Raw genomic sequence first — 65,620 nt, 5'->3', positions numbered from 1 at the left:
ACCCTAACCCTAACCCTAACCCTAACCCTAACCCTAACGCCTAACCCTAACCCTAACCCCTAACCCATAACCCTAACCCTAACCCTAACCCTAACCCTAACCCTAACCCTAACCCTAACCCTAACCTAACCCTAACCCTAACCCTAACCCTAACCCTAACTAACCCTAACCCCAACCCTAACCCTAACCAACCAACAACCCTAACCCTAACCCTAACCCTAACCCTAACCTAACCCTAACCCTAACCCTAACCCTAACCCTAACCCTAACCCTAACCCTAACCCTAACCCTAACCCTAACCCTAACCTAACCCTAACCCTAACCCTAACCCTAACCCTAACCCTAACCCTAACCCTAACCCTAACCCTAACCCTAACCCTAACCCTAACCCTAACCCTAACCCTAACCCTAACCCTAACCCTAACCCTAACCCTAACCCTAACCCTAACCCTAACCCTAACCCTAACCCTACCCTAACCCTAACCCTAACCCTAACCCTAACCCTAACCCTAACCCTAACCCTAACCTAACCCTAACCCTAACCCTAACCCAACCCTAACCCTAACCCTAACCCTAACCCTAACCCTAACCCTAACCCTAACCCTAACCCTAACCCTAACCCTAACCCTAACCCTAACCCTAACCCTAACCCTAACCCTAACCCTAACCCTAACCCTAACCCTAACCCTAACCCTAACCCTAACCCTAACCCTAACCCTAACCCTAACCCTAACCCTAACCCCTAACCCTAACCCTAACCCTAACCCTAACCCTAACCCTAACCCTAACCCTAACCCTAACCCTAACCCTAACCCTAACCCTAACCCTAACCCTAACCCTAACCCTAACCCTAACCCTAACCCTAACCCTAACCCTAACCCTAACCCTAACCCTAACCCTAACCCTAACCCTAACCCTAACCCTAACCCTAACCCTAACCCTAACCCTAACCCTAACCCTAACCCTAACCCTAACCCTAACCCTAACCCTAACCCTAACCCTAACCCTAACCCTAACCCTAACCCTAACCCTAACCCTAACCCTAACCCTAACCCTAACCCTAACCCTAACCCTAACCCTAACCCTAACCCTAACCCTAACCCTAACCCTAACCTAACCCTAACCCTAACCCTAACCCTAACCCTAACCCTAACCCTAACCCTAACCCTAACCCTAACCCTAACCCTAACCCTAACCCTAACCCTAACCCTAACCCTAACCCTAACCCTAACCCTAACCCTAACCCTAACCCTAACCCTAACCCTAACCCTAACCCTAACCCTAACCCTAACCCTAACCCTAACCCTAACCCTAACCCTAACCCTAACCCTAACCCTAACCCTAACCCTAACCCTAACCCTAACCCTAACCCTAACCCTAACCCTAACCCTAACCCTAACCCTAACCCTAACCCTAACCCTAACCCTAACCCTAACCCTAACCCTAACCCTAACCCTAACCCTAACCCTAACCCTAACCCTAACCCTAACCCTAACCCTAACCCTAACCCTAACCCTAACCCTAACCCTAACCCTAACCCTAACCCTAACCCTAACCCTAACCCTAACCCTAACCCTAACCCTAACCCTAACCCTAACCCTAACCCTAACCCTAACCCTAACCCTAACCCTAACCCTAACCCTAACCCTAACCCTAACCCTAACCCTAACCCTAACCCTAACCCTAACCCTAACCCTAACCCTAACCCTAACCCTAACCCTAACCCTAACCCTAACCCTAACCCTAACCCTAACCCTAACCCTAACCCTAACCCTAACCCTAACCCTAACCCTAACCCTAACCCTAACCCTAACCCTAACCCTAACCCTAACCCTAACCCTAACCCTAACCCTAACCCTAACCCTAACCCTAACCCTAACCCTAACCCTAACCCTAACCCTAACCCTAACCCTAACCCTAACCCTAACCCTAACCCTAACCCTAACCCTAACCCTAACCCTAACCCTAACCCTAACCCTAACCCTAACCCTAACCCTAACCCTAACCCTAACCCTAACCCTAACCCTAACCCTAACCCTAACCCTAACCCTAACCCTAACCCTAACCCTAACCCTAACCCTAACCCTAACCCTAACCCTAACCCTAACCCTAACCCTAACCCTAACCCTAACCCTAACCCTAACCCTAACCCTAACCCTAACCCTAACCCTAACCCTAACCCTAACCCTAACCCTAACCCTAACCCTAACCCTAACCCTAACCCTAACCCTAACCCTAACCCTAACCCTAACCCTAACCCTAACCCTAACCCTAACCCTAACCCTAACCCTAACCCTAACCCTAACCCTAACCCTAACCCTAACCCTAACCCTAACCCTAACCCTAACCCTAACCCTAACCCTAACCCTAACCCTAACCCTAACCCTAACCCTAACCCTAACCCTAACCCTAACCCTAACCCTAACCCTAACCCTAACCCTAACCCTAACCCTAACCCTAACCCTAACCCTAACCCTAACCCTAACCCTAACCCTAACCCTAACCCTAACCCTAACCCTAACCCTAACCCTAACCCTAACCCTAACCCTAACCCTAACCCTAACCCTAACCCTAACCCTAACCCTAACCCTAACCCTAACCCTAACCCTAACCCTAACCCTAACCCTAACCCTAACCCTAACCCTAACCCTAACCCTAACCCTAACCCTAACCCTAACCCTAACCCTAACCCTAACCCTAACCCTAACCCTAACCCTAACCCTAACCCTAACCCTAACCCTAACCCTAACCCTAACCCTAACCCTAACCCTAACCCTAACCCTAACCCTAACCCTAACCCTAACCCTAACCCTAACCCTAACCCTAACCCTAACCCTAACCCTAACCCTAACCCTAACCCTAACCCTAACCCTAACCCTAACCCTAACCCTAACCCTAACCCTAACCCTAACCCTAACCCTAACCCTAACCCTAACCCTAACCCTAACCCTAACCCTAACCCTAACCCTAACCCTAACCCTAACCCTAACCCTAACCCTAACCCTAACCCTAACCCTAACCCTAACCCTAACCCTAACCCTAACCCTAACCCTAACCCTAACCCTAACCCTAACCCTAACCCTAACCCTAACCCTAACCCTAACCCTAACCCTAACCCTAACCCTAACCCTAACCCTAACCCTAACCCTAACCCTAACCCTAACCCTAACCCTAACCCTAACCCTAACCCTAACCCTAACCCTAACCCTAACCCTAACCCTAACCCTAACCCTAACCCTAACCCTAACCCTAACCCTAACCCTAACCCTAACCCTAACCCTAACCCTAACCCTAACCCTAACCCTAACCCTAACCCTAACCCTAACCCTAACCCTAACCCTAACCCTAACCCTAACCCTAACCCTAACCCTAACCCTAACCCTAACCCTAACCCTAACCCTAACCCTAACCCTAACCCTAACCCTAACCCTAACCCTAACCCTAACCCTAACCCTAACCCTAACCCTAACCCTAACCCTAACCCTAACCCTAACCCTAACCCTAACCCTAACCCTAACCCTAACCCTAACCCTAACCCTAACCCTAACCCTAACCCTAACCCTAACCCTAACCCTAACCCTAACCCTAACCCTAACCCTAACCCTAACCCTAACCCTAACCCTAACCCTAACCCTAACCTAACCCTAACCCTAACCCTAACCCTAACCCTAACCCTAACCCTAACCCTAACCCTAACCCTAACCCTAACCCTAACCCTAACCCTAACCCTAACCCTAACCCTAACCCTAACCCTAACCCTAACCCTAACCCTAACCCTAACCCTAACCCTAACCCTAACCCTAACCCTAACCCTAACCCTAACCCTAACCCTAACCCTAACCCTAACCCTAACCCTAACCCTAACCCTAACCCTAACCCTAACCCTAACCCTAACCCTAACCCTAACCCTAACCCTAACCCTAACCCTAACCCTAACCCTAACCCTAACCCTAACCCTAACCCTAACCCTAACCCTAACCCTAACCCTAACCCTAACCCTAACCCTAACCCTAACCCTAACCCTAACCCTAACCCTAACCCTAACCCTAACCCTAACCCTAACCCTAACCCTAACCCTAACCCTAACCCTAACCCTAACCCTAACCCTAACCCTAACCCTAACCCTAACCCTAACCCTAACCCTAACCCTAACCCTAACCCTAACCCTAACCCTAACCCTAACCCTAACCCTAACCCTAACCCTAACCCTAACCCTAACCCTAACCCTAACCCTAACCCTAACCCTAACCCTAACCCTAACCCTAACCCTAACCCTAACCCTAACCCTAACCCTAACCCTAACCCTAACCCTAACCCTAACCCTAACCCTAACCCTAACCCTAACCCTAACCCTAACCCTAACCCTAACCCTAACCCTAACCCTAACCCTAACCCTAACCCTAACCCTAACCCTAACCCTAACCCTAACCCTAACCCTAACCCTAACCCTAACCCTAACCCTAACCCTAACCCTAACCCTAACCCTAACCCTAACCCTAACCCTAACCCTAACCCTAACCCTAACCCTAACCCTAACCCTAACCCTAACCCTAACCCTAACCCTAACCCTAACCCTAACCCTAACCCTAACCCTAACCCTAACCCTAACCCTAACCCTAACCCTAACCCTAACCCTAACCCTAACCCTAACCCTAACCCTAACCCTAACCCTAACCCTAACCCTAACCCTAACCCTAACCCTAACCCTAACCCTAACCCTAACCCTAACCCTAACCCTAACCCTAACCCTAACCCTAACCCTAACCCTAACCCTAACCCTAACCCTAACCCTAACCCTAACCCTAACCCTAACCCTAACCCTAACCCTAACCCTAACCCTAACCCTAACCCTAACCCTAACCCTAACCCTAACCCTAACCCTAACCCTAACCCTAACCCTAACCCTAACCCTAACCCTAACCCTAACCCTAACCCTAACCCTAACCCTAACCCTAACCCTAACCCTAACCCTAACCCTAACCCTAACCCTAACCCTAACCCTAACCCTAACCCTAACCCTAACCCTAACCCTAACCCTAACCCTAACCCTAACCCTAACCCTAACCCTAACCCTAACCCTAACCCTAACCCTAACCCTAACCCTAACCCTAACCCTAACCCTAACCCTAACCCTAACCCTAACCCTAACCCTAACCCTAACCCTAACCCTAACCCTAACCCTAACCCTAACCCTAACCCTAACCCTAACCCTAACCCTAACCCTAACCCTAACCCTAACCCTAACCCTAACCCTAACCCTAACCCTAACCCTAACCCTAACCCTAACCCTAACCCTAACCCTAACCCTAACCCTAACCCTAACCCTAACCCTAACCCTAACCCTAACCCTAACCCTAACCCTAACCCTAACCCTAACCCTAACCCTAACCCTAACCCTAACCCTAACCCTAACCCTAACCCTAACCCTAACCCTAACCCTAACCCTAACCCTAACCCTAACCCTAACCCTAACCCTAACCCTAACCCTAACCCTAACCCTAACCCTAACCCTAACCCTAACCCTAACCCTAACCCTAACCCTAACCCTAACCCTAACCCTAACCCTAACCCTAACCCTAACCCTAACCCTAACCCTAACCCTAACCCTAACCCTAACCCTAACCCTAACCCTAACCCTAACCCTAACCCTAACCCTAACCCTAACCCTAACCCTAACCCTAACCCTAACCCTAACCCTAACCCTAACCCTAACCCTAACCCTAACCCTAACCCTAACCCTAACCCTAACCCTAACCCTAACCCTAACCCTAACCCTAACCCTAACCCTAACCCTAACCCTAACCCTAACCCTAACCCTAACCCTAACCCTAACCCTAACCCTAACCCTAACCCTAACCCTAACCCTAACCCTAACCCTAACCCTAACCCTAACCCTAACCCTAACCCTAACCCTAACCCTAACCCTAACCCTAACCCTAACCCTAACCCTAACCCTAACCCTAACCCTAACCCTAACCCTAACCCTAACCCTAACCCTAACCCTAACCCTAACCCTAACCCTAACCCTAACCCTAACCCTAACCCTAACCCTAACCCTAACCCTAACCCTAACCCTAACCCTAACCCTAACCCTAACCCTAACCCTAACCCTAACCCTAACCCTAACCCTAACCCTAACCCTAACCCTAACCCTAACCCTAACCCTAACCCTAACCCTAACCCTAACCCTAACCCTAACCCTAACCCTAACCCTAACCCTAACCCTAACCCTAACCCTAACCCTAACCCTAACCCTAACCCTAACCCTAACCCTAACCCTAACCCTAACCCTAACCCTAACCCTAACCCTAACCCTAACCCTAACCCTAACCCTAACCCTAACCCTAACCCTAACCCTAACCCTAACCCTAACCCTAACCCTAACCCTAACCCTAACCCTAACCCTAACCCTAACCCTAACCCTAACCCTAACCCTAACCCTAACCCTAACCCTAACCCTAACCCTAACCCTAACCCTAACCCTAACCCTAACCCTAACCCTAACCCTAACCCTAACCCTAACCCTAACCCTAACCCTAACCCTAACCCTAACCCTAACCCTAACCCTAACCCTAACCCTAACCCTAACCCTAACCCTAACCCTAACCCTAACCCTAACCCTAACCCTAACCCTAACCCTAACCCTAACCCTAACCCTAACCCTAACCCTAACCCTAACCCTAACCCTAACCCTAACCCTAACCCTAACCCTAACCCTAACCCTAACCCTAACCCTAACCCTAACCCTAACCCTAACCCTAACCCTAACCCTAACCCTAACCCTAACCCTAACCCTAACCCTAACCCTAACCCTAACCCTAACCCTAACCCTAACCCTAACCCTAACCCTAACCCTAACCCTAACCCTAACCCTAACCCTAACCCTAACCCTAACCCTAACCCTAACCCTAACCCTAACCCTAACCCTAACCCTAACCCTAACCCTAACCCTAACCCTAACCCTAACCCTAACCCTAACCCTAACCCTAACCCTAACCCTAACCCTAACCCTAACCCTAACCCTAACCCTAACCCTAACCCTAACCCTAACCCTAACCCTAACCCTAACCCTAACCCTAACCCTAACCCTAACCCTAACCCTAACCCTAACCCTAACCCTAACCCTAACCCTAACCCTAACCCTAACCCTAACCCTAACCCTAACCCTAACCCTAACCCTAACCCTAACCCTAACCCTAACCCTAACCCTAACCCTAACCCTAACCCTAACCCTAACCCTAACCCTAACCCTAACCCTAACCCTAACCCTAACCCTAACCCTAACCCTAACCCTAACCCTAACCCTAACCCTAACCCTAACCCTAACCCTAACCCTAACCCTAACCCTAACCCTAACCCTAACCCTAACCCTAACCCTAACCCTAACCCTAACCCTAACCCTAACCCTAACCCTAACCCTAACCCTAACCCTAACCCTAACCCTAACCCTAACCCTAACCCTAACCCTAACCCTAACCCTAACCCTAACCCTAACCCTAACCCTAACCCTAACCCTAACCCTAACCCTAACCCTAACCCTAACCCTAACCCTAACCCTAACCCTAACCCTAACCCTAACCCTAACCCTAACCCTAACCCTAACCCTAACCCTAACCCTAACCCTAACCCTAACCCTAACCCTAACCCTAACCCTAACCCTAACCCTAACCCTAACCCTAACCCTAACCCTAACCCTAACCCTAACCCTAACCCTAACCCTAACCCTAACCCTAACCCTAACCCTAACCCTAACCCTAACCCTAACCCTAACCCTAACCCTAACCCTAACCCTAACCCTAACCCTAACCCTAACCCTAACCCTAACCCTAACCCTAACCCTAACCCTAACCCTAACCCTAACCCTAACCCTAACCCTAACCCTAACCCTAACCCTAACCCTAACCCTAACCCTAACCCTAACCCTAACCCTAACCCTAACCCTAACCCTAACCCTAACCCTAACCCTAACCCTAACCCTAACCCTAACCCTAACCCTAACCCTAACCCTAACCCTAACCCTAACCCTAACCCTAACCCTAACCCTAACCCTAACCCTAACCCTAACCCTAACCCTAACCCTAACCCTAACCCTAACCCTAACCCTAACCCTAACCCTAACCCTAACCCTAACCCTAACCCTAACCCTAACCCTAACCCTAACCCTAACCCTAACCCTAACCCTAACCCTAACCCTAACCCTAACCCTAACCCTAACCCTAACCCTAACCCTAACCCTAACCCTAACCCTAACCCTAACCCTAACCCTAACCCTAACCCTAACCCTAACCCTAACCCTAACCCTAACCCTAACCCTAACCCTAACCCTAACCCTAACCCTAACCCTAACCCTAACCCTAACCCTAACCCTAACCCTAACCCTAACCCTAACCCTAACCCTAACCCTAACCCTAACCCTAACCCTAACCCTAACCCTAACCCTAACCCTAACCCTAACCCTAACCCTAACCCTAACCCTAACCCTAACCCTAACCCTAACCCTAACCCTAACCCTAACCCTAACCCTAACCCTAACCCTAACCCTAACCCTAACCCTAACCCTAACCCTAACCCTAACCCTAACCCTAACCCTAACCCTAACCCTAACCCTAACCCTAACCCTAACCCTAACCCTAACCCTAACCCTAACCCTAACCCTAACCCTAACCCTAACCCTAACCCTAACCCTAACCCTAACCCTAACCCTAACCCTAACCCTAACCCTAACCCTAACCCTAACCCTAACCCTAACCCTAACCCTAACCCTAACCCTAACCCTAACCCTAACCCTAACCCTAACCCTAACCCTAACCCTAACCCTAACCCTAACCCTAACCCTAACCCTAACCCTAACCCTAACCCTAACCCTAACCCTAACCCTAACCCTAACCCTAACCCTAACCCTAACCCTAACCCTAACCCTAACCCTAACCCTAACCCTAACCCTAACCCTAACCCTAACCCTAACCCTAACCCTAACCCTAACCCTAACCCTAACCCTAACCCTAACCCTAACCCTAACCCTAACCCTAACCCTAACCCTAACCCTAACCCTAACCCTAACCCTAACCCTAACCCTAACCCTAACCCTAACCCTAACCCTAACCCTAACCCTAACCCTAACCCTAACCCTAACCCTAACCCTAACCCTAACCCTAACCCTAACCCTAACCCTAACCCTAACCCTAACCCTAACCCTAACCCTAACCCTAACCCTAACCCTAACCCTAACCCTAACCCTAACCCTAACCCTAACCCTAACCCTAACCCTAACCCTAACCCTAACCCTAACCCTAACCCTAACCCTAACCCTAACCCTAACCCTAACCCTAACCCTAACCCTAACCCTAACCCTAACCCTAACCCTAACCCTAACCCTAACCCTAACCCTAACCCTAACCCTAACCCTAACCCTAACCCTAACCCTAACCCTAACCCTAACCCTAACCCTAACCCTAACCCTAACCCTAACCCTAACCCTAACCCTAACCCTAACCCTAACCCTAACCCTAACCCTAACCCTAACCCTAACCCTAACCCTAACCCTAACCCTAACCCTAACCCTAACCCTAACCCTAACCCTAACCCTAACCCTAACCCTAACCCTAACCCTAACCCTAACCCTAACCCTAACCCTAACCCTAACCCTAACCCTAACCCTAACCCTAACCCTAACCCTAACCCTAACCCTAACCCTAACCCTAACCCTAACCCTAACCCTAACCCTAACCCTAACCCTAACCCTAACCCTAACCCTAACCCTAACCCTAACCCTAACCCTAACCCTAACCCTAACCCTAACCCTAACCCTAACCCTAACCCTAACCCTAACCCTAACCCTAACCCTAACCCTAACCCTAACCCTAACCCTAACCCTAACCCTAACCCTAACCCTAACCCTAACCCTAACCCTAACCCTAACCCTAACCCTAACCCTAACCCTAACCCTAACCCTAACCCTAACCCTAACCCTAACCCTAACCCTAACCCTAACCCTAACCCTAACCCTAACCCTAACCCTAACCCTAACCCTAACCCTAACCCTAACCCTAACCCTAACCCTAACCCTAACCCTAACCCTAACCCTAACCCTAACCCTAACCCTAACCCTAACCCTAACCCTAACCCTAACCCTAACCCTAACCCTAACCCTAACCCTAACCCTAACCCTAACCCTAACCCTAACCCTAACCCTAACCCTAACCCTAACCCTAACCCTAACCCTAACCCTAACCCTAACCCTAACCCTAACCCTAACCCTAACCCTAACCCTAACCCTAACCCTAACCCTAACCCTAACCCTAACCCTAACCCTAACCCTAACCCTAACCCTAACCCTAACCCTAACCCTAACCCTAACCCTAACCCTAACCCTAACCCTAACCCTAACCCTAACCCTAACCCTAACCCTAACCCTAACCCTAACCCTAACCCTAACCCTAACCCTAACCCTAACCCTAACCCTAACCCTAACCCTAACCCTAACCCTAACCCTAACCCTAACCCTAACCCTAACCCTAACCCTAACCCTAACCCTAACCCTAACCCTAACCCTAACCCTAACCCTAACCCTAACCCTAACCCTAACCCTAACCCTAACCCTAACCCTAACCCTAACCCTAACCCTAACCCTAACCCTAACCCTAACCCTAACCCTAACCCTAACCCTAACCCTAACCCTAACCCTAACCCTAACCCTAACCCTAACCCTAACCCTAACCCTAACCCTAACCCTAACCCTAACCCTAACCCTAACCCTAACCCTAACCCTAACCCTAACCCTAACCCTAACCCTAACCCTAACCCTAACCCTAACCCTAACCCTAACCCTAACCCTAACCCTAACCCTAACCCTAACCCTAACCCTAACCCTAACCCTAACCCTAACCCTAACCCTAACCCTAACCCTAACCCTAACCCTAACCCTAACCCTAACCCTAACCCTAACCCTAACCCTAACCCTAACCCTAACCCTAACCCTAACCCTAACCCTAACCCTAACCCTAACCCTAACCCTAACCCTAACCCTAACCCTAACCCTAACCCTAACCCTAACCCTAACCCTAACCCTAACCCTAACCCTAACCCTAACCCTAACCCTAACCCTAACCCTAACCCTAACCCTAACCCTAACCCTAACCCTAACCCTAACCCTAACCCTAACCCTAACCCTAACCCTAACCCTAACCCTAACCCTAACCCTAACCCTAACCCTAACCCTAACCCTAACCCTAACCCTAACCCTAACCCTAACCCTAACCCTAACCCTAACCCTAACCCTAACCCTAACCCTAACCCTAACCCTAACCCTAACCCTAACCCTAACCCTAACCCTAACCCTAACCCTAACCCTAACCCTAACCCTAACCCTAACCCTAACCCTAACCCTAACCCTAACCCTAACCCTAACCCTAACCCTAACCCTAACCCTAACCCTAACCCTAACCCTAACCCTAACCCTAACCCTAACCCTAACCCTAACCCTAACCCTAACCCTAACCCTAACCCTAACCCTAACCCTAACCCTAACCCTAACCCTAACCCTAACCCTAACCCTAACCCTAACCCTAACCCTAACCCTAACCCTAACCCTAACCCTAACCCTAACCCTAACCCTAACCCTAACCCTAACCCTAACCCTAACCCTAACCCTAACCCTAACCCTAACCCTAACCCTAACCCTAACCCTAACCCTAACCCTAACCCTAACCCTAACCCTAACCCTAACCCTAACCCTAACCCTAACCCTAACCCTAACCCTAACCCTAACCCTAACCCTAACCCTAACCCTAACCCTAACCCTAACCCTAACCCTAACCCTAACCCTAACCCTAACCCTAACCCTAACCCTAACCCTAACCCTAACCCTAACCCTAACCCTAACCCTAACCCTAACCCTAACCCTAACCCTAACCCTAACCCTAACCCTAACCCTAACCCTAACCCTAACCCTAACCCTAACCCTAACCCTAACCCTAACCCTAACCCTAACCCTAACCCTAACCCTAACCCTAACCCTAACCCTAACCCTAACCCTAACCCTAACCCTAACCCTAACCCTAACCCTAACCCTAACCCTAACCCTAACCCTAACCCTAACCCTAACCCTAACCCTAACCCTAACCCTAACCCTAACCCTAACCCTAACCCTAACCCTAACCCTAACCCTAACCCTAACCCTAACCCTAACCCTAACCCTAACCCTAACCCTAACCCTAACCCTAACCCTAACCCTAACCCTAACCCTAACCCTAACCCTAACCCTAACCCTAACCCTAACCCTAACCCTAACCCTAACCCTAACCCTAACCCTAACCCTAACCCTAACCCTAACCCTAACCCTAACCCTAACCCTAACCCTAACCCTAACCCTAACCCTAACCCTAACCCTAACCCTAACCCTAACCCTAACCCTAACCCTAACCCTAACCCTAACCCTAACCCTAACCCTAACCCTAACCCTAACCCTAACCCTAACCCTAACCCTAACCCTAACCCTAACCCTAACCCTAACCCTAACCCTAACCCTAACCCTAACCCTAACCCTAACCCTAACCCTAACCCTAACCCTAACCCTAACCCTAACCCTAACCCTAACCCTAACCCTAACCCTAACCCTAACCCTAACCCTAACCCTAACCCTAACCCTAACCCTAACCCTAACCCTAACCCTAACCCTAACCCTAACCCTAACCCTAACCCTAACCCTAACCCTAACCCTAACCCTAACCCTAACCCTAACCCTAACCCAACCCTAACCCTAACCCTAACCCTAACCCTAACCCTAACCCTAACCCTAACCCTAACCCTAACCCTAACCCTAACCCTAACCCTAACCCTAACCCTAACCCTAACCCTAACCCTAACCCTAACCCTAACCCTAACCTAACCCTAACCTAACCCTAACCCTAACCCTAACCCTAACCCTAACCCTAACCCCTAACCCTAACCCCTAACCCTAACCCTAACCCTAACCCTAACCCTAACCCTAACCCTAACCCTAACCCCTAACCCCTAAACCCTAAACCCTAACCCTAACCCTAACCCTAACCCTAACCCTAACCCTAACCCTTAACCCAACCCCTAACCCCTAACCCCTAACCCCTAACCCCTAACCCTAACCCTAACCGAAGGGCGGAGGGCCCGCGCAGGCGCGGAGAGGCGCTGTGGGCGAGCGCAGGCGCGGAGAGGAGTGGCGGGCCCGCGCAGGCGCAGAGACGGGCGGCGGACGCGCGCAGGCGCAGAGACGGGCGGCGGGCGCGCGCATGCGCAGAGACCGGCGGCGGGCTCGCGCAGGCGGAGACAGGGGAGGCAAGCATGCGCAGGCGCAGAGAGGCGCACCACGCCCTCGCAGGCGTAGAGAGGGTCGGCGGGCCCGCGCATGCGCAGACCGGGGCGCCGGGCCCGCGCCGGCGCAGAGAGGCGCTGCGGGTACGCGCAGAGAGGAGTGGCGGGCCCGCGCAGGCCCAGAGAGGCGCGGCAGGCCCGCCCATGCGCAGACAGGGGCGGCGGGCCCGCGCAGGCGCAGAGAGGCGCACCGCGCCCGCGCGGGACCAGAGAGGCGCACCGCGACCTCGCAGGCGCAGAGAGGAGCGGCGCGACCGCGCAGGCGGAGAGAGACGAAGAGAGGCGCACCGTCCTCGCGCAGCGGCTGAGAGGCGCGGTGGGCCCGCGCAGGCGCAGAGAGGCGCACCGCGCAGGCGCAGAGGGGACGGCGGGCCCGCACATGCGCAGACAGGGGCGGCGGGCCCGCGCAAGCGCAGAGAGTAGAGGCGCGCCCGCGCAGGCGCAGAGAGACGAAGAGAGGCGCACCGTCCTCGCCCAAGTGGTGAGAGGCGCGGCAGGCCTGCGCAGGCGCAGAGAGGCGCACCGCGCCCGCGCAGGCGCAGAGAGGGGCGGCGTTCCCGCTGATGCGCAGAGACGGGCGGCGGGCCCGCGCAGGCGCAGATGGGAGGCAAGCATGCGCAGGCGCAGAGAGGCGCACCGCGCCCTCGCAGGGGCAGAGAGGGTCGGTGGGCCCGCGCATGCGCAGACCGGGGCGCCGGGCACGCGCCGGCGCAGAGAGGCGCTGCGGGTACGCGCAGAGAGGAGTGGCGGGCCCGCGCAGGCCCAGAGAGGCGAGGCAGGCCCGCCCATGCGCAGACAGGGGCGGCGGGCCCGCGCAGGCGCAGAGAGGGGCACCGCGCCCGAGCGGGACCAGGGAGGCGCACCGCCACCGCGCAGGCGCAGAGAGGAGCGGCGGGCCCGCGCAGGCGCAGAGAGACGAAGAGAGGCGCACCGTCCTCGCGCAGGGGCTGAGAGGCGCGGTGGGCCCGCGCAGGCGCAGAGAGGCGCACCGCGCAGGCGCAGAGGGGGCGGCGGGCCCGCACATGCGCAGACAGGGGCGGCGGGCCCGCGCAGGCGCAGAGAGTAGGGGCGCGCCCGCATAGGGGCAGAGAGACGAAGAGAGGCGCACCGTCCTCGCCCAAGTGGTGAGAGGCGCGGCAGGCCTGCGCAGGCGCAGAGAGGCGCGGCGTTCCCGCTCATGCGCAGAGACGGGCGGCGGGCCCGCGCAGGCGCAGACAGGGGAGGCAACCACGCGCAGGCGCAGAGAGGCGCACCGCGCAGGCGCAGAGAGGAGCGGCGGGCCCGCGCAGGCGCAGAGAGGAGCTGCGGGACTGCGCAGACGCAGAGAGGAATCGCGGTCCCGCGCAGGGGCAGAGACGGGCGGCGGGCCCGCCCATGCGCAGACAGGGGCGGCGGGCCCGCGCAGGCGCACAGAGGCGCACCGCGCTCGCGCAGGACCAAAGAGGCGCACCGCGACCGCGCAGGGGCAGAGACGAGCGGTGGGCCAGCGCAGGCGCAGAGAGACAAAGAGAGGCGCACCATCCTCGCGCAGGGGCTGAGAGGCGCGGTGGGCCCGCGAAGGCGCAGAGAGGCGCAGGCGCAGAGGGGGCGGTGGGCCCGCACATGCGCAGACAGGAGCGGCGGGCCCGCGCAGGCGCAGAGACGCGCTGCGGGCCCGCACAGGCACAGAGAGGCGCACCGCGCCCGCGCAGGCCCAGAGAGGCGCACCGCGCCCGCGCAGGCGCAGAGAGTAGGGGCGGGCCCGCGCAGGCGCAGAGAGACGAAGAGAGGCGCACCGTTCTGGCGCAAGGGGTGAGAGGTGCGGCAGGTCTGCGCAGGCGCAGAGAGGCGCACTGCGCCCGCGCAGGCGCAGACAGGGGCGGCGTTCCCGCTCATGCGCAGAGACGGGCGGCGGGCCCGCGCAGGCGCAGACAGGGGAGGCAAGCATGCGCAGGTGCAGAGAGGCGCACCGCGCCCGCGCAGGCGCAGAGAGGAGCGGCAGGCCCGCGCAGGCGCAGAGATGGTCGGCGTTCCCGCTCATGCGCAGACAGGGGCGGAGGGCCCGCGCACGCGCGGAGACGCGCTGCGGGCGCGCGCAGGAGCAAAGAGGAGTGGCGGGCCCGCGCAGGCGAGAGACGGGCGACGGGCGCGCGCATGCGCAGACGGGCGGCGGTCCCGCGCAGGTGCTCAGAGGCGCACCGCGCCCTCGCAGGCGCAGAGAGTGTCGGTGGGCCCACGCAGGCCCAGACCGGGGCGCCGGGCCCGCGCCGGCGCAGAGAGGCGCTGCGGGTACGCGCAGAGAGGAGTGGCGGGCCCGCGCAGGCCCAGAGAGGCGCGGCAGGCCCGTCCATGCGCAGACAGGGTCGGCGGGCCCGCGCAGGCGCAGAGAGGCGCACCGCGCAGGCGCAGAGGGGGCGACGGGCCCGCACATGCGCAGACAGGGGCGGCGGGCCCGCGCAGGCGTAGAGAGTAGGGGCGCGCCCGCGCAGGCGCAGAGAGACGAAGAGAGGCGCACCGTCCTCGACCAAGTGGTGAGAGGCGCGGCAGGCCTGCGCAGGCGCAGAGAGGCGCACCGCGCCCGCGCAGGCGCAGAGAGGGGCGGCGTTCCCGCTCATGCGCAGAGACGCGGCGGGCCCGCGCAGGCGCAGACAGGGGAGGCCAGCACGCGCAGGCGCAGAGAGGCGCACCGCGCCCGCGCAGGCGCAGAGAGTAGCGGCGGGCCCGCGCAGGCGCAGAGAGGAGTGGCGGGCCCGCGCATGCCCAGAGACGGGCGGCGGGCACGCGCATGCGCAGAGAGGGGCAGCGGGCTCGCGCATACGCAGACAGGGGCGGCCGACCCGCGCAGGCGCAGAGCGGCGCACCGCTCCCGCGCAGGCGCAGAGAGGCGCACCGCGCCCGCGCCGGCCCAGAGAGGAGCACTCCGCTCGCGGAGGCGCAGAGAGGCGCGGCGGGACCGAGCAGGCGCAGAGAGGGGAGGCGGGACCGCGCAGGCGCAGTGAGGCGCGGCACTCCGGGGCTCCGCCAGGGGCGCGGCGCAGGGGGAGAGACGCGCGGCGAGCCGGCCCTCCGCCAGGGGCGCGGCGCAGGCGCAGAGACGCACGGCGACGCGGCCCCGTTGGAGAGGCGCGGCGCGGGGCGGAGACTCACAAAGGCGGGTCGCCGGCGCGGCGGGTGCAGCGCAGGCGCAGAGATGCACACCGCCGGGCCGAGGGTTGGGGGGCGTGCTGCAGGCGCACAGGTCCCATTCGCCCGCCGCCGGGCGGGGGGCCGTGGTGGACGCGGTGCAGGGACAGAGACGCACGTCGCCAGGGCATAGCGCAGATAGGTGGAACCTCAGTATTCTGAAAATCCGGGCACTACAGGACTTGCTTGTTCACGGTGCTGTGCCACTGCGCCTCCTGCTGGCGCCTAGGGCAACTGTAGCGCTCTCTTGCTTACAGTGGTGGCCAGCGCCTCCTGGTGGCGCCAGGGCACGCAGGGCCCTGTTGCTCACAGTATAGTGGCGGCACGCCGCCTACTGGCAGTTAGGGACGTTACAGGGCCCTCTTGCTCACAGTGTAGTGGAAACATGCTCAGCTGCTGGCACCTGTGGATACTGCCGGGCCCTCTTGCTCCAAGTGTAGTGGCAGCTGGGGACATGCTGGGCCCTCTTGCTTGCAGTGTAGTGGGGGCACGCCCTCTTCTGGCCGCTGGGGGCACTACAGGATCCTCTTGCTCAGTGTAGTGGCAGCACGCCCCCTTCTGGCAACCAGGGCACTGCAGGGTCCTCTAGCTCATGTTGTGGTGACCGTGCGCCACCTGCGGGCAGCTAAGGACACTGCAGGGCCCTCTTGCTCACAGTGTAGTCGTCATATACCCCTGCTGGCTGCTGGGAACACTGCCAGGCCCTCTTGCTGGCAGTGTCGTGGCAGTATGCCACCTGCAGGCAGATGGGGACTATGCAGGGCCCTGTTGCTCCCGGTGTGACAGCCGGGGTCCACTACTGGCCACCTCCCGCATCACTTAAACTTGGAGCGCTGGTTATTAAGCCCCATCAGTTCTGTAAATTCAAACTGAAATGGAGCTATTACTGGGGAGAGCTGATGTCCCAGTTCTTGTCTAACTTGGAAGAAAGATTTTCACCAAGAGGCAGTACAAAGATGGCAGACAACTTCATTGAAAAGAAATACAGTCTGAAGAGCTTATTGTAGAAAAATGAGGAGGAGTGGGCTGATTGTGCATGAAAACAGCCTAAGAGTCCAGTGCAGGGAATTTTATTTTGGACTTCTTCACATTCCTGCCTGTCTCAAGTCTCTGCCTGTTTTCTTTGGTTTTCCTGCTACTGCCTTAGGTCCCTCATTTGCCCCACTTAGGCGTGTGGGACCTCCTCACTGTTGGTTGAAGTACGTGTGGTGATGAATCTGAATCTACTCTGGCGCCACCCTCCTTCCCACCATCCCAGGCAGGCTGACAGCGGTGATGTTTGTACCTACTGTGCCTGCCTATCTCTTTTTAATGTCCATCTCTGCCCTAATCTGTATTTTTGGTGCCAGGTTTCTCTTAAGAATGTTCCCTTTGGCCTTCTTATGAGCATGTAGCTAGCAATATCCTGACATTTTTATTGCAGAGTGAACGATGATTGGGGCATGTTATGAGGAGTTCTAGGGTGTTTCTTTCTGCATAGGTACCTCTTCTCCCTCCTACCCACAATTGACAAATGCCCATCCACTCCGGCACTAGAGATGCTACTAATATGTGAATTTTTGGTGGTCCCTCCAGGTGCGCCTCCCCAGACTTTCCCTTTTCCACGAGCTCCCTCTCCTGTTCATGTCTAGTTATCTGTCTACTCTAACAGAACCCACTATCCTGTGTCTTTCCCCAAAATAGTGAGGGAATGATTAGTTGGAAACCGTAAGAAATGATATGCATGTAGATTACAAATTTACAACTTACACAAATAATCACTCAAAGTCATCCTTACACTAAAAATGCAAAACTATAGAATTTCTAGAAGAAACTATAGAAGAAAAGCTATGTGCCTTTGGGTTTGGTAATGAATTTTAACAAATGACACAAAAGGTTGATATACACAGAAGAAATGACAATGTGGATTTCTTAATATTTAAAGTTTATACTCTGGAAGAGATCTTGTTAAGAGAACAAAAAGACAAGCCAAATATTGAAGAAAATATTTGCAAAATACAGATCTGAGAATTTGTAATCAAAATACATAAAAAAATTGTTAAAACTGAACAATAAGTTAAACAGCCCAATTAAAAATGCACACAGATCTGAACAGACACCTCACCAAATAAGATGTACAGATGGCAAGTAAACATACAAAAAGGTGCTCAGCAAACTAGAGAACTGAAAACCACAATAAGATAGCACAGCTGGTCTATATCTCTTAGAACTGCTAAACTCTTTAAAAAATGACAAATTGCTGGAGGAAAAAGAGAACTCTTTTCATTGCTGGTGGAATACAGTGTATAAGACCAAAATATGCCACCCCAAAATATAATGGTAGGAAACCAGAAAATGCCACCCCAATATATGTCCCTTTGGCTTAAGAATTATTCCAAGCTGATTATTTTGAAAAAAATTCTAACAAAAGAAGTTCTGAAAACAGAGTAGAAGTTACACTTGTGTAAGGAAAATTTACATCTATCAAGGAAATCCCCATTTAAAAGCTACCTCTCTTGACACCAAGAAGAGAAGGATAACTAAATCACTAAAGAGTCTTATCAATGGAGAATGCATGGACTTAAGTCCGTATAACAAAGCTTACCCTTGTCTACCGTGCTTTTGCTGGTTAACTCCCCACTACTGCACCTCAAATCTTCTTTCTTTAAGTTGAAGATAGTATTTATGCTTGAATTGAAAGCCAGCTGTTTGAGATTTACTCATTTTTTCCCTGAGTATCTCCCATGTATCCATAAGGTATACATGTTTTTAAACTTTTCTGTTTTTCTCATTTGAACCTGTCAGTTTTTACAGAGGGTCCCATCTAAGAATTCCAAAAACATTGAAAATTTTTTTACTCCCCATTACAAGTTGGGCAGTTTTTTCTAAAGCTAAACAAGGCTCACCTTACAATCCAAAAATCACATTCCTAGGTATTTTGACAATTACTTTGATGTTATTTCCAAACAAAAGCTACCGTGCAATTATTTACAGAAGCCCTATTCATAATGACCAAAGGAAAAAAAAGGATTCAGAAAGTCTTACAATAAATGACTGTGTGGGAATCCACTCAGACATCAAAAACTGTTATAAAGATTATTTAAATGAAAACATTCGAGATACTGAAGATAAAGGAAGAAATCTTACCAGAACTTACTTTATGCAATTAAAGCAGAGCTCCTAGAAAAATACAACTGCCATTAACCCCTTCAAAGGAGTTTCCTGCAAATTCAGCTGCCATGGAGACAGTGTACTCTTTCCCATTAGCACTGATAAATGAAAATGAAATTCTACCCTCCCAACTGACTGAACAGATCCACTCTTGGCTGAGGGGACCCCAGAGTAACTTTCAAAACTGAGTTCTCAGCTTTGCTAGCATGGGATGATGGGGGTCAGATACACATCGTTATACCCCCTCCTTTGCTAACCATGTTGAGACTTTCTTCCTTAAGGATTTAACAGAAACAAGCCCCTTCAAAGGCTCCACCACTGATATTAACCTCTCTTTTCTTGCCTGATAAGAGACCACCCATGAGGGAGAGGTTCTGGCCAGCGTACAGAGGAGGCACAGAGCGAGTTTTCATGTTCTCTGCTTCACTTTTTAATGTCAGACGGCTGAAAACTCCACCCTGGGATCATGCTAACACTGCCATTTTTTGTACATGGGACCCATGAAGAAGCAAGAAACTCAATTGCGCATGCATGCATTTCTCCTTCCATAAATATTCATGACTCCTCCTAGAGCTTACTAAAGAAATGTATTTAGCCATTCCACTCAGCATAAATTACTATTTCCTTTACCTCCTCCTTGAAGCATCTCTTTCTGGCTTCTGGCTGGAGGCTATGCTTCCCAGCCTGTCAGAAGGACAACCTGCAGGCCCCAACTCTTTATAGGAAATAAATCTCTCATTGGGTGTGGTGGCTCATGCCTGTAATCCCAGCACTTTGGGAGGCTGAGGCGAGTGGATCACCTGGGGTCAGGAGGTTCAGAGGAGCCTGGCCAACATGATGAAAACCTATCTCTACTAAAAATACAAAAAAATTAGCCAGGTGTGGTGGTGGGCATCTGTAATGCCAGCTAATCAGGAGGCTGAGACAGGAGAATTGCTTGAACCCAGGAGGTGGAGGTTGCAGTGAACCAAGATCACGCCATTGCACTCCAGCCTGGGCAACAAGAGTGAAACTCTGTCTCAAAAAAAATAAACATAAAAATGAAGAAATGTCTCCTTTCCAAATTTATGAACCTCATCATTCTTCCATTGACAGCATTAAAAGGTTCAAAAAGACCTTTCCATACTCTCCCACAGAAGCCCTAGAAATTGTCATTTTGTTAATCATTTTGGATGCCTGAGAACTTGTAATCCAATGAGTAGAAATGTTGGTACCCCATTTATGGCTGTCAACCTGCCAGTTCTCAGGAGTTTGTATAAGCCTAAATCTGAAAGGATCTCATCCCATTAGGACCCTTGTCTCCCTTTCTGTTGCCTTTGCCCACTGGCTCTGGCAACAGTGGTCTTTCTTTATCGTTGGCTATATTTGGATATGGGGGCTCCATCTTCTCTGCCACCTTAGGGAATGCCTTTTGCATGCATGGCTAACTCATTAAAAAGCCTACAGTTTCACTAAAATTTTGAGTGAGTACTCTCTGAAGCTGGGTTGGAATCTCAGGCTTCTTTGTCTGGAAGGTAACTCTTGGGCTATAAGTTTCTTATCTTAGCTCTGGTTTTGAGGCCTCTCTGTTCTCCTCTTGGGTTGGAAGTTATTCCTGGCTTTTTGTTTCAAGGTGTCTCTGTGTGATCTTAATCTTGCTCCTTTCATGGGAACTTGTCAATTGACTAAATTCTCCCTTCTCGAACCTCTGCTGACTCTGTGTTCCACCAATATGGAACAATTCTACTTCCTTTCCTGTTTGCACACCTGTAATCCTAGCACTTTGGGAGGCCCAGGCGGATGGATCACAACGTCAGGAGATCGAGACCATCCTAGCTAACATGGTGAAACCCTGTCTCTAATAAAAATACAAAAAAATTAGCCAGGCATGGTGGCGGGCGCCTGTAGTTCCAGCTACTTGGGAGGCTGAGGCAGGAGAACGGCGTGAACCTGGGAGGCGGAGCTTGCAGTGAGCCGAGATCACGCCACTGCACTCCAGCCTGGGCGAAAGAGCAAGACTCTGTCTCAAAAAAAAAAGAGAACAGAGGAATTCACACAAAGCTATAAGGACTGCAGCTGAAATTTGATAGTATGTTCTTAGCTTGGCTTTTAGCCCGAATAAGGTCTTTAAAATCAAATCTGAGATTCTGTATGAAAACTTCCAATGAAGAAACTTGAAAGCACCTATATGGTCGTAGCCTGTTCTTGCTGCAATTACGTAAATAATCAAGCAAAATATGACAAAACTAGACTTATTTTTAAAACAAGAATAGCCTTACTTTGATTATGATCAAAAATTATGGTTACTACAGACAGAAATTTTATGTTTCAATGGAAAACTATAACATGACCGGGCATGGTGGCACATGCCTATAATTCCAGCACTTTGGGAGGCCAGAAGTTCAAGACCATCCTGGGCAACGTGGTGAACCCTGTCTCTACCAAAAATACAAAAATTAGTTGGGCATGATGGCATGTGCCTGTAGTCTCAGCTAATCAGGAGGCTGAGGAGGGAAGATCATTTGCACCCAGGAGGTAGTGGTTGCAGTGAGCTGACATTGCACCTTTGCACTCCAGCCTGGGTGACAGAGCCAGAACTTGCCTCAAAAAAATTTTTTTATTTTTTTTTTTTTTTTTTTTTTTTTTTTTTTTTTTGAGACGGAGTCTTGCTCTGTCGCCCAGGCTGGAGTGCAGTGGCGCAATCTCGGCTCACTGCAAGCTCCGCCTCCCGGGTTCACGCCATTCTCCTGCCTCAGCCTCTCTGAGTAGCTGGGACTACAGGCGCCCGCCACCACGCCCGGCTAATTTTTTGTATTTTTTAGTAGAGACGGGGTTTCACCGTGGTCTCGATCTCCTGACCTCGTGATCCACCCGCCTCGGCCTCCCAAAGTGCTGGGATTACAAGCGTGAGCCACCGCGCCCGGCAAAAAAATTTTTTTAAAGGAAAACTATAGCCATTGTGGGTTATCAGATTCTAGTCTTGTTTCTTGTTTCTGGGCTATTTTTACCTCTTTGTAAACTAGATCCTCTCATCTGATGAATTTTTTCCCACAATGATACTTGGGGAACAAGAAGCCAAGTATTGTCTCTCCTACCAATGTATCTATTGTCAGTTAATTTGAAGGCCTCTAATCCTGGAACAACGTTAGAAGAGGAAGGTTTTGCTCCCTAAAATGCATAACCAAATTGTGGTACATTCATGCACTGGAATACTATTTAGCCATAGAAAGGAACAAGCTATCAACTCACACAAAGACATGAGTGAATCTCGCATGCACATTGCTAAGTGGAAGAAGGCAGTCTGAGGAGGATACACACAGTGTGACCCCATTTAATGAGACACTGGAGAAGGCAAACTACACAGATGGGAAGCCACTGGCTCCATGGGGTGGGCGGTTGAAGCATTCCATATGATACTTTAATAATGGGATACCTACCACAATGCATTTGTTGAAATATGCAGAACTTTACAGCCAAATGGTTAAAGCAAACTCTATTCAAATTAAATGAAATTAATCAAGATGAGGAGTATCCCAGGATAGAATACATTATGTGAAAAAGAATTTAACTATGCTACAAATTACTATGGTTTGGATGTGGTTTGTCCCCACAAAAACTCATGTTGAAATTTGACCCCCAATATGGCAGTGTGGGGCGGGGGGGCCTGGTTGAAGGTGTTTGGGTCATAGTGACGGATCCCTCATGAACAGATTAATGCCCTCCCACAGGGGTAAGTGAGTTCTGCTCTCACAGGAATCGATTAATTTCTGCAGGAGTAGCTAGTTAAAAGGAGTCTGGCTTCCTTTGCTTCCCTCTTGCTTTCACTTTTGCTATGTGATCTCTAGTGCACCCCTTGCTCCCCTTCCACTCTCCACCATAAGGTGAAAAAGACTGAGGCCCCACCAGATGCAACTGCCCAATCTCAGACATTCCAGCCACCAGTATTGTGAGCCAAATGAACCTTTTTTACTTATAAATTACGCAGCCTCAGGTATTCTGTTACCGAAGCACAAAATAGACTAAGACAAAAAAATAGGTGAAAACTCACTGAAGATGTAGGGAAAATGGTGTTGACCTAAATCACTTTGAAAATGAATAGAATCTGTAGGCTGAAAGCAAATGAACTATACTTCATCATTGGATTCCATTTTATAAAGTTCTTTCCAACAGAAGCAATTGTTAACCATTGTAAAACCACAGCATCTGTATCTGGAATAAAACAATGACTTACATAAGCTGCAGATGGTAGGAATCAGGCCTCTCACTGGTGAACTGGGAGGTTACAAATTAGCAAGGCGAGAAGGCTAGAATGGTTCATGTGATAGTAGATCAGAGGTGGAGACATCAACGTTGTAGGAAAAGAAAGAGAGATCAGACTTTACTGTGTCTATGTAGAAAGGGAAGACACAAGAAATTCCATTTTGACCTGTACCTTGAACAATTGCTTTGCTGAGATGCTGTTAATTTGTCACTTTGCCCCAGCCACTTAGCCCCAACTTTGAGCTCACAAAAACATGTGTTGTATGGAATCAAGGTTTAAGGGATCTAGGGCTGTGCAGGATGTGCCTTGCTAACAAAATGTTTACAAGCAGTATGCTTGGTAAAAGTCATTGCCATTCTCTAGTGTCAATAAACCAGGGGCACAATGCACTGTGAAAAGCCATAAGGACCTCTGCCCCGGAAAGCTGGATATTGTCCAAGGTTTCTCCCCATGTGATTGTCTGAAATATGGCCTCATGGGATGAGAAAGACCTGACCATCCCCCAGCCCGACACCCATAAAGGGTCTGTGCTGAGGTGGATTAGTAAAAGAGGAAAGCCTCTTGCAGTTGAGATGGAGGAAGGCCACTGTCTCCTGCCTGTCCCTGGGAACTGAATGTCTCAGTATAAAACCCGATTGTACATTTGTTCAATTCTGAGATAGGAGGAAAACCTCCCTATGGCGGGAGGCGAGACATGTTGGCAGCAATGCTGCCTTGTTATTCTTTACTCCACTGAGATGTTCGGGTGGAGAGAAACACAAATCTGGCCTACGTGCACATCCAGGCATAGTACTTCCCCTTGAACTTAATTATGACATAGATTCTTTTGCTCACATGTTTTTTTGCTGACCTCCTTACTATCACCCTGCTCTCCTACCGCATTCCTCTTGCGAAGATAATGAAAATAATAAAAACAGGGAACTCAGAGACTGGTGCAGGTGCAGGTCCTTGGTATGCTGAACACCAGTCCCCTGGGCCCACTTTTCTTTCTCCATACTTTGTATCTTATTTTTTTCTCAGTCCCTCATCCCACCTGATGAGATATACCCACAGGTGTGGAGGAGCAGGCCACCCCTTCATCTGCAACCCAATGTGGGTGCCTTTGTCTAGGGTGAAGATATGCTAAGAATGTGAGCATTGAGGACAGTGGATGAGAGATTCCTGAGTACATCCACCGTCAGCCTTGCGGTAAACTTGTGCGCTCAGAGGAACCCAGGGTAACAATGGGGCAAACGGAAAGTAAATATGTCTCTTATCTCAGCTTCATTAAAATTCTCTTAAGAAAAGGGGGAATTAAAGCTTCTACAGAAAATCTAATTACACTATTCCAAACAATAGAACGATTCTGCCCATGGTTTCCAGAACAAGGAACTTTAGATGTAAAAGATTGGGAAAAAATTGGCAAAGAATTAAAACAAGCAAATAGGGAAGGTAAAATCATCCCACTTACAATATGGAATGATTGGGCCATTGTTAAAGCAACTTTAGAACCGTTTCAAATAGAAGAAGATAGCGTTTCAGTCTTTGATGCCCCTGAAAGCTGTGTAATAGATTGTAAAGAAGAGGCAGGGAAAAATCCAGGAAAGGAACGGAAACTTCACATTGTAAATAGGTAGCAGAGCCAGTAATGGCTCTGTCAATGCAAAATGTTGACCACAATCAATTACAGGAGGTAATATATCCTGAAACATTAAAATTAAAAGGAAAAAGTCCAGAACCATTGGGGCCATTGGGGCTAAAACCACGATGGCCACCTCCTCCTCAGCCGAGTAAGTGCTGGGGGAGGTAGCGTGAAACTAGGCTCGCTGCGACTTGGCTCCAGGCACTCATTATTGTCCAACCTACCGTTCACTATGGTGAAGGAGGAATTCAGACTCACCCTGCAGCTTCCTGTATAGGTCAAACAGTGGCCGCTCCCTAAGGAAAAGTTCGGGGTGCTACATAAAATAGTTAAAAAGCTATTTTAAAAAGGACATGTTTCACCCACTTTCTGTCTTTAGAATTCTTCTGTGTTTGTAATTCAGAAAATATCAGGCAGATGGCTCATGCTAACTGACCTAAGAGCGGTTAATGCGGTAATTCAACCTATGGGGTCTCTCCAACTCGGGTTGCCTTCTCCAGCCATGATCCCCTTTAATTATAATTGATCTGAAGGATTGCTTTTTTACCATTCCTCTGGCAAAACAGGATTTTGAAAAATTGGCTTTTAATATGCCAGCCATAAGTAATAAAGAACAAGCCACCAGATTTCAGTGGAAAGTTTTACCTCAGGGAATGCTTAATTGTCCAACTATTTGTCAGACTTTTGTAGCTCAAGTTCTTCAGCCAGTTAGAGACAAGTTTTCAGACTGTTATTCATTATGTTGATGATATTTTGTGTGCTGCAGAAACAATAGACTAATTGTTACACATTTCTGCAGACAGAGGTTTCAAACGCAGGCCTAACAATAGCATCTGATAAGATTCAGACCTCTACTCCTTTTCGTTATTTGGGAATGCAGGTAGAGGAAAGAAAAGTTAAACCACAAAACATAGAAATAAGAAAAGACACGTTAAGAACATTAAATGACTTTCAAAAATTGCTAGGAGATATTAATTGGATTCAGCCAACTCTAGGAATCCCTACTTATGCCATGTCAAATTTGTTCTCTATCTTGAGAGGGGACCTGGACTTGAATAGTAAAAGAACATTAACTCCAGAGGCAGCTAAAGAAATTGAACTAGTTGAAGAAAAATTTCAGTCAGCACAAGCAAATAGAATAGATCACTTATCCCCACGCCAACTTTTGATTTTTGCTACTACACATTCTCCAACAGGCATCATTGTTCAAAATACAGATCTTGTGGAGTGGTCATTCCTTCCTCACAGTACAGTTAAGACTATTACATTGTACTTAGATCAAATGGCTACATTAATTTGTCAGGCAAGACTACAAATAGTAAAATTGTGTGGAAGTGACCCAGATAAAATCATTGTTCCTTTAAACAATGAAGGGGATAGATAAGCCTTTATCAATTCTGGCGCATGGCAGATTGGTCTTGCTGATTTTGTGGGAATTATTGATAATCATTACCCAAGAACAAAAATCTTCCAGTTTTTAAAATTGACTATTTGGATTTTACCGAAAATTAACAGACATAAACCTTTAGAAAATGCTCTGATGGTGTTTACTGATGGTTCCAGAAAGGGAAAAGTGGCTTACACCAGGCAAAAAGAATGAGTCATTGAAACTCAATATCACTCAGCTCAAAGAGCAGAATTGGCTGCTGTCATTTCAGTGTTACAAGGTTTTAATCAGCCTATTAACATTGTTTCAGATTCTGCATATGTAGTACAGGCTACAAAGGATGTTGAGACAGCCCTAATCAAATACAGTATGGATGATCAGTTGAATCAGCTGTTTAATTTGTTACAACAAACTGTAAGAAAAAGAAATTTCCCATTTTATATTACTCATGCTTGAGCACATACTAATTTACCAGGGCCTTTAACGAACGCAAATGAACAAGCTGACTTGCTAGTATCATCTGCCTTCATGGAAGCACAAGAACGTCATGCCCTGACTCATGTAAATGCAACGGAATTAAAAAATAAATTTGATATCACATGGAAAGAGGCAAAAAATATTGTACAACATTGTACTGAGTGTCAAGTCCTACACTTGGCCACTCAGGAGGCAGGAGTTAATCCCAGAGGTTTATGTCCTAATGCATTAGGGCAAATGGATGTCACACATGTACCTTCATTTGGAAAATTGTCATTTGTCCATGTGACAGTTGATACTTATTCACATTTCATATGGGCAACGTGCTAGACAGGAGAAAGTACTTCCCATGTTAAAAGACATTTATTATCTTCTTTTGCTGTCATGGGAGTTCCAGAAAAAAGTAAAACAGATAATGGGCCAGGATACTCTAGCAAAGCATTTCAAAAATTCTTAAATCAGTGGAAAATTACACATACAAGAGGAATCCCTTATAATTCCCAAGGACAGGCCATAATTGAAAGAAATAATAGAACACTCAAAGCTCAATGGGTTAAACAAAAAAAGGAAAAAGAGAGTAAGGAGTATAACACTCCCCAGATACAACTTAATCTAGCACTCTATACTTTAAAGTTTTTAAACGTATATAGAAATCAGACCACTACTTCTGCAGAGCAACATGTTACTGGTAGAAAGAACAGCCCACATGAGGAAAAACTGATTTGGTGAAAAGATCAAAAATAATACATGGGAAATAGGTAAGGTGATAACATGGGGAGAGGTTTTGCTTGTGTTTCACCAGGAGAAAATCAGCTTCCTGTTTGGATACCCACTAGACATTTGAAGTTCTACAATGAACCCATCAGAGATGCAAGGAAAAATGCCTCTGTGGAGACGGAAAACCCTCACTCGAGCACCATCAACTCACCAGGTGAACAAAATGGTGATATCAGAAGAAAAGATGAAGTTGCCATCCACAAAGAAAGCAGAGTTGCTGTCCTGGGCCCAGCTAAAGAAGCTGACACAGTTAGCTGAAAAAAGCCTGAAGAACACAAGGGTAACACAAACTCCAGAGAATATGCTGCTTGCAGCTTTAATGATTGTATCAATGGTGGTAAGTCTCCCTATGTCTGCAGGAGCAGCTGCAGCTAATTATACCTACTGGGCCTATGTGCCTTTCCCACCCTCAATTCAGGCAGCCACTTGGATGGATAATTCTATTGAAGTATATGTTAATAATAGTGCATGGGTACCAGGCCCCACAGATGACGGTGGCCTTGCCCAACCTGAAGAAGACGGAATGATGATAAACATTTCCATTGGGTATCATTATCTTCCTATTTGCCTGGGGAAAGCACCAGAATGCTTAATGCCTGCAACCCAAAATTGGTTGGTAGAAGTACCTACTGTCAGTGCCATTAGTAGATTTACTTATCACATGGTAAGTGGAATGTCACTCAGGCCACAGATAAACAATTTACAGGACCCTTCTTATCAAAGATCATTACAATGTAGGCCTAAGGGGAAGCCTGGTCCCAAGGAAATCCCCAAAGAATCAAAAAGCCCAGAAGTCTTAGTTTGGGAAGAATGTGTGGCTGATACTGCAGTGGTACTACAAAACAATGAATTCGGAACTATTATAGACTGGGCCCCTCGAGGCCAATTATATCATAATTGTATGGGCCAGGCTCAATCGTGTTCACAGGTCCCATCCATCTGGCCCATTAATCTGGCCTATGATCGTGATTTAACTGAAAGCCTGGACCAGGTTCATAGAAGGTTAGAATCACTCTATCCATGGAAATGTGCTGTGTAAAACCCCCTTATATGCTATTTGTAGGAATCATAGATCTTAAACCAGATTCCCAAACTATAACCTGTGAAAACTGTAGATTGTTTACTTTCATTGATTCAACTTTGGATTGGCAGCATCGTATTCTGCTAGTGAGGGCAAGAGAGGGCATGGGGATCCCTGTGTCCATGTACCGACTGTGGGAGGCTTCCTCATCCATCTATATTTTAACAGAAGTATTAAAAGGAGTTCTAACTAGATCCAAAAGATTCATTTTTACTTTGATTGCAGTGATTATTGCTCTTATTGCAGTCACAGCAACTGCTGTGACTGCTGGAATTGCTTTACACTCCTCTGTTCAAACTGCAGAATATGTGAATAATTGGCAAAAGAATTCCTCAAAATTGTGGAATTCTCAGACCCAAATAGATAAAAAATTGGCAAACCAAATTAATCATCTTAGACAAACTGTGATTTGGATGGGAGATAGGCTCATGAGCTCGGAATATCTTTTTCAGTTACAGTGTGACTGGAATACTCCAGATTTTAGTATGACATCTCGAGCTTATAATGAATCTGAACATCATTGGGACATGGTTAGATGCCATTTACAAGGAAGAGAAGATAATCTTACTTTAGATATTTCAAAATTAAAAGAACAAATTTTTGAGGCATCAAAAGCCCAGCTAAATCTGGTGCCAGAAACTGAGGCAATGGTAAAAGCTGTTGATAGCCTCACAAATCTTAACCCTGCCACTTGGGTTAAAGCCATTGGAAGTTCCACTATTGCAAATTTTATATTAATCCTTGTATGTCTGTCCTCTCTATTGCTAGTCTACAGGTGTACCCAGCAGCTCCGGAGAGACAGTGACCAGCGAGAACGGACCATGATGACCATGGCGGTTTTGTCAAAAATAAAAGGGGGATATGTAGGGAAAGGAAAGAGAGATCAGACTTTACTGTGTCTATGTAGAAAGGGAAGACATAAGAAACTCCATTTGACCTGTACCTTGAAAAATTGCTTTGCTGAGATGCTGTTAATTTGTCACTTTGCCCCAGCCACTTAGCCCCAACTTTGAGCTCACAAAAACATGTGTTGTTTGGAATCAAGGTTTAAGGGATCTAGGGCTGTGCAGGATGTGCCTTGCTAACAAAATGTTTACAAGCAGTATGCTTGGTAAAAGTCATTGCCATTCTCTAGTGTCAATAAACCAGGGGCACAATGCACTGTGAAAAGCCACAAGGACCTCTACCCTGGAAAGCTGGATATTGTCCAAGGTTTCTCCCCATGTGATTGTCTGAAATATGGCCTCATTGGATGAGAAAGACCTGACCATCCCCCAGCCCCACACCCATAAAAGGTCTGTGCTGAGGTGGATTAGTAAAAGAGGAAAGCCTCTTGCAGTTGAAATGGAGGAAGACCACTGTTTCCTGTCTGCCCTGGGAACTTAATATCTCGTTATAAAACCCGATTGTACATTGTTCAATTCTGAGATAGGAGGAAAACGGCCCTATGGCGGGAGGCGAGACATGTTGGCAGCAATGCTGCCTTGTTATTCTTTACTCCACTGAGATGTTTGGTTGGAGACAAACAAATCTGGCCTACGTGCACATTCAGGCATAGTACTTCCCCTTGAACTTAATTATGACATAGCTTCTTTTGCTCACATTTTTTTCGCTGAGCTTCTTCTTATTATCACCCTGTTCTCCTACCACATTCCTCTTGCCAAGATAATGAAAATAATAATCAATAAAAATTGAGGGAACCCAGAGACTGGTGCCAGTGCAGGTCCTTGTTATGCTGAGTGCCGGTCCCCTGGGCCCACTTTTCTTTCTCTATACTTTGTCTCTGTGTCTTATTTCTTTTCTCAGTCTCTCATCCCACCTGATGAGATAAACCCACAAGCGTAGAGGGGCAGGCCACCCCTTCAAATGTAAACTTATGTTTAGTTTAATATGGAGACACACAGTTCTACATAGAAAACTTTAAAATTAGGTGTGTATAGGTAGGTTAGATACACACATATATTCCTAGCATTGCTAATGAAGGACAAGATACAATGTACTCATTCAGCAGCCAGATGTAAGTTTTCCTACCATTCTGAAAGGAATCAGGCTCTTTGAAGAAATGTCTGATACTAGAACTGGGACAGTAAATATAGGAGCCAGGATAATCTTGAAGTATCAGAAAGTAATTAAGTACTAAAAAAATTGAAATATATCAAAGAAAAATAAGAGCCAATAATAAAAGCTACCAATGGCCAACACAGGAATGAATTGTGCAACACAATGCTGCAGTGTTGAATAATAACTAAAGCTGAAAGTAATTATCTAGGTGTCTGTATTTGTATACATAGGTGATTAAGCAAATGGAGTTGCATAGAAATCTCCTTTGCAAAAGAATTCCAAATAATTGATGTAGACACTCAGCCATCAAGAAGGTGGAGCCAACGCCTCACTCCATAAGTGTGGGCTCTGCATAGTGACTTGCTCCAAAAGAACACATGCAGTATTGACAAGGAGAAAAAATAACTTCACAGTGGAGAAACCTGACAAACAGTAGCTCTGCCAAATGATCCAAGTGAACATCAAAGATGACAGTTCACCTTGAGAACATGAAGTGACAATGGGGGACATTCTACAAAATTCCTGACCAATCCTCCTCAGTACTATCAAGGTTATCAAGAGATGGAAAGCCTGACACACTGTCACAGCCAGGAAGAGCCTACGTGATGACTACATGTCATGCGGGGTCCTGGATGGGATCCTGGGTCAGAGTAAGACAGAACTAAGGGAGTCCAAATGAAATATGAACTTTAGTTAATAATAGCTTATCAGCCAGGTGCAGTGGCTCAAGCCTGTAATCCCAGCACTTTGGGAGGCCGAGGTGGGCGGATCACGAGGTCAGGAGATCGAGACCATCCTGGCTAACACAGTGAAACCCCGTCTCTACTAAAAATACAAAAAATTAGCCAGGCGAGGTGGCGGGCGCCTGTAGTCCCAGCTACGTGGGAGGCTGAGGCAAGAGAACGGCGTGAACCCCGGGAGGTGGAGCCTGCAGTGAGCCAAGATCGCGCCACTGAACTCCAGCCTGGGAGATAGAGCAAGACTCCATCTCAAAAAATAAAATAAAATAAAATAAAAAATAAAAAAATAAAAAAAAGCCTATCAGTACTGGTTCATTAACTGTGACAAATTATGTAAGATATTAATAAGCCATGTGAGACACACTGATAGAAGATGTTAATGAGAGGAAACTAGGTTGCGGCTACATGGCAAATCTCTGCTTTTTTTTTGGCAATTTCTGTGTAAGTAAAAAAAGATGTAAAATAAAACTTTATTTAAAACACTGTTATATTTTTTAATGCTTCCTTGTTTAATTATTTATGCTGTGAATTACTAGTAATTGACATTGTTAACTAATCCTGTTTTTTTAAGTAAGAGCATTATGGCACAAAAAATTAAACAGTGCAGACTGATACATAAATCGAAACAAATGTTCTTTACATGTTTTCTGTTACAGTAGTAACAGGTACGTGTAAGCTTCATTATCATATTTTTTCTTGTGCTGTGGTTGTGTCCTGGGTTCATTCTCTAAAATGCTGATCACCTTAGACCAGGAAAAAAATAAACTTACAGACTCTGTTTCAATTCATGGCTAAATATTTTCAAAACAGTGACTTTGTAAAAATACGTTCCAATGGCAAATTCATTCATTGTGATGAGATCACTTATTCCAAAGACTTCTTGTCTTTATTTTATTCCCATGCCTACCTTTTAGCCATAATACAACAGAATCAAATGTTGGCCGTTGGGAAAAAATATTCAAAGAAAGAAAGAATGTGAACAGAACTTACAACCATGAAGATTCAATGTTTTACCACAATGCTTTCTAAAACAGAAGAGTGTAAAAGGATATTCAAAGTCAATTTCCTCGGTGAGGCTTTGCAGAAAATGAGGAAACTAGAGAAACAAAAATGGCAGGACATTCTACGGGTGATTTTCGATGTTGCTATGTTTTATGGGAAAAAAATACTTTACCTTTTAAAGAATCACAAAGAATTATTGGGAACCCAAACTCTGGAATGTTTGCAAATTTAATTGAGCTCCTATGTAATTATGTCTATGTAGCTAGGCATGAAGTTGATGGTTTTTTAAAAATCTATGTCTTATTTGTGCAATGAACTACCCAATAAATAATTAATGCTCATAGGAAAACATGTTGGATTTGTGAAGGGAAAATAAATCTTGGGGACCCAAAATCACAAAGCTAAAAGGAAAAGTCAAGCTGGGAACTGCTTAGTGCAAATCTACCTCCCATTCTATCCAAAGTCACCCATCTGCTCACCAAGATAAATGCATATCTGATTGTCTCATTTGGAGAGGGTAATCGGCAACGCAAAATAATGAAACCATTTGTCCCTTACCTACCTATGACCTGGAAGCCCCATGTCTTGCCTTCTTTTCAAGTTGTCTCACCTTTCTGGACTGAACCAATGTACATCTTACACATATTGATTGATGTCTCATGTCTCTCTAAAGTGTATAAAGCCAAGCTGTGCCACGACCACCTTGGGCCCATGTTGTCAGGACCTCCTGAGGAGGCCTCATGGGCATGCATCCTCAAACTTGGCAAAATAAACTTTCTAAAAAATCTGAGAGCTGTCTCAGATTTTCAGGGTTCATACATGTAATGTAGGATGTCAATGTTTATAAAACAGACATTATTCTGTCTACTATTACAAATATGCTGCCAATTAACCTTAGGCTTTCTCAACAAAATGAAAAATGATGAGGTACAAACAGTATATGTAAACTTAAATAATGTTGCAAGTTTTAATATGCCTACTTTTCAATTTTTCAATACTATTTTTACTACTTTAACACTGTAAGAAAAATGAGTAATTAAAACATGAATAAAAGTGTTTACAAGGGTTGCACGTGTTTCCTCCAGCCTCTGCCCATCCCCAGCTTTCATCCCAACGGTGCTGATGGTGACTCTAAGCATTTCTCCTTTCTCTATATCAAGATATCTCCCCAGAAACAAGCCCAAATCTTACCATATGTTCTGGCACGCTATGATGATGAGCAGTGGTGAGCAGCTGAAGCCTCAAGGAAGGGATGCTTTTGTAAAACAAGACTTGTAGAATATAACTTGTGAAAGTAAAGCCTATGGCAGAGTTCGTCCTCAGCACACGGGGAGCTGACAGGAAGCTTTTGCCTCACCTTCCTCAAAGGCCTGCAGCCACGTCTCCCCAGGTCAGTCTTAAGGACAATGAAACTCTGGTCTTCACTGTAGACACGCTACCACTGTAGACATGCTCCAAAGCCATGGTGACCCACCTTTGGGTGGGTCCTGAGGAGAACAAAGCTCTGGTTCTAATCCTAATCCTAACCCTGTCCCAAGACTTTGACCCTGAACCTAAACTCTGATCCCTACCCTGCTCCCTAATTCTCACCCTTACTTTGACCCTGACTTTGATCTTGACCCTGATCATGACCCCACCTCTAACCATACTTCCAGCCCTGACTCTGACCCAGATCCCAACCCTAACCCTAACCCTATTATTATCTTTATGATCTATCTCTAATCTTACCCTCTAGCTCTAAATAGCTGTACCCAACAGCACTTTTTAATTATTTAACTTCTTTTCCTTGAATTCTCTAAGGATATCCTAAAGGAGATGTCATTATGTATTTTGCATTCCCTCTAAGTGGTATGGCTTCAGATGTGAAGTTCTAATCCTTTGCAAGACATAAAAAGTTTGGAGGGTAATAGTACTGGGTTGTTAGGGATGCATGTTGGCATTCATGATAGTCATTGGTGCTGTTCTCCAAATATTTTCAGTTCATTTTTTATGAATGCATTCTGACTGTTCCATCCTACCTACTTAAATTTTTGCATGGCCACATGACTTTTTTGTTTGTTTGTTTGTTTTTTGCCAATGGAGGTGAGATGAAATAACATGTCACTTTTTCAGAAGAGATCTCCAAGAAACAGAGTTCTATTCTGGATGCTTTTTTCTCTTTTCTATAGCAATGGGGATCTTATTGATGGTCCCTCCTTCGGTCTGGATTCCTGTGTTAGGATGACACAGCACAGAGCTACCTCTCACCTGACCCATGATGAGATGTAAATAAATGGCGAAGATTTTTGACCCACTGAAATTTGGAGGTTGTTTGTCACCACAGTTTAACCTAGCCCCCATTGACTGATGCAGGGCTGAAGAATGAGTCCAAACTGGATCTGGACAAGACATGTGAAGAGCACTCCAGGCTGAGTAAAATTCAAGTGTTGTCTGAAAGATAACAGTGAGCACAATATGTTATTGGGGTGGGTGTGGGATAAATAAGGTATATCAGGTGAGAATAATGAGAAACTCAACTTTAAAAGATGGTGCTGATTTGGACTGTGGAGAGATCCAAATGCTCTGCTTAGCATTTGACATTGTGATGGATGAACCACTAATTAAGAGCCCAAAATGAAGGCTTGGGGTAAACATCTGAGGGTGTCTAATATCCCAACTTTTCATCCTAGAATGGGCAGAGTCCTTGACCCCCTTCTAGGGAGACTTCCAAAAGAAAAAAGACCTGCATTTCTTCAACAACGCACACTGAGAGACTTTCCTGCTCTTTTGACATGTGGCTAACACTCCTCACCTTTCATTCTGTCATCAGTGTTTCAGGGAAACACCTTTAACTCTCTATGATTTACAGGTTATTAAATGGCCCTTATAATTCCCTCCAGGGGTGGAAAACACTAATGATGATGGTGTCTGAGCTCACAGCAGCAAGCAGGCATGTGTGTTCAGCAGCCATGTGGCTCATTGCTAGGAGCTTACTAAATAAAATATTCTACAACATTGCTTAACACAAGGGGAGACGCTCCTGACTCAGAGGGTTTAATTGCTCACCTACTTCTTTTTCTGCCCTCTTGGGCTCCTAAAATGAAAAGAGCACTGGGGTGATAAATTGAGTCAAAGGGGTGCCAGCCGCATCAGAGCAAAATAGATTCCTAAAAAATCCCTGGCCTAAGATGACAGCCTTGGCTGGATACATTTGAATGTGCTGATAGTGGACATGGTAGAGTGAAGGTGGTTGAAATCTTCATATTAAAGAACTTCCACCCAGATTGCAAGAAAAGAGAGAGGAATGGAGATGGCAGCACGAGTTCCTACAATAAAAGCAGATGTTTTGAGATCAGTTATATTTGTTCTGAAAAAAATACAGAAACCAAAGTTTAGCCTGAGGCTACAATTAATTGGGCAACAAGCGAGAGGCACATATGGCATAGACAGATTTAAACATTTCTCCCTTATATTAATACAAGTACTAAAATTACAAATATATTGATTCCAAATAAAACAAATATTTAAAAAAATTATAAATATTCTAGCATGTTTATGGAATCTACAGTAGTTTTTGAAGGAGATCTCACAAACAGGTTTGGTTTTTGAAGATTAGAACTGATGGTCTAGAGAATTCATTTCATTCCAGAGAAAGAAAGAGATGAATTTCTTAGGTTCCTTCAGGAATGTGTCTAGCTTTGCCTAATCTTTGTTTGAACTATGGATGCAGCAGAAGAAAACATGAGGATTTCACAGATTTAAGGTGTGAATGGGCTACAAGAGGCAATTGGAAATTCTTTGTCATTGAAATGACAAAGGCTGCTGTGAAAAAAGCAGAGAAAGGGAATTTTTTTTAAAAAAAGCAAACAACAAAAACAAAAACCCCACAAAAAAGCAAACAACAAACAAACAAAAAACAGAGGAAGTATTCAAAACACACTGGGCTGTGACTGCTTCCAGGAATGGGCTACAAGAGGCAATTGGAAATTCTATTTGCTTTGCAACTGTGAGTTTTCCAGCCTGCTTCCTTTCTAAAGTATATTACTTTGTTTTTGGTTCATGAAGTTATCCATTTCTGTTTTCTGGAACAGCTATGTATTTTCTTTATCTATCATCTATCTATCCACCTGCCTATCATCTATCTATCTATCTATTTACTATCTATCTTTTCTACCTTTCGCTATCAAGACCTGGGGTCAAGCAGGATAGAATTCCAGTGTATGTTCACTCTACCATTTAAAAGAAGAGCTCTTGTAGGCGTTCTCCAACACATCATAAACCTGAGCTTTCTAAAACAGGGTGTGGCAAACTACCATGCATGGGCGATGTCTGACACAGTCTGCATTTGTAAGTAAAGATGTACTGGGACACAGTGTCATGCATGTGTTATATAATGTCTCTGGCTACTTTCATGGTATAATGGAATAGCTGAGTCATTGAGAGAGGGACCATATGGCTTGGAAAAAAATAATTAACATTTAGCCCTTCGCAGAAAATATTTGCTGACTCTTCTTTTAAAAGGTCTCTGTTTAGAATGCTAACTATTGCCTTCTGGATAGAATCACTACTCTTTACCACAATCAACACAGCTTCAACCCTGCTTCTATATCCAGCCTCATCTATTATTTCCGCTCCTTCTCCTGATTTTCCTTCTGGCCGTGCTGATGGATTGTCAGTTTCCCAGATGTGCGAGAATCTCTCCTCCCTTCTTGACATTCTCATGCTTTCCCTCTGCCTCTCAAGAACTTCCTGTCCCATCTCTCATGACAAATCTCTTCTTCATTCTTTAAGATGCAACCCCCTTTTCTCTTTCCTTAAAGAAGTCTGTCTGGCTCTATTTTGGGTGATGTGCTCCTTCTGCATCTCCCAGAGCCAGCCTGTGTGTGTCAGCTACAGCATTTATTTGCATCTCTGTGTCATATATCACCAAATCTGCCTAAGCTTGTGTGAGTCACTGCATGACAACTTCAGCCTCCACCAGCATTGTCCTCACTAACCACGAGGCTTAGACATTTGTCCAGTATGCTCAGGGTTGTGGGGTGGTAGCAGTAACCAGCTGATGAGCATCATTTCTTACATCAGAATCAAACCTGTAAATCTCTGCCATTCGTAAGTATTTGGAGTTTAAAATTGGCATAAAGATTTTCCTTAAAATAAGAACAAATGGCTTGAGTAGGCTTTTGGAATATATGATACTTCTGTTGGTTCATTTTGGTGTTCAGCATTCCCACATGAACCTAAACACGACTCTGCTCTTAGTAGCTGTGCGACCCTGGGAAAGTCACTCAATCACCCTCAGCTAAATTTTGTTGTGTGAGAAATGGGAAGAGAGTTGTGATTTTTATTTAGTGAGTAATAACAAACAAAAGGCATTTAGCTTCCTGGAACCTGGTATGTAGTAGATCCTCATGAAATACTAGCTCTGTTGATAAAACTAGACCGAAAAGACCTTTTGAAGTCAACAACAGTATCATGCAGTGAAGGATGAGATGAGAAGCTGCTGCTGCTGCTGCAGCCTGCAGCTCCTGGAGGCCCGTTTTGTCCATGATTTAGCAGGAATGCACTACCTTTACATGAGGAGACACTGCCCACAGGAACCAAGGCCATTCTTTGAAGACAAACATGTTTTAATAGACTTTGCATTATATAATAGTGTAATATAAATAATAATTTATTTACATTATTATGTTATGACTTTTGTACAGAGCTTTACACCTAGATATTCTGAAGTTGGTGGTCTGTGAGTGGCATCGAGTGATGACTGACACACTCTGACCTGGGGTAGAACAACACGTGTCCCTGCATTTGCTCAATTTCGGGGCATCACCACCTGCTTTCAAGAGTGTGTTTTCCTATCCTCCTGAGTTTTGCCCACTTAAGCAATGGTTTTGCTGTGATAAACAATTACACTATTTATCAAAATATTACTTTGGAGATTACTGGTTCACATAGTTAATTTTCAAGTTTTCTTAAAATATCAGGCCCTTAGCTAATGTCAGTGGCTCCAAGGATGAGAAGCTAAAAACACCTTTTTTTTTTTTTTTTTTGGCCAAGACAAAAAAACAACACATTTCAAACTTTACTGTCTCATGCTAGTCCCTGGATAATTAGAAGTGAACACACTCCCCTCCCAGCCCAATCACAGCTAGTGAACAACAAAGATCTCCTGCAGGTGCCTTTGCCTTGGCTTTGTGAGCCTGGAGTTGCTGGCTGGCACTGGGCAGCAGACAGCAGAGCTGGTCCCATTTCTCCATGCTTTCCCCACTCTTTGGGGGACATGGGCACATTGAACAACCTGGGTCCTCACCTGGCGCTGACTGGGAAGCTATTTGATGTCCGGCTCAATGTGAACTTCTGATTTGAAAGGAGAGTATAGGTCACCCGGCCCCACTTACTCATTTTACCAAGAATGAAAATAAGGATCTATTCCAGACATGAGAGTACACATTGTAAGGCTGTGCAAGCTTGATGCACTTGTATCCACTCAGCACACACTTACTGAGTGCCAAGTGTCTCCAGCATGAAAGGTGCTCTAGTTCCTGGGGTTCAACCCTCCACAGAGGACAGCAGCACCTCAAGGGACAGAGGTGCAAAGAGCAATGTGGGGGCCCTTCTGCTGGAGAGGTGGCTAGGGAGGTCCTTAGAGGAAGTGACACCTGAGCTCTTCTCTGACGGGTGAAGCTGAATTACTTGAAGCTTACGGCAAAGAGGTGTCCAGGGAAGTGGAGCCTGTGAGCCAAAAGCATGAGCATAATGACTGGTCCAGAGAAGTGTAACAAGTTCCATATTGTTTTATGCCAAATCTGCACAAGAGTCACCAAAGGAAAGAGCAGGATCCTGGAGCCAGGGCCTTGGATTTCACCCGCTGGCAATGGGAATGTTCACTGGGAATTTTGGGGGGCAAAACATGAAAATGTTTCCTCTTAGCTCCAATTCTCTATCTCTCTGTCTCTTTCTGTCCCTCTCTCTCTCCCTTATATTTAATTTTTGTATTATCCTAAGAAAACACAGATGTCTCAGGCATGGGGTTTAGCAGCCTGCCTCTTTCTGGATGACCAGGGGAGCACTTTGGCCTCTGTGACCTTATTTACAATAATTCACGAATCTTGCAAAAAAAAAGTCATGGTAGCAGAGGTTAGAAAATCTCCTAGTGTTCCTTCTGACACTTTGAATTTATGATTAATATGTTTAATCTTCATCTTCTGAAAAGTCACCAGTTACACAGTGAGGACCATAAAGGGAGTCTGTTTCTGTGGTTTGTGGCTTCAACAGTCAGCAGTTCTGCAGCAACAGCATTGCATGTGGGTTTTAGGCTGACGATGCTCAACAGTGGACAATTCTCTTCACCTGCCTGGGCCCCACGGCCCGCCCTTCCATACAGTGCAGGGTCACAGCTGAGCTCTCCGAGACATCTCACAGGGCCTCGGCTTCTGAAGTATCAAGTGTCTTCTAGGTGAAGATTTGGTCTCATAGCCTTCGTGGCTTCTTCCAGGTAACCGTTGGTTTTATGACCTAACCCTGGTATATGTGTGACATATGTGTGAATGTGCTCCCTGTGGCAGAGCTGAGGAAGGACTCAGTCATCACAGATGCCAAAAGGCAAATGCAGTGTGCTTTTTTCCAACGCCTCCAGTCTTGTATTATTTTTACCCATCAGCCCATTTGAAAAAGAAAAAAAAAGCCTCCTCTTAGAATTAAATCCCCTCTGGAGATAATGAGCATTTTTTAAATCTTTCATTTTTTTTTAGTCGCATTTGCTCCCACTTCCTGCCAGGATCCACTAGAGGGCAGAGACACCCGTGTGTATTAGTGTGGCACTTGCTGAGTCATAATAAAAACAGATACCCTGCCCTCCCGGAGCAGAACTCCAGTGCCGGGGCCAGCAGCAGCAAGTAAGAAAACCTTGGTTTCTGTATCTGCGTCAGCTACACAGTGCTTGCACACAGGAGGCATCAGCCAGTTTTCTCAGTTAAAGACACAGAAACAAAATGTGTCCTCACTACTTTTTGAATTTACCATGTTATCTAATGTTTTAACTTAATTGAGTGAATAAACTCCCTATGCATCTGGACACATGCATGGAAAATTCACAAACGTTTCAAATCAAAACAGAGTATTTTGCAAAAAGAAAATTTCTTATATATGTGCATTTCACTTTTTTTTATCTTTTAGTGAATTTAATGTAATGAAATTGAAAACGCTGTGCTTCTAAAAGACTTTTTAAGGAGCACGGTATTTTTCCGTTAAAAAATTGGCAAATTATCTTCTACTATAGATAGAAGTTAATTGGCTGAGGGTAATAAACAGAAGATTAAAAAACAAACATTATCCCCTGATATTCTATCAAGGGCTACAGTGAATTACACACCCTGGCATGGGTTTGCACACCACGTGCTGGAAGCCAGCAGTCATGCAGGCCATGCTCTCCCACATTTGGAAAAGAAGCCCATGATTTGCAGATAACGTGACTGTATATTTAGAAAACCTCATCATCTCAGCCCAAAATCTCTTTAAGCTGATAAGCAACCTCACAAAGTCTCAGGACACAAAATCAATGTGCAAAAATCACAAGCATTCTTATACACAAATAACAGAAAAACAGAGAGCCAAATCATGAGTGAACAGTTCATGAGCAATTCACAATTGCTTCAAAGAGAATAAAATATCTAGGAATCCAACTTACAAGGGATGTGAAGGACCTCTTCAAGGAGAACTACAAACCACTGCTCAGCGAAATGAAAGAGGGTACAAACAAATGGAAGAACATTCCATGCTCATGGTTAGGAGGAATCAATATTGTGAAAATGGTCATCCTGCCCAAGGTAATTTATAGATTCAATGCCATTCCCATCAAGCTACCAATGACTTTCTTCACAGAATTGGAAAAAAACTACTTTAAAGTTCATATGGAACCAAAAAAGAGCCCGCATTGCCAAGACAATCCTAACACGGAAGAACAAAGCTGGAGACATCACACTACCTGTATTCAAACTATACTACAAGGCTACAGTTACCAAAACAGCATGGTACTGGTACCGAAACAGAGATATAAACCAATGGAATAGAACAGAGCCATCAGAAATAATACCACACATCTACAAGCATCTGATCTTTGACAAACCTGAGAAAAACAAGAAATGGGGAAAGGATTCTCTGTTTAATAATTGGTGCTGGGAAAACTGGCTAGTCATATGTAGAAAGCTGAAACTGGATCCCTTCCTTACACCTTATGCAAAAATTAATTCAAAATGAATTAAAGACTTAAATGTTAGACCTAAAACCATAAAAACTCTAGAAGAAAACCTAGGCAATACCATTCAGGACATAGGCATGGGCAAGGAATTCATGTCTAAAACACCAGAAGCAATGGCAAAAAAAAAGCCAAAATTGACAAATGGGATCTAATTAAACTAAAGAGCTTCTGCACAGCAAAAGAAACTGCCATCAGAGTGAACAGGCAACCTATGGAATGGGAGAAAATTTTTGCAATCTACTCATCTGACAAAGGGCTAATATCCAGAATCTACAATGAACTCAAACGAATTTATAAGAAAAACAAACAAAAAACCCCATCAACAACTGGGTGAAGAATATGAACAGACACTTCTAAAAAGAAGATATTTATGCAGTCAAAAGACAGAAGAAAAAATGCTCATCATCACTGGCCATCAGAGAATTGCAATTCAAAACCACAATGAGTTTTTTTAAACTATCCAGAAATGATCCACCTTGCTTTGGAAATTGAGATTACACTTGCATGGATAGTAAAGATAACCAGGTTACAGAGTACTCTTTCTCGTTACTGGAAAGCAACTTCAACAAGGTCCCAATTAAATTTGAATCAAGTTATTAGCTTCTATGGTTATGGTGCCTTGAACATCCAAGTATAATCCAGTAACAGAGGAAGATATTAAACTAACAGGTCATGGTTGAGTCAAGTAATTAAAACCCTAGGCAGAGCAGGAGGGAACTTCAGAAGGGTTGTTACATCCCAGAAGAACAGTTCTGAAGTACCCTGGAGACCTTTCTAATAACATAGCAACTAACAGTTCATCTAGCAATGAGGTACCTGATAACCGCACGGTGAACGTCTTTATAATGAGCTTTCTTGGCATACCCTATCCTCTTTAATCACCTACAATATACCCTAAGATGAGATTTTAATAACAGAAATAGGCACTTACTCAACAATACATCACTATGACTATTTTTGTAACTTACTGGTACAGAATAGAGCCTACTTCTTTATGACTCCAGATTGTGTCATTGATTTATTGGGATGTCAGAATTTCAACGAGTTGGATTTTTTTTTTTCTTTTTGAGACCGAGTCTCTCTCTGTTGCCCAGGCTGGAGTGCAGTGGTGTGATCTCCACTCACTGAAACCTCCGCCTCCTGGGTTCAAGTGATTCTCCTGCCTCAGCCTCCCCAGGAATTGGGACTGCAGGTGTACACCATCACACCTGGCTATTTTTTTTTTTTTTTTTTGGTAGAGACGGGGTTTCACCATGTTGGCCAGCCTGGTCTCAAACTCCTGACCTCAAGTGATCCACCCGCCTCAGCCTCCCAAAGTGCTGAGATTACAGGCGTGAGCCACTGCACCCGGTCAGAATTATTTTAAATCAAGATGCTTGCCCTGTGACCTCAAACAACTCAAGACATTGGTTCTAGCTATCCTGTAGTTTTCCCTTGATTAATATTCACTTATTGCTTATTAAGGAAGATGCAAATAAGCATGCTGTTCCCAGCAGAAAGCATCACTACATCAAAGGTAGAAAAAAGAATCCTCCTTGACTTATGAGGACTAAATAAGAGACAAAGCAGGTAAAGATTCCTTTGTACAGGCTGAGAAAATGAATCATAGTAATGAATGAATAAGCCTGAGACAAATCAAAACAGCAAAGTATGAGGAAATATTTGGGGTAAATCACATGATGCCAAGGCAGCTTATACTTACCATATCTCACATAATGAACAGTGAGTCCAATACACACTGCCAGGACGATCAGGGATATGAAGATGATGAGGCCGATGAACCAGGGCTCCCAACAAACTCTTTTCCTAGCCCTCACCACATCTGGCCTAAGGAAGAAAGTAAATAGATAGAGTATTTCAGAGCATGCAACACATCCACTCCTTAGACAAAACAGATATTTTTGGGGAATAAAGGACATTCAGTTGGAGGGTTGTGTACTGTCTGGGTTTAGAGCACACCCTGGTTCTAGGCTGCTGAGGCCAATCCTGATTCTGACTCCTGTTTCTGGGCAAGTAGTTTGACTTTTCTGTGCTTCAGTTTCCTCATCCATAAAAGGAAGATGATAATGATAGTACCTATTTCATAAGATTAGGGTTAGGGCTAACAATGCCTGACATGTAGAAAGTGCAATATTAAATGTTATCTATCACTTGTTGAGCCAGCCATGTACTTGATATAGAGTTAGACACTCAGGAGCTATAGAAATATTTTAAGCCTTTTCCCTAGCACTCTAGAATCTTAAATAGCCTTTGAAATGTGTTACAGCTTGAAGCATACCAGGTTTCACATAGAGTTGCTAATTCTATTCTTCTAATTTTCTGATCTATTACCAAACCAAACTTTGAGGATACATAGAACAGACAACCAGAGGCCGCTTCCTAAAGAACCTGAGGTTTTGAGCTAATATTTACCTCTAAGCTTTAATGATGCTACAGGAGGCTGGACACGGTGGCTCACGCCTGTAATCCCAGCACTTTGGGAGGTAGAGGAGGGCAGATCACGAGGTCAGGAGATCAAGACCATCCTGGCTAACACCGTGAAACCCCGTGTCTACTAAAAATAAAAAAAAAATTATCCGGGTGTGGTGGTGGGCGCCTGTGGTCCCAGCTACTCGGGAGGCTGAGGCAGGAGAATGGCATGAACCCAGGAGGCAGAGCTTGCAGTGAGCTGAGATCGCGCCACTGCACTCCAGCCTGGGCAACAGAGCGAGACTCCGTCTCAAAAAAAAAAAAAATGATGCCACCGGAAATTCTTTTTGTATGAGATTCCCTCAACTTCTCCTATTTGTTCTGCCTTCAAAAATACAAGTTACTGAAAAACATTGGTCCACATGATTTTTGTTTGATTGGTAAAGTTGCTGTCCCATTGGGTTATAATATTTGGTAAGCAAACTCTAAAGCCAGAAATGTGAAATAATAAGTCAGAGATGACTAAGGAGTTTGAATACGATACTCTTATTTTAGATTTCTTGAGGCATTTACTATGCCAGTGTGTGCTGTGCTTTTTTTTTTCTAGAGTGCTGTCTGCTACATGAGGACTTGAGGAAAACATGATATTCTCCTGGAGGAGTACTGGGTGTTGAATCAGAAAAAGGAGAATTCTAAGTGCAGCCCTTTCCATAACAGATCTGCGACTTGGACAAATCATTTAAACTTCGAGCTCAATTTCTCCTTGTATCAGTAAAGAGTGGGATAACCATTCCATCTAAAGCACTTTGGGACCTAAAATTAGATCATGAATGTGTAAACAGCAAAGCATTTTACAAAAAATACTTTTTGTTTTCAAAAATCAAGAACACTCTGTTTCCTGATGATATAGGATCAGGAAGTGATGATATTATCATGTTGGCCCCTGTCACACCATCATTACATCCTGTCTCTGGCTGGACACAAAATAAACAGCATTGGCACAGAAGTCAATGGTGTTATCATCGCTATACAATCCTGTCCCTGGGAAAGGCACTGAGATGTAGTGGAAGGCTCCAGGGACTCTGCTTGTTCTCCTGCCTTGTTCCTGTGATTTTTCCACAGGGCCGTAACCAGGGAAGCTTTATCTTACTCTTCCCAACCTTTCCCATCTCCAGTTTTCCCTTGAGTAGAATTCCAAACACCTGTTCCTAGAATGGCAATTACTGCAATATAAAAAGTCTTCTCCACAATGAGGTTACGTTTTACCTGCAACAGTGCCTAAGAAACCCGCAAAACTGCCTCCTGTTCCTTCATCCCTGAATGCTTGCTATTAATCTGTTGCAGAAGAAAGGAGATGCCTGTAACAGACGTAAGCAAAACTTTGAGGGGGAATACGGGGAGAGGAGGGTTTCTCAACTAATATCAAAACATGTCGGATGAAGAATATGAATGTGTGCTTGTAGAAAACATGAAATCATCAAAAGTATATGATTGTTATGTAGAATTGTGAAATATTAGACGCGTTCTATTTGTTCTGCAGTAAGTTTTTTGTTTTTTGTTTTTTTTTTTTTGAGACGGAGTCTCGCTCTGTCGCCCAGGCTGGAGTGCAGTGGCGCGATCTCGGCTCACTGCAAGCTCCGCCTCCCAGGTTCACGCCATTCTCCTGCCTCAGCCTCTCCAAGTAGCTGGGACTACAGGTGCCCGCCACTACGCCCGGCTACAGTAAGTTTTAATCAAGACAAAAATGTAGACACTGCATCCATTCTATTGATGAGGTAGGTTTCATGTATTAACATTAAAAAGGTTAATGATAAGTTTTAATTTTAAAAAGTTATAGAATAATATGCATTCCATGTTTCAGTTTTTATAAATAAAACTATATACATGTGTGCATAACAAAATATATAGAAGACACAACAAATATTTATTAGTAAGAAGCAGAATAACATATAAGCAAGAAATTTTAATTTTAATTTACGGTTTTGTTTGTTTTGTGGTGGATTTTTTAAGAATAACATTATGGCTTTTGAATTAAAAAAGAGAGAGAGAGACATAGGACGCTCTTAAAATATGAAAAAAAAAACTAAGGAAGATTATAGATGTATTTTCATGGAATTTACATCACTGCAGTGTCCAAGGTACCACTGTGATTCCTTTTCTGACCCCCACCTTCCCACATTACTCACAACTATTTTAGTGACATGCTGTCCTGGTTGGATAGAAGAAGACAAAAGGGATAACATGGGACAAAGAAAAAAGAGAATCCAGTCAAAAATACTTTGAATAAACAATTAAGAGATTATATTTCTGAGCCCTGCCACCAACTCATTTATTATATAGTCTTGTACACACAGATTCAATTATCTGTCTTAATTTCTCCATGTGAAAAACAAGGATAATAAGTCCAGACCCCTCCTAACCTAATGAGCTAGGTAGAGATAAAAATGATAAGGCCGTTTGGTACTTTGAGCTCCCAAGTGGAAAAATCATTGTACAAATAACAAGGATGATAATTATCATCACCATTATTTTAATTATTCGTAATAGTGGTAGTGACCACATTACTAAGATGTTTGTCATTTGAAACATTATTTGTTCTTTTCCCAGTCTGTATAGCATTGTTTTTCAAACTGATTCACACTATTTTTTTAGCTTTTTTGAGATATAATTGACCCTATTTCTTAATTACTTTTTTATTTTCTCAGTAAGTGATTCAATACTGAATTCCTTCAAATTAGACGTGAAAAAAGTATGCTCAAAGAAAGTAGTAAAGCGAAGGACTAAATTTATTTTACCTATCAACAGACATTTGTATAATTAACCTCCTCCTGAACATACGTAAACACTTGTCCAGTCTTTATTTCCATCTATCAAAACTTATGTGCACCTATTCATGTAAAATCACCTTCAGATAGACTGAATTCTAATAGCTTTAGTAATATCAAATTGCCTTCTTTATATGATTTTCTTTTCAATCTGGAGACATGTATAATTAGTGACAAGTCAAGTGAATATAACAGTTAAAGTATGCTTATGTTTTTTAGCCCCGAATTACCAGAAAACAAGCAATATGTTTAGAGCTGCATTATTATTATCACTTATTAATGTGTCATTTTTAGAATAGTGCTAAAAAAGAAAAGCAGCAGCAACAGCAAAAAGACAAGGGGAAAAATGTACTAAAAGTAATAATGACAAGTCAAGGCTCAGTGTTTCAAAGAAAAATTTACCAGAAGAAGCCTCTTCACAGCAATACCACCAATCAATAGTGGGTCTTTTAAAAAAAGAAAAATTATACTTTAAGCTCTGGGGTACATGTGCAGAATGTGCAGGTTTGTTACATAGGTATACACGTGCCGTGGTGGTTTGCTGCACCCATCAACCCGTCATCTACATTACGTATTTCTCCTAATGCTATCCCTCCCCTAGTCCCCCACCCACTGACAGGCCCCAGTGTATGATGTTCCATTCCTTGTGTCCATGTGTTCTCATTGTTTAACTCCCACTCATGAGTGAGAACATGCAGTGCTTGGTTTTCTGTTCTTGTGTTAGTTTGCTGAGAATGATGGTTTCCAGCTTCATTCGTGTCCCTGCAAAGAACATGAACTCATCCTTTTTTATGGCTGCATAGTATTCCCTGGTGTATGTATGCCACATTTTCTTTATCCAGTCTATCATTGAAGAAGAAAGGAGATGCGTATAACAGACATCACTGATGGGCATTTAGGTTGGTTCCAAGTCTTTGCTATTGTGAATAGTGCCGCAATAAACATACGTGTGCGTGTGTCTTTAAAGCAGCATGATTTATAATCCTTCGGGTATATACTCAGTAATGGGATCGCTGGGTCAAACAGTATTTCTGGTTCTAGATCTCTGAGGAATCGCCACACTGTCTTCCACAATGGTTGAACTAATTTACACTCCAACCAACAGTGTAAAAATGTTCCTATTTCTCCACATCCTCTCCAGCATCTGTTGTTTCCTGACTTTTTAATGATCGCCATTCTAACTGGCATGAGATGGTATCTCATTGTGGTTTTGATTTGCATTTCTCTAATGACCAGTGATGATGAGCTTTTTTTCATGTTTGTTGGCTGCATAAATGTCTTCTTTTGAGAAGTGTCTGTTCATATCCTTTGCCTACATTTTTATGGGCTTGTTTTTTTCTTGTAAATTTAAGTTCTTTGTAGATTCTGCATATTAGCCCTTTCTCAGATAAACAGATTGCAAAAATTTTCTCCCATTCTTCCGGTTGCCTGTTCACTCTGATGATAGTTTCTTTTGCTGTGCAGAGGCTCTTTAGTTTAATTAGATCCCATTTGTCAATTTTGGCTTTTGTTGCCATTGCTTTTGGCATTTTAGTCATGAAGTCTTTGCCCATGCCTATGTCCTGAATGGTATTGCCCGGGTTTTCTTCTAGGGTTTTTATGGTTTTAGGCCTTATGTTTAAGTCTCTAATCCATCTTGAGTTAATTTTTGTATAAGGTGTAAGGAAGAGGTCCACTTTCAGTTTTCTGCATATGACTAGCCAGTTTTCTCAACACCGTGTATTAAATAGGGAATCCTTTCCTCATTGCTTGTTTTTGTCAGGTTTGTCAAAGATCAGATGGTTGCAGATGTGTGGCATTATTTCTGAGGCCTCTGTTCTGTTCCATTGGTCTATATATCTGTTTTGGCATATGTTACGTATTTGACAGTAGCTTAGCTCTTAGGATTGTGCCTGCTTATCCTGTCAACAAAAGTATTTGAGATGTGTTTTACTTTGTGAAAAGCCCAAACCAGCAAGCATTGGTAACATCATTCATCCTTCTCACACTTTCTAGAACAAGACTAGAAAAATATGCACAGTAGAATTAAAAAAGAATATTATATATATGTACATGGATTATATATTTTCATTGCTGTTTTTTAAAGAATAAATACAAGCAAATTATTCCATATAAAATTACAAATAACATATTTCTGCCTTATACACTGGAAGACAAAACACATCTATAAGTATCTAATAGCATCATCCAGGCCCTTGGGCTGAATTACAATGTTCGCATTCCATACCATAATAATTACGGCTAGTTCTCATAGAGAAGTTACAAAACCCAGAGTTTAACTATTTCTATTTAACGAACCATAAAACTTAAGTGGCAGTATCTTTCCCCTACCTTTAAAAGGAGGTTGTGAAGATTGCATATGATATCAACAGACTTTGTTAGATAGGTGTACTACATAAATATTAGTGGCAACTCAACAGTAAGGAATGTCTCTGACCTCCACTGTGATTATCATCAAGGTCTTTATTAAGTTCACAGCTAGATATGGTACAGCACAGGTGACTACAAACTGATATTTCAGTTGACACTTGGCCTAATCTCTAGAAATTTGCAGCTACGTACAGATAGGTGAGTTGCAAAAAAATTAAAGATATTATTAAGTAATTAGTTATGGGTTTATAGACTTAAATTAAGCTACTGAAGTTTGAATTCTACTGATATAATTGCTTTCTTCTCCTCAAACCCTTTTTAGTTCAAGATAATAAATTGGCGTTATCTGAGTCAGCAACTTTATACGCAACAATATCCCACAGCAAAGTTAATGAGGGATGCCATTGCAGACAATCATAGGGAATTCTACACACTTCAAAGTGTGAAAGAAAAATAAGAATTGACAAGCAGTGTGCTGATATCATGGCAAGTGTATCAGAAGAAAATGATTGGGAAACCTGAGATAGAGACACTCTTGTGGCTGCTGATAGATAGCTTGAGACTTTCAGAAACTACCGAATCTTCCTGTTGACATTGTCTAGATGACTCCAAGAAAGTTTGCATGATACAATGGAAGTAGATCTAAACTGGAAAACCAGTAACGTATGTCTTAGTGTTAGTTCAAACAGATGAGAAATCTGAGAGCATATTCCACATCACACGAGTTCTAGCATCCCCTGAGCCCCAACTTGTATGATGTTGAGAGCTCTCCTTTTCTTCACATGTTAAAAAATCAGTGGAAATTTAAATTGATCTAAATGTTCTTCAATTGCCAACCAAGCTAATGTTCCATGCCTCACATAACACAAAAATATTAAATATCCTAATTAAAATTCAGCATTTATTGCCGGGTGCGGTGGCTCATGCCTGTAATCCCAGCACTTTGGGAGGCCGAAGCGGGCGGATCACGAGGTCAGGAGATCGAGACCACGGTGAAACCCCGTCTCTAATAAAAATACAAAAAATTAGCCAGGCGTGGTGGTGGGCACCTATAGTCCCAGCTACTCAGGGAGGCTGAGGCAGGAGAATGGCGGGAACCTGGGAGGCAGAGCTGGCAGTGAGCCGAGATTGCGCCACTGCACTCCAGCCTGGGCCACAGAGCAAGACTCCGTCTCAAAAAAAAAAAAAATTCAGCATTTATTAAACAATCAGACTTCAGGTAATTTTTCAAATGCCTCATTTTTCTGTTGACTACAATGTCAGATAATTTGAAATAATTTGCAGTCAAACTAAGAGACTACAAGTTATTTGAAACGATCTAAGTACCATACCTGAGAAAGCCAGACTTTGAAAATCATACTTTACTACTTGCTTTGAGAAGTTGGTTAAGGGGTACAAAAGTATGGATAGAAGGAATAAGTTCTACTATTCAGTACAGTAGGGAACTTTTAGTTAACAATATCTTGTTGTGAATTTCAAAACAGCTAGAAGAGAACTGTAATATTTCCAACACAAGATGGTGATAGACATCCCAGTTACGTTGATTTGATCATTACACATTGCATACAAGCATCAAAATATCACAGATACCCCCAAAATATGTATAACTACTACGCATCAATTTTTTAAAATCTCTAGACCCTGATTAAATTGTGCCTGAATGTGACAGTTGGGCCACATGCTAACAGCCTGTTGTGTCCTCTGGCTTGCTGTTTCCTTAGAAAGCACTCTAAACCATACACTAAGAATTCTTTAGACAATCTAGAAATTTCTACATGTAACAAAATTCTATCTGAATTAATTCAGCAATGAAGAGAAATTGAAAAATGTATAGACCTTGTCAATGTTTAAATAATTCTTCCAAAATGAAAAGTGAGTTTTCTTGATTAAAGAATTTTCTGCCTGAGTTACCGACCTGAAATATATGTAAGAATTCAGTTTTAATTTTTGGATGGTACACAAAATTTATGAAATTTTTATTATATACTCACCTTGACAATTATGTTCTAATATATTGGTATTTAATAATAACATAGTAAAATAAGCTCAGGTTCATATTAGAATAAAGTAGGATTTCTGTGCTAATTAATACCATAAAAATTATAAGAAATGCATTATTTTACCCAAAAGAACAAATACTTTTAGTTACCAATGTCCATGTGTTCACTTCATATCTATATACTGATGACTACAAAATCCACAACTGCAGCTCAGCTCACTTGCCTACACTTCAGAACTATATATTGACCAGCCTATGTTCATCACAATGGGCTATACCTCTTACCGTTCAAACTTAATACAGCTGTACTAGAAACTCCTAGACGCCTATCCCAAATATTTATTCTTTTTTTCCTAATAAGAGAAACCTTGATCTTTGGTTAGGCACACAGCCACCAGAAAAATCAAATAATGCCCCTTGTCTGTAAGAGTCAGCATGTGAATACTTTCTTTCCCATGGAGTCTCTATTTTGTCAGCTAGAATTCTAATGTGCATTTCACAGTTAGAATACATATGTGCTGGTGGAAGCAAAGGTTGCCACAGTAGACCAGGATTTGGAAGACACATAACCAAGCTGGTAGAACAGCACAATAGTGGGAGCCTAGACTCCTGATTATTTTGTGAACCTCCCTACTAGCTCTTCCCTGCCTATCTCCAGAATTGTTTCGCATTAAACAGAACAAAATTCCATTTTATGTAATCCCCTGCTACTCTGGGTTTCCTGTCACTCATAGCTAAATCCAATACTATTATAATATGCAAAACAGATTGTTGCAATCAAGGGAAATTGCCATTTTCACATAATGATCTTTGGGAAAAGAGGACATGAAGACACATATTTACTAATTCTCTTGCGAATTCTGTATATATGAAAGATGGTAAACTATTTTAACTTAATTTTCTCTAGCAGCATAATTTTGAGATACAATTAATTATAATATTAATATATCAGAAGACCAAGGTTCTAGTCAAGAGCCTCCTTGTAACAAGCTCTATGACTTCAAGCAAATGACTTCCATTTTCTTGTTTAGTGGATAAAGACTTGGGCTTAGGCATCCAACAGCTTGGGATTAGTCCTAACTGCCTGTTACTAGCTAGGTGGCAGTAGGAAAGTTACTCACCCTCTCTAAATCTACATTTCCCCACCCACAAATGGAGATAATGATAGGACCTAACTCAGAAGATTCTTCTGAAGATTACATAAAGTAACACAAGGCAGATGGCACCATGCCAGGCACACAGTAAATACACCAAAAAAGTTGGCCATTTTCATTACTTCCTCTTTCATAATGAAAAATTAGTTTTAAGGTGGGTTGAAAAATCCACCCAGATGCCTCACATATGCCTAAGGGAATAAAAGGAAGGTAGAGGAAGCTTCTAGCCTCTATCCCACTCCACCCACAGCAATTCTGCTCCAAACATCAAGGGTCTGCATTAAGCTTCCAGTGCAAAAAGGGATTCAACTAGTAAAGAAAACTTTAAGAAGCATTCCTCTTCGGACCCATACAATTCAGAGACTTGAGTCAGGCAGCTGCCAATTGTCCTACAGTTTAGTACAAGAATTCAGTGCCCTGTTTTTAAAAGGCCAAATATAGCTTTATTGTTGAATCAAATAATGTATCCCCAAATGCCTAATAATGACTTGAATGTACTGTATAATTAAAAGATTGCTTTGAAATACTTTTAAAGTGTTCATTTATTATCTTTGGTATTTTCTGAATTAGGAAAGTTGAAACACTAAGATAAAGTAATGTTTTGAAAGCCAAGGTAAGTTATCTGTGCTTCACCAAAGAAGCACTTCTGATCCCAGAATCATGACCTGGCAGAAGACAGGACTAGAAAGCACAGGGCTGATGTGAGAACAGGTGTGCTCGGATTCCAGCTCTACCAGTCATTTAGCAGACACTTGGAAGTCTCAGTCTTCCTAATTTTTGGTTTCCCTAGCTGTAAAGTCACGGTAATATTAAAATTATCTGATTCTCAGGGTTGTAAAGTACTAAATGAGAAAACATATGTTGAAATTATATATGTAGCATATTTATGTCAAATAATATTTTTATTTTTACATTATGTACCCTCCCTAAATTTTACTACCAGTGACCTGACAAGATTTAATGTGAAGTAACTAATTTTAAATGGGCCATATATTTTCATACAAGCTTAAATGGGAATAGTAATAAAAATAACAATAATACGTCTTGGGTCACGTAGTCACCAGTGTTAATTTAACTCTTCTATTTGACTGTATTCACATCAGTATACAGGTGAAGTGGGAGGACGCACTCTATCTCTGTCTTGACTGACTCATCCATTCCTGTGGCCACAAGAAAATTATCTCATCTTTGAGCATTTTGTTCCCTTCCTTTAGAGAATGCAGACAACAATGCTTCCTATCCGCTGGACTTAGAGGTCTACTTCAAAGATCATCCATAACAATGTTTCTTGAAAATGTAAATTTTTCATCTTTTAAGACAGTAAGTCAGTTCAATCAAAGTAGTAAAAGAACCACTTAGGCAGACAAAGGAGACATTGTGAGGGTGGTATAGCATTGTGATTAAGAGCATAGGCTTTGAAGTCAGATTGACCCTGGTTAACCATCAGTTCTGCCTTTTATTCTTACCCCTGGGCAAAAAAAAATAATTACCTGTCTGAGCCTCATGTTTCTCATCTGTGAAATGAGTATGATAATATAACCATAGGTTGATATAAAGTTTAAATGCATACGATGTTTTAAGACAGTAGTTGGCAGATAGTACATGTGAAACTAAAGACAGCAATTATTATTTTGTCCTGCACTGACTCACAGTTCAACTTTAAACAAATTGCTAAATCCCTCTGTGTCTGCTTTTGCAGCTTCAAAACAGAGATATCATCTGACAACTTCAGATAAAAGGTTGCAAAATAGAATTTAAATATGCCTGTATGGTACTTTGGATCCCCCTAAGATTAGTTCTATCATCTTAGAATTACAATTCTAAAAATCTCAGAAATTGCCCTACCACACAGGCCATGTGTGTACATGGGAGAAGAAGGTTGGGCTCACAGGTTCCGGAATGACTCAGTGTTTCTGCAGCCCATTTTTCTTTCTCAACCTCTTAAAACCTTCCTTCTCTCTAATCCAGTCATTTTAAACCTATTAAAACCTGAAAATGTGAAAGTATTCTTCACAGTTCGTATCTATTGTCTTCAATGAGAGCAGATCCAAAGGAGTGCACTTGAAGAACTTCTCTGTGCAGTTTCTCTAAACTCTAACCGTGGGAGAGCCATAAAACAAGCCAGAGAACCCATTTCACCTCTTACCCTTCCAGAAGACCTGCTTCACGACTGTTCAATCTACCTTATTCACAAGCACTAAAACCATCAGGCATACTTGTAAATCTCAGTGCTAATACGGAAACACACGATACTGTTATTTTTCATATTTTTCTGGATTGTTTCTATTTATTTTCTCTTTAAGTTGAAGCAATGACATATTTTTGGAGGAAAGCAGACAATGACAGAACAACAAAGATTCATTAAGCAGACAGCTACTGCAGACCAGTGAATTAGTTCCATGAAATGTTGCCCTAAGATACACATGATTTTCACAATATAGCAAATGTAATCCTTTTTAGAAAACAGAGATGATGTAGTTAAAGTGCTATAGGCTGATCACCTTTGAAACAGTGCAGAAAAGATGAATCACTGCTTAATTAGTTTAAATACAAAGTCGGTTGCATTAGGGCAGGCAGTGCATTTTTCAAAATGTTTTTAAAACTTATAAATGAAAGTAAAATTATACCTCCACACTTCTTTCCTCAGCATAAATGTGCATGATTTCATATTAGTCTTTACATCTTCTGGTTTTTTAAATCTATGCACCGACATTTTCTCCATGTGTGGGTTTATTTTCTATTTCTCTGTTGCCATCTGTTTTCTCTGTAAACTTTCCAAAGATTCTACTTTTAGCTTCCTACACATGGTAGACAATATGTTATAGGGAAAGAAGTATAGATTTTAAAATCAGAAAGATCAGGGTTAGATTCTAGATTCAACACTTACTAACCGCCTAGACAATCTGAGCCACAGGTATTTCATCTTTTAAAAGGAATGAAAGCAATAACCACTTATCAAAGCATTATCAAAATTTAATGAAATTGCATTTTATAAGATACACAATATATAGTAGATGCTCAACATATAGTCTCTTCCACACAGGACTCAGTATGCAATGAGAACACACTAGAAGTTGTTATATGGATCAGGGCTGATCCTAGTTGAAGGAGAAGTATGAGCACATGTTAAATACTTACAGAACAATCACATAGCACCTCTGGGCCTAAGCCTCAAAGGAGTTTCCCTTCAGTATCCCTACTGACTGTCACAGGGTAACACTGCTAGATTAATTTTATACCATGGTTTTTCCTGTAAAGAAATAGATTTTTATGATCCAAATAAAGTCATCCTCCTTATCAGACACAAATTAACCAAAAAATGTCTATGTTCTCCCCTCTCAGTTTCCCATCCTTCCTGAAATTATCCTCTCTTTCTTAATCATCACCATGTTGCATAAATGAGTACTTTTCTCCCTTGAAGGGAAAGGTGACTGGGAAAGAGCACCTCCCATTAAGATGTAATTACACCAATTTAAATAAAACAAAGAATACTTTTAACAACTGGCCTATTTCATTTATGGTTTAATTTCTTTCAGACTTACACATTTCTTTTGCTTTTTCTATGTCTTTACACTATTAGTGCTTGTCAAACTTTAGGGGAAATAAGAATTACATTGTGTAAATGTTTTAAATATGATTTCCATGTCTCAACCAGAGATTCATTAGAATTTCTGGGATGAGAGATGGACTTTCCTATTTTTAATAAGCTCTGTAATGCACGGGTCTATGGACCACACTTTTAGAGACAGTGCTTACCCTATTAAGTAAAAATTAAAGTTGTCCATTTTGTCTCATTTGAATATTACTCATTTCACCTTCAGCCATCTCAATATGTGTGAATGTCAATGCCTATAAATTCAGTCTGCTTATTTTTACTTCTCAGTGGTTGCTGATAAATATAGTTAGTATACACCCCTATCACCAATAAGTATATTTAATGGATACGTTCTTCTCTTCCCAAATCTGTTTTCTATAAGCTTATGCCTGATAAAGTTTTCTTTAACTTTCTGTTGTGTGTTCATAAAATTCATGTGTTGATCTCTTCATGCTCAAAGAATAGTCCAAAATAAGAGTTTGGAGAAAATGGCAGTACAAGAAGAATAATGTTTACCCAGTTTAAATTTTTTCCTGCCCTTAAATTCTAAAAAAAAAAAAAAAAAATTGATTCTTATTCAGGTAGAGTCAGGGAGAAGGCGATCCAAAATCTGACTATTTAATAAAATTCCCCACCTGTTTCTTATATTCTTTCTGAGTTAAAACAAATGACCTTAAAAAGAAATTGTCTGCTTATATCCTAGGATTTCAATTATCCCTCTTCCTCGATAACACTCCTGTTGGAACATTTACGACAGCAAATTTGAATAATAAACTTAATCCCTTTTTGCTCTAGTACATGCTCTTAACATTTTATCTCATCTAGACCCACTCAAACATAGATGTGCTTCATCTGTTATACAATCTTCAGATCAGAAAGATGTATTTGTTTGTTGGATGTTTAGTTTTGGATTTTGTTTTTTTCCTTGAGAGATTACTTGCATCTATTCTGCAGCAGGAATTTTAAAAATAGGCACATCTTTTGCTTCAAATTAGACACTACACTCAGAAAAGTTGACTCCAGTATTCCCACATTATACCTCTTCTACACATTTATAACCAAATTCCAAATATCTGACATATACCATAGATAAGGCTTGGAATCTATTTAGTATGTTAAGTTTATTGGAAGCTTTCTTGAAGCACTGTTTTCTATAGTAAAGTTAATGAGAAAAAGAGAATAGGGTACAAAACCATCATTGGTCGTAAAGAAATACTTGTGAAAGGCAGGGAGCCTTAATAAGCCTGACAAAATTTTTAGTATCCGTAGCTTTCAGTTGCTTCATGGATATGTACAGAAGAGTATTAAACTTCTAATAACAAGTATGTAGAACTTTCAACTGATGAAATAACCTGTTTTTCCATGTTAAATGAAGACCACAGATTTCATTCAAAGTTTAACATTTTCAAACTGTTCTCAAAGTAAAAACTAATAAAAAATGATAGGTCAATATGTGAATCAGAGAAAAGAAACTTCCATCAGAAGATAAAATTATTTTCAAAGACAAAACTAGTACCCCAAAACCTTGTTACTGATTAGTTCCTAACTTTGAAAGAAAACCTCATAAAGATCATGACTTATCTTTGGAGAAGTTGACTATGACCAGGCGTATCAGTGGATTTATTTTTTAAGTCAGGCTATAATAATTTAGTCATATTATTTTCTTCAGTTGTTTCTGATTCTTTCAAGACATCTAGAATTTTTGAATTTTTAACTACTTACAGAAATAAACATATTTTATCTGCATTATTTCAGACTTTTTTTCATGTACACTTTCTAAAATAAAAGTATTTCTCAATAAGACAAACAAAGCCCAACCTAAAAATATGTTATATCTTTCTTGAAACATATGGGCAAAAGAACTAAAAGACAGCCGTCAAACACCATGTACCTTTACATTGTGTAGAAACCTTCCAAAAGTAACAGGAAAACACTGGGATACAACACGAGAGGACAGGAAACACTAATGCAGAAAGAATAGAAGTCTTTTTCTTGACATAATTCTATGTAAAATCTCAAAAATATGTTTCTATATTTAAAAAAATAATAAACTGTAGATCTACACATTCCTTGGTGTGGCTCATGCTGTTTTAATCTAAAAGTTACCTTAAGACTTCTAGAAAGAAAAAGAAACTCACCGATACATCATTGCCGACCAGCAATGAAGAGTCCTGCGAAGATTGAGGTCTACATCCAAGTGTGTGCATCCAGCTCTATCAGTGACTTTGTGGGCTGAATTGAAGTGAGGAAATAAGTCACTGATGATCTCAACAGAACCAGTCTGACGAGTCTTCGCTGGTGTAGTGGGGACTATATGTGACGAGCAGGACAAGGACAAATTTTTCAGGGAGCAAGAGCAAAAACTAACTTATAAGCACTTCCTAGGAGTGGGAACTTAAAAACTATGTCTTAAGATAATTTATTTTAACTGTTAGTGTAAATCAGATTTTTAGAAAAGTCAGATATATAAATTTGGAAAGAAATGTTAAAACTATCTTGCTTGACTTTCTCTTGTTTCCAGAGAAGAAACTGAGGTTTAATTAAGTTAAATGACTTGGTCAAAAACCAAATAGGTATTAAACTGCCAAGCCAGGACTGACATTCATATTTTTTAAACTAGCCTGACACATTTTGCATTCGATTATGTACATAATAAAAGTTTCCCTTTGGTTTTAACTATTTTAGCCATTGAAAATACATTGGAGATTAGAAAAGCCTTAATATTTTTAAATTATGTGGCATCATTCTTCTAGAAAAATCAGGTAGTTTGCAAATGTCAACTCACCCTTGAGACATTATATTTCTTTCATTATAGTGGAGACAGGCATATCAGCTCACACTGAGCCCCTACTGTCTTATTTCTGGGATGTAAGTAACATTTTTTTTTATGTGTGCTCACATACTATGCAAATATCTGTGTGTTTGCGTTAGGTATAATCTCTAAATTGCTTTCCCTAATCCTCACAAAACAGAGTAGGTGTTTCTCCTCTGTGCCTTGATGGTATCATAATACTTACCTCATTATACTAGAATCTTTTATTAATTGTATCTCAACTCCACAAGCTTGTGAATTCTTAACAGACTGAAACCCTGTTCCTAGCATATTCAGCCTCTCTAAAATATGCATAAAAAGAATGAGTAGAGGGCGGATTGCAAGGAAACGAGGAGAAAAAGAGGGGGGATAACCCATCCTAAAAATCACCTTTAAAAATATTGTTTAATTTCATTACACATCCATTTAGCCAACAGCTCACCTAAACAGATGCAGGAGTTGGAATGTATATAATGTATGGGATCAGACTGCCAAGAATTGGAATCACTCTCTAACAGTAACCCAAGAAACCTCTGTGCTGAGGCATACTGTGCTAGGGGCTAGCAACATATGTCCTTTTTATTCTGGTCACTAGATCACTTACCCTGATGAATAGCACGGATATTTATTCACATAAGTCATTCAATATATAGCATTGTGTTTCTGTATACTCATTTAAAAATTACAATTTAGCTAAAAATAAAGAAACAACAATGGCAGAAAAACTTCTGGGTTGTGAGATTAAGCTGTTCTTATACAGCCTTTAACAAAGTGAAATCTCTGCCAATGAAATGTTAATATGGTCTAATAACACTATATTCTATTTCATACTCACATTTTATGAAAATATTGACTATACTTTTGTTTTCAAAGGAAACAGATTCCCTCTCAGTGTAACTTTGCGCCAAGACTTGCCAGAATTATTTTAACAAAATCTCAAGACGTTTGTTTCTTTCACAAAATCAAGATTTCAAATTCAAGTAAATTCTTTATATAGCCCTATGGACCGTATACTTAGGTTTATATATAACCTAGAATTGTAGATACAGAAAATAAGAGGGCTCTCATGATTTTTTTAAAATTCTGTGAGTATAAGCTACAACTTGTAGAAAATTAAGAGAGTAAGCATATGTAAATGAAGGATGAATGAATGTCAGACTAGAGATATTAAACATACGTCTTCCTTGCTATACTAATGGCCTTTGTCTTATTTCTGGGACGGCCATCTGCTCAATGGGCATTGCAGTGTATATTATCAAATCTCATGATATATCTTACACTTTAGTAGAAATTTGAATGGCAAGGAAAGAAGGAATGAAACACTAGAGTCATAATTTTGTCTTCCAAAAGTTCAAAAAAGCAAAAGTTTGTCTTTCATTCAAATTTTTGTTGCTGCTTTTTCTAAAACCATAAATTTTATTCTGCAATACTTTTGTCCTAAACTACATGTGAAGAAAATGTTTTCGGAGACTTATTCTTCTTTTTTTGTGTTGGTCTGTGTTACCTGTGCCATTCTGTGCAATGTCAGGAACTGTCAGGAGAAATATATTTGTGGACTTGAGTCTCTTAGAAATCCACAGTAGATATCTTACACTGCATAATAAATAAAACAGCAATGTGACCACAGACATTTTTATCGCCAGCAACTTATTCCACAGTCCTGTTTATACTTAGCAAGGTCAAAGCAATGAGGCATCTTATGGCCTTAAACTACAGAAGTATAGTTCCCAGGTGGCTGGTCATAGATGATTTTTATCATTGTTTGAATATCTCCTAGCTTGAACAAATTTTTGTTATACCTGATAATACATAAATGCCTATCTGATTCATTTATGGAAGCCCTTAAACTTATACTTTAGTTATATTTGCATAATGCTAAGGCAATCCTTTTGTTGGCCAGTTTATTGGGATGTACATTACAGACTGGCCAATATTGTTAAACTAGTGAATTAACTAGGTGTCCAGGTAAACACAGCTATTGTCATTTGTGAATCCATTCCCTTCTATCATGTGTTGTTTTGAAGGTTCGCATGCACTTTATTTTGTTTAAGTTGAGAAAACAAAGAGGATCAATATAAGTAATTAGCATTTAGAGATAAGCTGTCACTACTCTGTCACTGACTCTCCTTTTCCTTGTGCTACATTCTTACCCAAAATATTACTGGCCGGGCGCGGTGGCTCACGCCTGTAATCCTAGCACTTTGGGAGGCAGAGGCAGACAGATCATGAGGTCAGGAGATCGAGACCATCCTGGCTAACACGGTGAAACCCGTCGCTACTAAAAATACAAAAAACTAGCCGGGCATGGTGGTAGGCGCCTGTAGTCCCAGCTACTCGGAGAGGCTGAGGCAGGAGAATGGCCTGAACCCAGGAGGCGGAGCTTGCGGTGAGCCGAGATCGCGCCACTGCACTCCAGCCTGGGGGGACAGAGCAAGACTCCGTCTCAAAAAAAATAAAAAAAGACAATGCAAAAAATTAGCCCAGCGTGGTGGCGTGTGCCTATAGTCCCAGCTACTCGGGAGGCTGAGGCACAAGAATCGCTTGAACCCGGGAAGCGGAGGTTGCAGTGAGCCCAGATTGTGCCACTGCACTCCAGTCTGTGCGACAGTGAGACTCCATGTAAACACAAAACAAAACAAAATGAAACAAAACCAAAAAACAATACCAGACAGGCACTTTTGACACAGGCTGCAACATGGATGAACCTTGAAGACATTATCGTCAGTGAAATAAAGAAATCCCAAAAGGATAAACACGACCAGGCTCAGTGGCTCACACCTGTAACCCCAGCGCTTTGGGAGGCTGAGGCAGGCGGATCCCTTAAGGTCAGGATTTCGAGAGCAGCCTGGCCAATATGCTGAAAGCTCGTCTCTGTTAAAAATACAAAAATTAGCTGGGCGTGGGTGCGCACGCTTGTAATCCCAGCTACTCGGGAGACTGGGGCACAAGAATCGCTCGAACCCACGATGTGGAGTTTGCAGTGAGCCGAGATCACGCCACTGCACTACAGCCTGGGCGACAGAGAAAGACTCTGTCCCCAAAAAAAAAAAACAAAACAGAAAAACAAATTCAACACGGTATGATTCCACTTCTATCAAGTGCCTAGAGTAGTTAAACTCATAGAGTTGCAAATCAGAATGGTGGCCCCCGGGGTGGGCGAGAGAGAGGAATGGAGAGTTTGGTGAATGGGTGCCATTTCCATTTTGAAAGATAAAACTGTTCTGGAGATGATGGCGGTGATGGTTGCTAAACAATGTGAATGTACTTAATGTCATTCAACTGTCAACTGAAAAATAGTGGAAATTGTCAATGTTTATACCGGCCATTCTAGATGCAATCATATCTATTTACAACTTTTAGTATTGACACGTGGTATATTTTCCCATAATCAAAGATGAAAATGAAAGCAGTTGGATCTTTAGAAAGAAAAGAAGGAAGTGAAGAATACACGCAAGCTTCCTCCTGATTACAGGAAGAGCCCCAAAGCTTCTATGGACACTCCCTTTTCTCTTCTTCTTCCTGCAGTCTTATGAGGAAATCTTTAGAGATTGGGGAGCTTGGGCGACTTTGGCTAATGAGGAGCTCTGTGCCTTGAGCCCCCCAGGCCATAGAATATTCAATACTCAGTCTGTGCCTCCAGTCCTGCAGTCTGAGGTTCCAGTCCTGAGGGCTCCACACCCGTCACCTGTATCAGGAGGCTCATGTCTCACCCTGTCTTCTTGCCAGCCTTGAGGACGGAGTCTGAGCCTCCATCGTGCACCACGCAGGGAGGGCAGTGGACCTGTTCTCCGCGGTCATGGCCCGGCGGGGGGAAGGGCAGTTCAGCTGTGGGACGTTCGGGAGCCTCGCTTTGTTTCCTCATCCTCAGGGCAAACAGGACAGTGCGGTGGGCAGATGGGAGGAGACCAAGCTGCAACCTGTCAGCTCAGCAGACTGTGGAGTTTCTGTTCTTGCTTGTGGTGAGGGGGCCTCAGAAATCTTATTCAAACTTTTGCCTTCCTCCCCCACCGAGTTGTCCTTTTCATAGACACCTCACCCAAGATAGCAGGGAATGAGTCCCTCTAAACTATTCCCTAAGAACAACAAAGATGATGAAGGTGATGATGAGGATAAAGAGGATGAAGACAGACACCAGGGCATCATGAACCCTCACTGAGGGCTTCCTAAAGGCCAGGCTCTGAGCTCTGTGCTCTATGCAGCTTGTTTCATTTCATCTGCGTAGTTTCCCAGTTACGAGTGCACATTTCATGATGATTTTACGGACTAGAGAAGGAGCAACGCATTTTCATAGGACTTGTACCAGATTATGAAGTCAAAAAGGGTGAAGTCCAATTTGAACCAGGCAGTCTAAGTCGGGACACATGGCATTTGGCCGATCCTCTCCCTGCATCCATCCTGCCCTCTCAAATCCTGGTCACTCAGGCCGATGCCCCTGCTCACTGTGCCCTTCCCTTTGGGGGTTCCTTGTAGACCACAGCTAGACCAGTGGGTGCCACAATCACTGTGTCAAGTAGAGAAAGGGCAGCTGAGATCACATCAAAGGTTCCAGAAAGAATGGGCACAGGATCATTCGGGACGCATCTCTCCCTTGCCCCTGTTCCTGGCTTTCCTTACAGCTCTCAACTGCCTCAAAGGAGTCATCGATTCGGAGTTTGGCTTCCATTCCTACTGAGGAAGCTGGAAAGCGTTTCAAAAAATGCTCCTCAGACGTGCCCGTGGTTAAGACCTCTCAGCTCTGCTTACAACTTTTGGAATCTTGGCGCGGTGGCTCACCCCTCTAATCCCAGCACTTTGGGAGGCTGAGGCAGGCGAATCACAAGATCAAGTGTTCGAGACCAGCCTGGACCACACGGGGAAACCCTGTCTCTACTAAAAATAGAAAAAAAGGAGCCGGGCGTAGTGGTGGACGCCTGTCCTCTCAGCTGCTCGGCAGGCTGAGGCAGGAGAATAGTTTGAACCTGGGATGCGGAGGCTGCAGTGAGCCGAGATCACTCCACTGCACTCCAGCCTGGGCCACAGAACGAGACTCCGTCTCAAAAAAGCAAAAAGAAAAACAAAACCCAAACCACAACTTTTTGAGAGTTGGAAGACCATGAAGTAGAGTACCCAGGACTTAGAGTCTGGCCATGAATTTGGAATACCACCCTTTCTACTTCTCTGTATGGCAGGCGGAGAGATGTCCATCCTCTGAGACTCAGCACTCTCATCTGAGCTGATTTCTAGGTGATCTAGTGGAAGCGAGCGATGATGAAACCGATCGTGGGTGCCCGCTGCGTGATCTCTCTGTGATGGATGCGGAAAGTCAAGGCAAAGTGAATCTCCCATACACTCGTTACTATTTTAAGCTTCAACTCCATACAGTTCAACGGAAATTTCCCCTGACCTGAAGTTCCGGTTTCCCTGCATTCCAGACAGGACATTTTCTTCTGTCCTTATCTCAGTAAGTACTCAGTATTGTGAGAGGAACAAGTGAGTCTCTTTTGTTTCTGATTCCCCAGAGCCTGTATCTTGCTTGGCACAGAAGAGGTAGCAAAAGTCAAAATCTATGTTAATTCTTGAACTGACACTTCCTTGGTTCACAATAATTGGCTGTCATCAGTGTGACTTCGACTTACTTGATTCTTTTTGTTTTTTGTGTTTTGAGACGGAGTTTTGCTCCCGTTGCCCGGGCTGGAGTGCAGTGGTGTGATCTCGGCTCACCATAGCCTCTGCCTCCCAGGTTCAAGCCATTCTCCTGCCTCAGCCTCCCGAGTAGTTGGGGCTACAGGCGTCCGCCACCATACCGGGAGAAGTTTTTGTATTTTTAGTAGAGGCGGGGTTTCACCATGTTGGCCAGGATGGTCTGGATCTCCTGACCCCGTGATCCGCCCTCCTCAGCCTTCCAAAGTGCTGGGATTACAGGCGTGAGCCACCGCGTCTGGCCGAACTTTCTGATGAAAACTCTAAGTCCACCTAAGCTAAAGACAGGAGTTGTAGCTGACGTGAATTTTCAAAGAAGACCTACCGATTTGAGGAACCAATTACTCTCCTGCTGAAGGTGAAAAGTCAGAAAACGGAACGATGACATCACTAGGACCTAACCGGCATGTGGAACTATTTTCTGCTTATGAACTATCCGCTTTCATTTCATTTCCAGCTGATATGTTCTCAGCTCTTGTTGCCCAGGCTGGAGTGCAATGGCT

At 44.0% G+C, this 65,620-nt stretch overlaps 1 protein-coding gene across 1 annotated transcript; it reads left to right on the top strand.

Moving 5' to 3' along the window:
• Positions 1 to 28,234: 28,234 nt before the first annotated feature.
• Positions 28,235 to 30,064, top strand: LOC129488840 (endogenous retrovirus group K member 104 Rec protein-like). Its single transcript, XM_055291341.1, has 2 exons — positions 28,235 to 28,495; positions 30,008 to 30,064. The coding sequence occupies exons 1-2, from the start codon at positions 28,235 to 28,237 to the stop codon at positions 30,062 to 30,064; spliced, it is 318 nt and encodes a 105-aa protein (XP_055147316.1).
• Positions 30,065 to 65,620: the final 35,556 nt, after the last annotated feature.

The sequence above is a fragment of the Symphalangus syndactylus genome, chromosome 8 (genome assembly GCF_028878055.3).
Source record: "Symphalangus syndactylus isolate Jambi chromosome 8, NHGRI_mSymSyn1-v2.1_pri, whole genome shotgun sequence".
Lineage (NCBI taxonomy): Eukaryota > Metazoa > Chordata > Mammalia > Primates > Hylobatidae > Symphalangus > Symphalangus syndactylus.
This window is presented reverse-complemented; position numbering and strand designations above follow the sequence as displayed.

Coding starts and splice junctions, on each gene's coding strand:
- LOC129488840 (XM_055291341.1), top strand. CDS start 28,235: ATGAACCCATCAGAGATGCAAGGAAAAATGCCTCTGTGGAGACGGAAA. Junction 28,496..30,007: donor TAATGATTGTATCAATGGTG/GTAAGTCTCCCT, acceptor CTCTATTGCTAG/TCTACAGGTGTACCCAGCAG.